The following is a 72089-nucleotide window of genomic DNA, read 5'->3' on the forward strand; positions in this document are numbered from 1 at the left end:
TAAAGTACTCTTCTCCTGCCTAGTATTATTGCAGTTTATATTAAAACTTTACTTGCTTTTGCTAAATTGTTATGTATTTTTACTCAGACTAAAAGTGTCCAAAAAAAAAAAAAAAATATGTCAAATGGTAAAGACTGGCCATGTCATAATATATTTTAAGATTTAAGATTCTTAGACTTTTCTTAAGAAATAATCATTTCTTAAAATTGTGTTTGCATACACACAAAAAGTTAGTGAAAAACATTAATGCATTCACCTAATTGGTCATACTACTTACAGCCACATTCATAACTAGTAGAAAATGACAAAAGATTGGGACGCCTGAGTGGCTCAGTTGGTTAGGTGACTGCCTGGAGTTCCGGAATCAAGTCTAGCATCAGGCTCCCTGGTTGGCAGGGAGTCTGCTTCTCCCTTTGACCCTCCCACCCTCTTGCTCTTGCTCTCTCTCTCTCTGTCTCTCTCGCAAATAAATAAATGAAATCTTAAAAAAAAAAGAAAGAAAGAAAGAAAGAAAATGACAAAAGATTTATTTATTTATTTTTCAGAAAATAGATGCTGTGATTGACCATATTTCCAGCACACAGATCAACAGTCATTTTGGATAAATTTAGATTTTAAGTTGCGTGTATCACTAAAATACACACAATTTATATTGCACTAAAAGTGTGTCTTTCATAGATGTACAAATTGAAATATTTTGATCATAGAACTTTTTAAAACTGCATGCACCATTTCTCATCATAGAAACATACATTAATTTTATTGAAAAACAATTAATTTAAAGTTTTAGTTCTTTTCTCAGTTCATTAATTTTTTATACACCCATCATGGTTCTCAAACTTGTTTATCTAATAAAGGCATAAAGGCATTTAATTTCAGCATCTTTGTAAAAAAAAGTTTTTATATAAACAAATGCAAAATGCTCTTCCCTTCAAAAACTCTATGCTCCTTCCACTTTTTTTCCCTAATTTAAAAAATATCCAGAGAGGGAAATAAACTATGAGAGCTCTTACTGATAGAGAACAAACTGAGGGTTGATAGAGGAAGGTGGGCGGGGGGATGGGCTAGATGGGTGATGGGTATTAAGGAGGGCATTTTTGTGATGAGCACTGGTGTTGTATATATGTAAGTGATATAAATCACTGAATTCTACCCCAGAAGCTAATGTTGCACTGTATGTTAACTAAGCAAAATTTAAATCAAAAAGAAATAAAAATTAAAAAAAAAAATCCTACTGGCCAAATATCATATTTATAGTTTTTATGAAAAAAGGGGAGCCAAGGAGATTTTGTTTTAACTTCACTATAGAAAATAAAATCCAATTGTGATAATAAATACTATTTGTTACTGTGACTTAAATTTAGGAACATGGAAGGATTGGTGCAAATGATGGGAAAATAGGAAGCATGAGCTATGTCCAGGGAACATGACCAGTCATTGCTAGGATTACACCGATTCCTGCCTTCAGTAGGATTCAGACCTACTGTCGCCAGATCTATCACTTTCTTCAAGGACATTATATACTTTTTTTTGGACATTATATATTTTTTTATATGGCATAAACCAGTTTTAATAATTTGATTCTAAAGAATACATAACTCCAAACTACCAGTCAGAGACCTTACATATATGAAACCAAGAATAATCTTACCTCCTTTGGTGTAGCTATTTCTAAACTCCCAATAAGTCAGGTGTGCTAAGAAGAGAAACCTCAAGCACCATTCTGTTTTCAATGGTATTATAACTATTTGATACCACTGAACTTGTAACTGTGGCAAGATACACGTCCACGAAGCAGATTTCATTCTCCTGAGACATTTTCTGGCTAAAAAAGGATTCCTGTATTGAATGCAGTTCCTCTAATATAATTCAGGGACAGCATAAATTAGGCTAGTAAGTAGGTAAGAACTAAGTCTAGGCTGTAACCGAACTCATAAAATACATTTCAATTTACTTAGAGTCAGAAGAAAGAAGTCACACTAGGGGGCCTGTGATTCATTTCTCTCCAGATTATTAAGAGAATATTCCAGTAGAAAATAAACCAGCAAGAGATGTAGTAGATGGGGTCTAATCTCCTTGTACACCTACTGATCATAGAACTTTCTGTAAATAGATTAATGGTATTTGCTAGGAACAGATTACTAACCGTGCATTGCTCTGAGCAAAATGATCCTAGTTTAGTACTGGTTCTAGCACACAAACCTGGAATCTATGGATTTATAAGGCATGGCTCTTTCATCAACCACATGTAAACTACACAGCTCTCTGGGAGATAAAATAAAGACATCTCAAAACTTAAGTGTTCTCTGCAGTGTAAGATTATCCACCTAGCTCCCTTGGAGGTTTCATCTATCCCAAGTCAAAAATCCTTGAAACAGAAGGAGCTGGGTAACTGTCCTGTTTTTGTTGCTGTTTGTTTTGGTTTTGTTGTTTGTACCAAATCTCGTATTGTTTGACTCTGCCCCTTGATTTTCTGCATGCATAAAATTATTAAAAAGGCTAGATTCTAGGATTAAGGTCTCTGATTCATGTGAGTCTTAATTGGACAATTCAATTGTTCATGTTGGCACAGTGACCACTTTCCCAGGTGGCTCAAAATTTATGGATATAAATACATGTTTAAATCATTGAAGTTACATCACCAATGTCTACCAAAAATATATATCTTTTCCCCTGATTTCTTACTTAAATTAATTCCTAATTCGGTGAGACATAATGGCTGTAAGGTCATATAGTGAAACATTAAAAATAAGATTATGTGCCTTAAAAATGAAGAATAATGAAATATCTGACGTAGAGTGGGATTTGAAGTCGGGAAAATAAAAATCCCTGCTCAAAACATACACTATCCCCTTAGAATAACATAAAAACTGATTTTTGAAAGCTCAGGAAAATAAAAGCAATAGATCCTTCGGGTGCCAAGTCGGCTAAGCATCTGCCTTCTGCTCTGGTCGTGGTCCTGGGGTCCTGGGATTGACCTCTGCCCGGGCTCCCTGCTCAGGGGAAGCCTGCTTCTCCTTCTCCCTCTGCACCTCCCATCTGCTCATGCTCTCTCTCCCTCTCTCTCAAATAGATAAATAAAATCTTAAAAAGAAAAATAAATCCTTGCTAGTCAACAGGATAAATTGTTAATTTAAGGGTAGAAATTTTGTTAATAGTAGAGTAAAGGAAAAATTGCATTTTGTCATTTAGAACGTGCTCTAAAGTGAATGTTCCTGTGTGTTGTCTGTGAGTGTGTGTGTGTATTTGTGTGTGGATGAGTGTATGGGCTGAATCACACCCTTAAATCAAATAGGACACTTCAAGCTTGAAGTCGGTAGTGCTTACTAGCTATCGAAATGAGAAGATTGTATTCATCTTTCATTATATTAAAACTATTCATCTGATTAAGTTCTGTGCTAATGAACATGTTTTAGAAAATCTGAAGTAGTAAAAGATCACAGAGTATATGGTCATTATATGATGATTTACATTCCATAAAACTTAGAAAGGAGTTGTCAAAAGTAATCAATAACTTCAGTGAAGGAATCTTTGAAATTATGAGAGTTTAGTTTAATTTTGTTTTAGACAACACATGAATAAAATAAAATAAAACTGAGGAGAAAACTATTCAATCTATCATTCAAGTAACAAAAGTTTTATTTAAAGAAAAATAGAACTTCTAACTTCTAATATGTCAGCAATTACCAATTATGATAGATACATTTATAAGTAAAGTAGTTAAGTTAGCAAACTATACTTCTACTCTTAACTACTTTGAAGTATATCTGAATTTTCTATGAAGTATTTTACAAGGTTATTGTGTGAAAAAAAACAAAAAAGAGCATTGTAAGCAATGTTTAAGGAATATGTATTACTTAATTATTCCAACTGTACATAAATATGAATTACACAGACCTTTTCAATGAACCTAACAAAAGACTTAACAATAAAAATATTTTAAATCTTTCTGCTTCTTATTAACAAACATTAAGTAGCCTGCCATGTAAGGTAACTACACAGATGTTCTGAGGTAATTAAATTTAAGAAGCTATTAACAAATAACGTGCCTATTCATTTTCAAGTAACCATTAACTACTTAGTGGAAGAGTAATAAATTTTAGACATTAAAATAAATCTCTGTAAAATTGAACAATCCATTATAATTACCTTTATATAAGCTTTTTGATATTAAAGAGTAAATTACATTCTTATAAGCTATTTTCAATTTTTCTCCAATTGAAAAATAATTAAAATCAAATTGAAAACAAAATAATAATAAAAGAGATAATAGTAATAATAAAAAATATTTACTGTGTTGTAATATGCCCGGCACTATAAATACTGCTTATGTGTTATCTCTGCAATCATTACTCTCTCTGAAGAACTGTTATCCTAATAACAACAAAGAGCACAAGTACATGTATTATACTATTCAGTCTTCAGAACCTCTACATAATAGGTAGTATTATTTTGCTCATTTTATTCATTATTTTTTGTATATGTAATAACTTATTTTACTAATTTTATTGAAGTATAATAAATACACAGTATTATTTTTGTTTCAGGTATACAATATAATAATTCAATAATTCTATACTTTTCTCAGTGCTCATCACAAAAAATATACTCTTAATCCCCTTGGCCTATTTTGTCCATCCTCCCACCTACCTGCACTCTGGCAACCATTATTTTATTCTATTTAAGATTCTGTTTTTTGGGGGGCACCTGGGTGGCTTAGTCAGTTAAGTGTCTGACTCTTGATCACAATTCAGGTCTTGACCTCAAGGTCGTGAATTCAAGCCCTGAATTGGGCTCTACACCCAATTTAAAAGTTAAAAAAAAAAAAAAAAGTCTGTTTCTCTCTTTTTTTCTTTGCTCCTTTGTTTCTTACATTCCACATATGAATGAAATCATATGGTATTTGTCTTTCTTTGGCTGACTTATTTCACTTGACATTATACTCTCTAGGTCCATCCAAGTCATTGCAAATGGCAAGATATTTTCTTTTAATTGCTCAGTAACAGTGTATTGAATATATTTATCACCTCTGTTTTATCCATCCATCTACTGATGGACAACTGGGTTGCTACCACATCTTGACTATTATAAATAATGCTTCAATAAACATAGTTCCATGTATATCCTTTCAAATCAGTCTTTTCATTTTCTTGGATAAACATCCAGTAGTAGAATTACTAAATCATATTGTAATTCTATCCTCAGGTAAGAAAAGCAAAAGCAAAAACAAATGAATTACTGGGATTACACAAAAATAAAAAGCTTTCACACAGTAAAGGAAACTATTGACAAAACTAAAAGGCAATCCTACTGAATGGGAGAAGATACTTGTACATGGTATATCTGATAAGAGGCTAATTATCCAAGATATATAAAGAACTTATACAACTCAACACCAATTAATTAAATAATTAATTAAAATGGGCAAAAAACCCTGAATCCTTTTTTTTTTTCAAAGAAGACATACAGATGGCCAATAGACACATGAAAAGATCCTCAACATCACTAATCATCAGGGAAATGCAAATCAAAACCACAATGAACTACCACTTCACACCTGTTAGAGAGCTAGAATTAAAAAGACAAGAAACAAGTGTTGGTGAACGTGTGGGAAAAAAGCAACCCTTATATACTGTTGGTGGAAATACATATTTGTGCAGCCACTGTGGAAAAAAGTATGGAGGTTCCTCAAAATATTATTTTGCTCATTTTAGAGATGAGCAAATTTTTCCTATAAGAAGTTAAACAAATTGTCCAAGAACACACAACTTAGCAATGGTAGAGCCTCAGTATTAAGTCACACTGTCTGAAATGAATGTGCTTAATTACACAATTATACAACCTCTAAAGAATGAAACAATACCTATCCAAAACAAACAAAAGCACTAAAGACCTTTTGATAACCAGAAAGCCAAAGATACAAAACTCCATTTTTATTGTGCTTGTTTTTTTTAAATGTTTTTCCAAATATTTGACTTATTTAAAAAAACAAGTTATCATTCACATTATTGGCATAGTTACCAGTCAAGTATAAAGATAAACTGCTGAAATATTTAACTTACATATTCACATGAGAGATGAAAACATGACAGGGCTAGAATTTCCCTTGTTTCATTACTATAATCAATATTAAAAAGGTCGAGAATGGCTGATTTTTATTTAATCCCGTTGTATTAGTTTCTTAGAGCTGATGAAAAACTTACTATAAACTGGATGGCTTAGGAGAGCATAATTTTTTTCTCTCACCAATTGTTCAGTCAAAGACCATAGTCAAGGTCTCATAAGGGTAACATTTCCTCTAAAGTCCCTGGGGGAGAATCAGCTCCTTGACTCTCCGAGTAGCTGGCTTCAGGCGTTCTCATGCTTCTGAGTAATTCGAATCTCTGGTTCCATCTTCCTACAGTCATCTCCTCTCGGTGCCTCATACAAGGATAAGTGTTCCTTGGTTTAGGGCCTAACCTAAACCTAAGATAATGTCATCTTGAGATCTTTAATTTATTTATATCTGTAAAGCTCCTTGTCCAAAAAAAAAAAAAAAAAGCACATTCACAGGTTCTGGGAGTTGGGAGTTGCACATATCTTTCTGTGGAGGACACAATCCAAGCCACTGTGTTTGTTTTCACAAGAAAGACTGCTCTGCTAATGGTTGGTTTACCTTTTATTTACAACCAAATAAAAGATATCCAAATTAAGTTTTCCTCCATTTTCTGAAGATTCCAAGAAACCTGAAGGCTTATTCAGTTCTAAAACAAAGAGTGCTGAATTTTTTTTTCTTTTCCTTTTCTCATGTGCTTAAATCTGAACTCAGACATACGTCTTTTGATACTAGGGAATACCATCACTGCTTACAGAGATTATCGCTTGTGTAGAAAGACTATGCGCTTATTAACTGGGGAGCGGTAATGCATCTGCCTTGAGGGAGGCGTGGAGAGGACTCCTTCAAAACTAGTTCTGCTGAGGTTTTGTAGAATACAAACATCTGGCTAAGGCTAGGGTCCTAATTAGGTTATTATGGCTCAAAACCTTCTCTGTCATTTTCTCACTATTGATGTTGGGTAGCTCAATCAATATATCTAGAAAGGTTTCTTCATCAGGCAGTGCTAGGCCTCTTAATTACAGAAGACCGCAATCACTCAGGACCAGTCTTGCCCTCTCCCCATGGTTTTCATTGGACAGCATTTTGTTTTTGTCCCTCTAGGAAACCTTAACTGGCACCACCTTTAAAGCCAAGAGACAAAGTGACCATAGTTTCCTGCCCATATTCCTCTGAAGCTCCATGTTTCCTCACTATCATCTGGCTCTGTATATGTGAGTATTGAACTGGTGGGTCTCTCCTCTAGCAAACCACAAAAATGGTGTCAGGAGCAAGGAGCTCCTTATCTACTAGCATTTGCATGAGGAAGACGTTATTCAAGATATCATTTGCAGTATAGAAGGAAAATTTGCTTTATTATTATTTTTTTAATCTTATTTATTTATTTATTTGTCAGATTGAGAGAGAGAGTGTACAAGCAGGCAGAGTGGCAGGCAGAGGTGGAGAGAGAAGCATGCTCCCTGCTGAGCAAGGAGCCCGATGATGCAGGACTCAATCCCAGGACCCTGGGATCATGACCTGAGCTGAAGGCAGCAGCTTAACCGACTGAGCCACCTGGGCATCCTGGAAAATTTGCTTTAAAGTAATTTCCCATTTCCAACAATATACTTAAAACTATTAGCACATTTTCAGTGCAGTGTTCTTAAAACTATGGGTAGCTTTCTGTTATACACACATATATATTTGAAAAATGAGAAACAAGATGAGTAATTAAAAGAATTACTTTAAGATCTTACTGCATTTTCATCTTGTTTGCATTTATATTTTAATCTAGAATGAATTACAGATGTTTAAAAATGTGTAATACATGCATATATGTATACTCTAAGGTAAATATGAAAGTTATGAAAGTGAGCAATGAATATTTTATTTAACTATATGAACTTAGTGAAGTAACACTGGAAATCTTTTTTGTTTTCTTCATTTTTCCACTCCAGTTCAGTCACTGACTTGTTATACATTTAAATTTATATTTATATCCCATGCTTAAAGCATTTCAGTGGTTCCAAAAACACTTAAAAACTAACGTTGTCTACATTTTTTAAATTTCAAGAATCTTCTCACTTTGTTTCTTATATAAACAATATTTACAGTATACATATGAAATATTCATTACATATATAACACATTATATACATCAATATTATATTTGTAATGTATAAAATATGTAAATTATAATATTTAAATTCACATTTTATTAACATACTCTTCTTACTCTTAATTCTCCAAACTTTTAACTAATTCCTCTTATATTACCAACATTAATTTATTTTTCAAAATCAGCTCACATCCTAGTTATAATAATATATTGATTATCGCAATCAAAATGGATTATTAACTTATATCTAGATTTTTATAAGGACCATATAAATACTTCAATTTGTTAAAAAAATTCCTTAATTATTTTAGTATGTTTTCTATAGTTGAACTTCCTAAATAAATTGAAAATTTCTTGAGAAAAGCAGTCATATTTTATAACTTTGTTTCTCCTATAATATCTAGAAAATACCATTATAGACTTAAGAGATCATTAAAACAAATTAAACTACTTAGTTAAACTTATTAAACTTGTTACCTCAATTTAATAATATGTAATTAAAATTTCATTAGTACTTTAGAGGGAGGGATATAATATCCTTGAATTAAAGAAATCAGTGTTATAAATTAAAAACATTACTATTTTCATCTAAAGAAATGGATTATTCCTTGGAAAAATGTAACCATCACCATCAAAACCAATGCTACCCATTTGCCTGGGTTCAATTGGTTGGGTTTAAACTTGGCTTTCTTTTGTGAGTTTCCAAAAATAAAAAGTGAAAAATAATAGAATATGGTTGACAGACTTAAAATATGCTATAAACATGTATGCCAACGTTTGTGGGATAAAATAAAGTCCACAGTGCTACATTTTTAATAATAGCCTTTGAGTAGTCAGAAAAACATCTCATGTTAGTCAGGTATAACATATTTCAAAGCCACCATGAAAGCATGAGAGAAAACTGCCCTAAAGTTGTCTGAGGTATACCAGCAAATGGCCATTTATTAACATATGCAGTTCAATAAAAAAAAAAAATTACATTAAAATATACATTATACTTTGATTTGATGGAAGGAAGGAAATACTACTATTTCTAACACTAAATCTGAATTTTCTGCAGGTTCCCTATAAATCACTGGTAAAGACTATAATACCTTGCTCAAGGACCAGCCCATATTTGTGAAACGTTTTGTCAAGTATCTTTGGGAGTCCAATTTAAAATCTACCTAAAATATTTTGATTGGGTTTAGCATCAAGTGCAATTAGGTATGTAAATGAAGATAGTTCTAAGCTTCAGGAACATGCCTAAATTTTATATTGTTATGCCCATTTCTTCTTAGCTTAGAAAACTCATTATGTAATATTTATATTATAATGTTATATAGTTAGATATATTTCATGAAACCCACTTTTACTGTATAAGCTAATTTAATTAATATAGTGACTAATTTCATTATAGCTATATTCTCGAGGTTTCTGTCTTTTCTAAGGATAATAAGCAATTCACATGTGATGTTCTTAGTTAAAAAATTTTTAGAAGCTAAGACGAATTTTTTGTGAAACATGAAATTAATTTTAATCCAGTTCTGTAATTTATTCATTTTTTAAAGATATTGTTTATTTATTTGAGAGAGAGAGTAAGAAAGAGAGCACAAGAGTGGAATGAGGAACAAAGGAAGAAGCAGACTCCCTGCTGAGCAGGGAGCCTGATGTGGGACTTGATCCCAGGACTCTGGGATCTTGACCCGAGCCAAAGGCAGATGCTTAACTGACTGAGCCACCCAGATGTCCCAATTTATTCATTATTAATAGATATTAATATACTGGATAAATATTCTAATTATCAAATCAGTGATTCAAAGTGTTTCTGTAGCATTAGAATGGTCTAGATAAGCTTTGAATCTTATCTCAACGTTCTTGATTTCATGGATGGTTTAAATATGTTTTAAGTTCAAATGTTTAGAAAATCCCTGAGTAATAAATCTACAGATATATTCCCTGTGAAATGCTGCAAACTTTTAATATTTATAAATATATTTAATAGTGAATTTATACTTTTGCATTGATCATTTGTAAGTACATTGAAGAATTAAATACTTAAGATTAAGGTATATTTTGGAAACTGAGATAAGATAAGAAAGAATGAGATAAGAAATAATGTTTAATTGGGAATTTCATTATTTTTTTAAGTTTTTACTTTAATCCCAGTTAACATACAGTGTTGTATTAGTTTTAAGTAAAATATAGAAATTTCATTATTTGTAAATAAGATTTGATGATTATCCTTCCTTCTCCACTAGAATTCATTAATACTTGGATTTTCCCCTTAAATTATTATTTTTTCTTAAACTCCTAGAAAATCTTTTCTTTGGGAAAATGTGGCTGTCAATACTTCAACTTCATGTGATACTATAAATATAATGCAAATTGAGCATCTTTTTAGTTTTTTTTAATATAACTGCAAATCAAAAAAGAAACTTAGAATGTCATCTCAGCAAACCGTGTCCAAAAAATTATGTGTTTGATGGATTATCACAAAATTGTGTCCATATTCAATTAGTAATGTTATCACAAAGTCAATTTATTATGTAAATATAAGGTATGACATACTAATTTTAAGGTTTTTTTTTCTAACCATCTAAGATAAGCTTACTAAGATTAAACAAATAGTCTATGTCAATTATGTGGTTAAGATATCATTCTTAAGTCTTTATTTCTAATTGTTTTCTGGCAAATTAAAGGTACCCACATTTTCGACATTCTTTCCATCAAGAGACTGGGCCTATATCTTACACAAATTCTATTTTCCAATGAAATGAGGTAATGTAATGAAAAATGGCGAATTATTGTCATAGTTTGGGCAATTATAACAAAATACCACAACCTGGGTGGTTTGTTAACAACAGAATTTATTTCCCACAGTTCTGGAAGTCTGAGATCAAGGTGCCAACATGTTTGGGTCCTCAGAAGATCCCTTTTAAGAAGAGGCCAGATCACTATATAACTCTGTTCTACCATGTAAGGACACAACATGTGTCCTTGGTGCAGCTGACTTTTGTTGTGTCCTTACATGGTAGAACAGAGTTATATAGTGATCTGGCCTCTTCTTAAAAGGGCACTAATACATTCATGAGGCTCAAAGGCCACACATTCAAATGCTACCACACTGGGATAAATGTTTCAACATTTGAATTTTGGGAGTACACAAACATCCAGTTCATTGAAATGATACTAAGGATTTTCAAGGATGAGGAACAAGCCGACCAATCATATACTGCTGGTGGAAATGCTCAAACACACACACTCTTTGCCACTCACTACTAAAACATAATACACACTTAATCTGCAATACACAATTCCATGTCTAGCATACACCCAAAAAGTAATGCAAACTATGTTTACAAAAATTATGGGTAAAAGTGTCCATCATATCATTTATAACAGCCAAAAACTAAAAAAAATTCCAGACAACAACAAAAGGGATAAATTACAGTATGATCACACAGTGGAATATTATATAACACTGAAAATGAGTTATCTATCACCACAGACAACAGCATGATCAGATCTCACAAATACAAGACAGCAAAATAAACACTGAGGTATATACATTTATATAAAATTCAAAAGTAAACAAAACAAGTATATGGTTTAAGAAATCAGAATACTTGTTACCCTTATAGGGGTATGGAGACTAAAAAGGAACTCAAGAGATTTCTGGATCCTTGATGTAAACTACTGTTTACATCAGTAGTTTGTGAAAATTCAGCAAGCTGTATACTCATATATGTCTTTTTTTTTATTTTTAAATTTTATTTATTTATTTGACAGAGTGGGAGAGCACAAGCAAGCAAAGCAGCAGGGGGAGAGGGAGAGGGAGGCTCCCCACTGAGCAGGGAGCCCAATGAGGGGCTCGATCCCAGGACCCTCAGATCATGATCTGAGCTGAAAGCAGTCACGTAACCAAGTGAGCCACCCAGGCACCCTTCATATGTGTCTTTTAATATTGACACTCTAAATGTTATGTTTCAATATATATATTTTTAAATTTAGATTATAAGGTCTCCAGGTCCTTTACTTTTCTTGGAATAATTCAGGTATAAGTCATAGGTATTTATTCACCTCACATTTCAGAAGGTGGGGCACCTGGGTGGCTCAGTTGGTTATGCATCCAACCTTTGATTTCTGCTCAGGTCATGATCTCAGGGTCATGAGATCAAGCCATGTGTTGGGCTCTGCACTCAATGCAGAGTCTGCTTGTCCCTTTCCCTCCACCTGCTTGCATGCATGATCTCTCTCGCTCTCTCTCTCTAAAATAAATAAACAAAATCCTTTTAAAAAATTCCAGAAGGCAATATCTGTTCAAATATGACTTATTAACCATCTATTTTATAGCACTTGGCTGTAGGAGAAAAAGAAAAAAAAAAAAAAAAGACCTATGAAAAAGACCAAATCTGTTTCAACAACTATTTTAAAAAAAGATTTCTTGCATTTCTAAAAAAATGAATAGCAATGACAATAATAGAGGAGTAATGGTTAGTATCTATTAAGCTCTAATAGTTGGTGGGTATTATATTATGTTCTTTACATCAGGTAGCTCATTTAATTCTCAAAAGAACACAGAACACCTGACATTAACAATTTTTGATCATAAAAATCACATTTGAGGCAATATGCTACCAAAAACTCTTTTACATTTGTTTTGAATTACCCATTTATATCTTCATTTTTATTATGTTGGTAAGTGGTTCATGGTATAAATTTAAGAAATATTGTAGTTTGGGTCACCTGGGTGGCTCAGTGGGTTAAGCCTCTGCCTTTGGCTCAGGTCATGATCTCAGGGTCCTGGGATCGAGCCCCACATCAGGCTCTCTGCTCAGCGGGGAGCCTGTTTCACCTTTCTCTCTGCCTGCTGCTCTGCCTTCTTGTGATCTCTCTCTATTAGATAAATAAATAAAATCTTTAAAAAAAATTATAAAAAAAAAAAGAAGAAATATTGTAGTTGTTACTTAGTTGTTTTTAGGGACAGCCCCCAGTGTTTCCGAATGCATTAAAGTGATTCGGGATATGTTTCCCCACACATGAAGTAAAAGAAGAGAATTAATTAGATGAAAGGGTTGAAATGATAGGAAGGAAGATGGAAGGCCTTAAATGATATGCATCTTCGAGTACCCTTTCTCTTTTCTTGAGTATGAAGTGAATTTATTAACTTGAACAGAATATGGCAGAAGGGATGGAATTAAACTGTACCTTCCTTTGAGGGCACATAAAACACCCTTGGATGTTTTCTTTCTTGCTCTTTCTTAGCTAGCTTAGCCTAGGGGAAGTCAGACCCCATGTTATGAGGCATCCAAGTTAAGAAGCCCATGTGGCAAGAAAACAAGTCCTGACAAAAACACATGGATAGACATGGACTCAGATCACTGCCCACCTCTGCAACTGAATTTCCAGATAAAACCACAACCCCAGGCAACAACTTGTCAGTAAGGTAAATATATGAAAGCACTACAGCAAAGGCACTTAGATAGCTGTACCTGATTCTTGACCCTATATCACACAAACTGTGAAAAACAAAGATTTTCTGGAAATTTGTTATACAGTAATATGTAACCAATATAGATTTTGGTACCAATAGGTATCAGCAACAAACACCTAAAATATGGAAGTAGATTTGGGATGCAACAATAAACTTTTAGAAAAGAGTTTGCAAAAAAGCAAGATGCCTAGAATACACCATGGATGAAGCAATGAACTTTTAGAAAGGTGTTTGCAAAAAAGTAAAGATGACTAGAAAACGGCATGGAATTTTAGACTTGAAGAAGTTGCTGATGAGTGCTTAAAGGACAGTGACACCTATCCTACCGAAATGGCAGAAGTGAGTATTCTTGTTACGCAGTGGCATAACATTTAAATGGATTACAGCAAATGTGCCTAATGAACTGTATCTATCTAATATTTTAACCACAGCCTTGAAGACGTCACCCGTTTCTTGCTTCATATAGTAAAATGTGAGAGAAGAGATAAATTGAAGAAAAAACTATTAAATAAAATTTCAAGAATTTTGAAAATCTCTGCCCCTTCAAAGGTACTTGATACTAAAATAAAGAAATAACTTCCAACAAATGACTTCCAAGCAAAATTCCCATCCAGGATTCTGCAATAAAAACATGGTCTAAATATGAGGTCAAAGACAAAAACCCTTAGAGATTTTAAATGTAAACATCATAGATCCATTCAATTAAATAGTAGGCCTTCCAAGAAAAATAAGCACATTTTCCCTCAGTAGAAGGTCAAGGTGGAAAGCAGTTTATCTTGAAAAATCTGCAGGTGAGTATTTTGTCTAACTCATAGGCTCCAAGAAGATTCCCAGAAGATCCACACACTTCCTAAATGAGTCCCATATGCAGAAACATCACCAGCATTTACTTAGGGAAGACAGAAACATTATAGAATCAAGAAAGTCCTTTGGATCCTCTTAGTCATACTGGCAGGAAGCAGGCTGAAATTGCTATTTAGCACCACACACAAACAAGAAGCATGGGAAGGGAAGGATAATAATCAGAGGGCAAGAGGCCCCTAGGTGGCTCAGTGGATTAAGGCTCTGCCTTCGGCTCAGGTCTTGGTCTCAGGGTCCTGGGATCCGGCCCTGCGTCTGACTCTCTGCTCAGCCTGGAGCCTGCTTCCCCCTCTCTCTCTGCCTGCTCCTCTGCCTACTTGTGATTTCTCTTTCTTTGTCAAGTAAATAAATAAAATCTTAAAAATAATAATAATAATAATAATAATCAGAGGGCAGAAGATTCCAAAGGGTGACACAAAAGCAATGGAGAATGATTCCAGGAACTTGTAACCTAATCAGGAAACTTCTAAAATTTGCCTAACTATATAGCAAAACCAATTAAGAGGCAGACTCCTTTGTTCTTCCAATTGTTCCCATTTTTTAATAAGAGTGTCTATAGCAGTTATCCTCTATCCCATCATTACTTCTGAGTGTGTATGAGAAGCATTAATTTCATAGGTAGAGATCAAGTAGAACAGTATTTAAAAAGAAGTCCTTAAGGAACCAGGGAGCCCCCTTCATACCTGGACCTAATAGGTTACATAAGACTCCAGACTTTAAGCAGATGCTTTTTGAAAACCTTTGAAAGGTATGAATGTATTTTGCATAAAGGAAGGGTTTCATTCATTGCATGAATCCTGGGTGACAGAGGATAGGCAGTGGTAGCTATTCTCAAAAATAGCCCTCAATTCTCCTACCTCTGATATTTACCGCCTTATGTAATTATACCCCCTTTGTTTTTATTCAGATATTGAACATTAATTAATATGCTGTCATTTTAGTATTAGAGGATACTGGACAATGTTGGAAAGATTTAAGAAGATGGGAAAAAAGAAGGAAAAGAAAGAAAATAAATGAAAAGTTTATCCATAAATTTACCATAGGAAGATGTTTTACACATTGCCTGCCATTCAGTTAGGTGTCATTTTTCTTTCTTTCTTTTTTTTTTTTTTACTTTTTTTAAATCTTTATTTTTATTTATTTGATAGAGAGAAACACAGTGAGAGAGGGAACACAGGCAGGGGGAGTGGGTGAGGGAGAAGCAGGCTTCCCACTGAGCAGGGAGCCCAATGTGGGGCTCGATCCCAGGACTCTGGGATCCTGACCTGATCCAAAGGCAGACACTTAACTACTGAGCCACTCAGGTGCCCCTATCATTTTCTTTTTTTAAAATGGTCATAAAACATTCACAAAATGGTAGTAAACATTTCATATTTCATCAAATTTCAGGCAATTGTGTGTAATTTTAAGTAATTCCATAGATACCATAATAGTGCATAATGATTTACTTTCTACAGTTAAAATTTTATTTATATATAGATATGAGATGTGAACTCAAAACAGCATTATTTGATCTAATGCTGTTAATATATTGACATTTTTATTTGAATAAATCCCTTATCACCAAGTACATAAGAATGTGTGAAATTATTCAATTAGTAAATTATTGTTAGAACATAATTATGAAATGCCATGACTGATATTTTTCAAATATATTGTAAATGCTCTTTCTGAAGTAATTACCTACTAGTCCACACCTTCTATTGATGATCCCGCCACTCTTCACACTCTTTGACACATATTCCTTTTAAATTTGTCTTCAAATTACTTGTTGAAATGCCTTCAATTTTCACATGCTTTCCCAATGAGAAAATAGATTTAATTTCTGGAAATGTGCCTAAAGCATTATGGGAAAAGGCTGACTTATCAAACTAAGTAATATAATTTTATTAATATTATTTGTCTTTAAATACAGATAATTTTAATATGTCTTGAAAACTTCTATGAGCTAAATTCAAAATGAGAAAAAATGAGGTTTCAACAAGAAAAGCTTCATTACAACATGGCTTATTCTTTCAGAGTTAACAGTGGAAAGTTCAATATTCATTTGAGTCTGTAAGCTTGGTATGCTTATAAAAATAATCCGTCACATTATAATCACATCTAATACATTTCACTAATTGTGTCTTTATGGCTTAATAGAGTTATTTTTTTTCCCCCAAAAGCATTCAACTTAGACAACATTAATGAGATCAGACTTAATTTGCAATAGACTCAGTGAAATGAAAAATTAGGTTAGCTTGATTTAACACAATTGGTCAAAAGGCCAAAGTAAATTCTTCTTTTAAAAGATGAATTCAGTGTCTCTGTCCTGTCCTCTTTACACTTGATACACTTGTAGTTTGTTCCAACAATTAAGTATTTAGTGATTACAGCTTTCTATGCATCTCTGATGATGTTAACTAGCTATGACCTTGGGCAAGTTGTCTTACCTCTCTGTGACTTAGTTTCTTATTCTGTGCAATAGAAATAATATTTACTTTGTGTTACTTTTGAAAGGATTACAATAAGTGACTCTATCATAAGGTTTAGTGGAGTGTTTCCCACATAAGCATCTTAATCATATTTAGACATCATCATAACCATTTTTCTAATTAATTATTTTCTTAATTATCCTTCCCCCTCCCAACTTTTCTCTCATCTTCTTAGGCCTAATGTTTTATAATACCATTTGCCAATGTCCATGTCCATTTCCCATTGTTGACCTAGTCTTACTTTAGATATGTTTATGAATTCAATTTATGCACAGTCATATCTCACAGATGAAAACCCAGTTTGTCTTTTTCAGGTTTTTTTTTTTTTAATATCTAAAGCTGATTTATTGACTAAGCTAGAGTAGTAAACTAGCAGAAGTCAACTTTATTTTTTGTTGTTCTCACTCTCAAGTTGTTCTTCAAATCATCTTTCCCTGACTCAAAAGCTCAGGCTTATCTCTTAGTTTTACTACTTACCTTCATTTACTAACAAGCCATATGGTTCTCCAATACTAAAGAGCACCATCAGGTATAATATTAAAGCCTCAATTTTTCTTCAGTTTAAGCTTTTTCTCCACACCAACATAATTTCACCTGAACTTAGTTTTATGCCTGCAGTGAAAACAGGGCGGGGCCTGAAGGGATTATTGTATTTATTGGACTTTCGCTTTTATTCTATCTCATTTAGTTTTAGTCTCTAGATTCTAGAATGGTAACAGGAAGTAGAGGAAAGGAGGGGCGAGGAGGCTGGTTAAAATCTGATCTCTGAGTCTTCTAGGTGTTCTGCTTCATGGGATTGCTCTGTAATTTTTTTTAAAGGCCTTTTTGAGAACCTTCCAGAATTCTGATACAAGTGGTTTGATTTCTTACTGATCACTTTTCCTAAACACTCCCCAATAGTGTTTTGATACAAGGGTGACTCACACTGGCATTGGATTCACTTGGGTTGGAATATTTTCTAGATAAATCAAATTTAGCTACCCTCCATGAGGTCCACACCTGAATCTTGAGAAGACCTGACAAAATCTGGAAGGTCAAGTTGCTCTCTCTGCATTCTGTTATCGTAAGTAAGGACATATTAAGTTCCTTAAGTGCAGAATGATCCAAGAAGGGATCTGGTACTAACTAATTCTGCATACCACAGTCTCTGATTGGTGTAGGTCATGGTTTCCAATGGCTTCTCTTTAAATCACTCCCTTTTTTGGTTGGAGGCAAGGAGGAGGAAAGCATGCATTCACATCCCCACTAAAAAGGAAGGAATAAAAGTACTTAGCATTCAACCAACCTCTGCCAAATAAATGTCCACCATGTAAACTTTTTTGATCAGTATTCTTACTTCCTTTTATATACTCTTAAATTGGATGATAAACTTATGACCATCACTTAACCTTGTAACATTGCTTTTTCTAATCTTAAGGATCTCAACCAAAATTCTGAAACAACAGAAGCATATCACTTAATATCCTGCTACCTCATCATGCCATGCATTATATGTTCAATTCATAATCTCAACCTGAGCACTAATTCTTATTCCCATTATTTCTAAGCACTTAGGAGAGAATATTTTATTATCTACTCCCTAATACTGAGAGTAGTTAACAGTTTTTAGTCACCATTTAGTCACTAAGTAGCTGAATTATCTGAGGCAAGTTAATAAGATGGAGAAGTATTAAAGTTTAAAAATCCAAACCTGGTCAAATTTGTATATGGAGCTGGACTTGGTGAATTTTCATTCTTGTCCTATTTATAAATTCTGTGACTTTAGAGTACTTAATCTCTCTAAACATTAGTTTCATTTTCTGTACATAGATTATATTAAAGCCATACAAATTTTGATAATTATCTCAGAACATACACGTTAATCCTTTAACCCAGTGTGGGCATAATATAAGCACTCAGCATGTCATGAACACTCATATTTTCTCAGAATATCCTCCTTTCTCTACTGTCCCTCATCTCCCTTTTGTGGAATGCCCTACAGGAAGCCAGTCTTTCCAGCTCCCTCTTGGAGCATAGTCACAGAACAGGCATGTATTGTGAACATGGGCAACATATCTCTTCTCTGGAACTTTTGAGGACGGGAGGTGGAAGGGCCAACGGAAAGTCACTGCAGAGACATATGCTGTGTGGGCCACCACACAGGCACTTGTGTTTTGTTCTTGTTGTTGAACATCAGGTAGTTCTTCTGGCACCTGGTCTCCAGCCTCTTGTCCTTCCTCTGAACCTCTGATTGTCTCTGTTTCTTAAAATCATTTTCTGAGGCATGAAATCAAGAGCACTGGTACAGTCAATCATTTTCATTGTTTTTCTTATATCTTTCCTCAAGTTTTTTATGAGAAATAGGAATGAATTAGCAGAGCATTCAAAATATAATACTTTATGCAGAGGAAGTGTCCCTTTAACTGTGGCGTCACAGCTTCTTCCCTGTCTCTTTGCAGCTCCCTTTTCTCTGTTGGTCTTTCTCTTTCTATTATTTATTTATTTATTTATTTATTTATTTATTTATGAAGGGGAGGGGGAAGAAGAGGGGGAGAGGGAGAGAGAGAGAACCTTAAGCATGTTCCACGTTTAAAGCAGGGCTCAAAACCTCATGACTCTGAGATCATGACCTGACCAGAAATCAAGAGTCAGACACTTAAATGACTGAGCCACCCAAGCTCCCTGCCTTTGGTCTTTCCAATGAAGAGTTCCCCGATTTTCAGGTTTTGCTCCTTCTCGTCTCTGCTACATATGATTCTTTGGTACTGACTTCCAACAATTTTCTATTCTTCCAGGATGCTTTTTTAAATATCTGCATTTCTAAACTGAGTTCCATACCTGTATTTATCTGTCCAGTAATTACAGATTACTGGATTAGATTTTAGCGAATTCTTAAAAACAAATATTTCTCAATTTGATTGTACCTCTTTCTTCCACAGATATTTCCTTCCCAATGCATTCTCTATCTTGTCACGCAGCCCTGTGTTCTATCAGGGAGCCACACAGGAAAGCTGACATACATTTTCTTCAAATTTCCACAGCCAATTATTTGTAAATCTTAGTGATACAAATTGACAAGATTTTTTATTTCATCTTTCCCTTTGCAATAATACTCTCGCCTTAATTTGCAGCTCATTATTTTCTTCCTGAGTTGTTGGGTTTGATTCCTTACGAATTTTCATGCCTCCATTGTCTACTTATTCAAAATACATGAATTATACAGTCTGCCATCAGAATAAAGCTTCTAAGCTAAAACTTAAACTTTGCTATTTGTTTTGTTTTGTTTTGTTTTCCTCAAATACCTTCAATGGCTTCAGGCTACATATGTAAGAGCTCACTTATAACAGCCATGTCATAAATGTTTTGAGTAAAATTTGTAACTGGAAGGGTGATTTTTACTGTTATGTAATCACAAGTACACATAGAATTCCTTTCTACCATCACAGTTTGAAAGTCTTATCTTTCTTTTGGGTTGTTTCTCCTTCCTTCTTCTTACTATTTCACAATTTCTATAGTAAATTCCACATTTTGTTTATTTATTTATTTATTTAGGTTTTTTAGGAGAGAGACGGAAAGGTAGAGGAGAAGGAAAGAGAGAAAGAGAATCCTAAGCAGGCTCCATGCCCAGTGCAGAGCCTGACACCTGGCTTGATCTCACAACCTTAAGATAAATGACTTGAGCCTAAAATCAAGAGTCCACCACCTAACCAACTGAGCCACCCAGGGCACCCCGATACGTTCTACTTTGAAATGATACTTCCATCTCCCAAGTTCCATCCTAAGTTAGTAGAGTATCTTAGACATCATTTCTGAGTTCATTTTGGTGGGGCAAAAGCAAAATGTAATTGTATATTGAGAGAGCTGACATTAGGCTTGTCACAGTCTTCAGAAATGCAACCACATTATTTCCTTGCTAATGTCATCCTAGAAGACATGCAATATTTCAGATAACAAAGTTTCTGTATCTCTAATCAAATATTCTTTCCACCAGAGGTAAGCAGTACCCTAAAAAGGAATGAAGGTAAAAATCCCATTGTTACAGATATAGAATAATATTACTTCTCCTGTCTTGATGTTTAATTCTGACCCTGACATGTTTTCTAATTTGTTTTTCTACCATAATATCTTCTGGCAGAGACTGCAAATTGCCTGACTGTATCCCCTTTATTTAGAGGTCTTCTTTAGAGATTTTTATTTAAGGCTACAATTTTCCAGTCTATGAGATTCACGCGAGTCTCTCTTACATTTCTTACATTTACATATTCAGTGTGACTAAGATTTGGACTATGAGATGGAAATAGAGGTGTGGATAGGACTTCAGAAAATTATAAGAAGTGCCACATGTGTCCTTTTTCCTTTAAAACAAGAAACTTTCCTAATTTTCCTAGCCTGCAAAGAAGTCGTGATGATAAAGCTCAAGTAACTTCCTTGGACTAAGAGATAATGTTTATATTTTAAAGCTAATTTATAAAAACAACAGAGCATAGAGATAAGCCCTGAGTCCTTGTAGAAACCACTATATTAGCCTATGACTGTTATCTTCAGAATCTTTTTTATGTGACAGAGAAATAGATTTGAATTTTTTACACCAACAGTGTTCTATGCACTTGATCCCAGTCCTCAATATTATGTCTTCTCATTTCTCCATTTACTTTCTAACCCTCTTACATATGCCCACAGGCACACACATACCTGAAAACATCCAATAACCTGAAACTAGTTCATATATAAAGCCAGCTGGGTGCATCTCATTCCGCCTCTGTATTTAGTGACATCACATCGGTAGCCTGAAATCAGCCATGGTGGGCATTTATACCAGAGAACTTAACAAACATGATACATCAGGTCTTTCATTCATATTTTTAAAAATCCTAGACCACAATTTTTAAACCCAGCAAATTGCTTTACTGCACACTACACATCCACACACACACACACACCAGGCCTAAGCTACAGTAGACAGTCTATCATTCTGGACATGGAGACTATACCTGCCCTGTTCTTTATCCTCATTCTATTCATCTACCCTCAGAAGACTGTATATCTGTCATCTGTCCACGTCACCAGGTCAATCTCTGCCTAGTATATATCAATATATTTTTCAAGACCATGTACCAGAATAGTCACTTTATGAGCTGTTTCCACACTTAATCATTTATCTCAGCATTAAATTCACCTTCCTTAAATTCACCTTCCTTGTTCCCCTATTGAAATTTCTTTGTACCACTACATTACTCATTAGAGTTTTCTTTTCACTATATCCTCCTGCCCCCCACCCCCCGCCAGTAAGTTGAGATCTCCTGGAGGGGAGAGAAAGTATATCATTGCTTTTTACTCAGAGTGCCTAGCAAAATTTATTGCACTCAGTTAAAACTGAACAAAAGATTGTTGAGCTTAATTGGCTTTATTACTAGTTTTGAAGCATGTGTGGATGAAGGATATTTTATTTTTCTTACCACTTTCTAATATAGTGCTTGGTTTATAGGAAAGAAAGCGCATGTTTCTTTTGTTATCATTATTTCATTATTATGTTATTTAAATGCTTCAAATGAGTCAATATTATATAGCATAAATTCCTAATAAAAAACCACAGTGATCTCTGAAATAAGTTTCTCTAACTTGTGAAGTCATCACTTTCCTCATGCTCTGGTTCATTTTTATTCCATTTCAGACCCATCACTTAAGTTTACACGTGCACTGGGTAATGATAAAATATAAAGTGATGCTGTTCTGAAAATTATTCTTTATAGTATTTGGTTGCAAAGTGTATTTACTAATCAATCCTTTAAAATGTAAAAATAAGTTTAGTAAATATTGAATAACTTTGTACATTTCATATTAATTTTGCATTATATTTTGAGTAAATTGTTTTTGTTTCCTTTTTTTTTTCTCCTTCAAGCCTTTGTTTCCAGGTAGAAAATATCTAATCTAGTAAGTAAGGCAAAGTAATATGGTATTTATGTAGCTAAATGACAGGTAATATAATTTGAATATATATAATATGCAATATTTGTATTTATTTATATAATACATATATAAATAAAACCAAAGGACTAAGAATATTGAAATTAGATAGTATATCATTTGCATCATTGTCTTACTATACTTGAAATTTTCCGACAGTTATCATGCATAGCTTTTATGAATACAGGCTTTGTTTTAAGATTTCATTTATTTATTTATTTATTCACTCATTTATTTAGAGAAAGCATGCGCATAAATTCGGGGAGGGGCCGAGGGAGAGAAAAACTCTCAAGCAGACTCCACACTGAGCACTGAGCCCAACTTAGGACTCAATCTTATGACTCTGAGATCATGACCTGAGCAAAGAGTCAGAAGCTTAACCAACTGAGCCACCCAGGTGCCCTTGAATAGAGACCTTTCAATATATGCCACTCAAAAATGTTTGTTTGCATGTGAAAACGTTTTAATAAGTAGATAAAAAGAAAATATGAGATCAATCCACAAACTACAATTAACTAGTTTCGTGAGTAAAGTTGCCTGAGATTCACTTTCCTTTTATGAATCATAGTAAGATTGTTTGACATGGTCATTGAGGAGCAAATGAGACAGTACATAGCCAATGGCTGGGAAATGAAACAGTGTTAAAAAATATATTTTTAAATATGTGTTACATTTTTCCTGGGTGCTAAGAATAAAGTGATGAATAAAAAAGACAATGGTTGGAGATTATCTTCTGTGATGGTTGTGCAGTCTAGTAAAGGAAGACAAGCCAAATTTGTAAGTAGAATTATCTACATTATTTTCACCCTTTCACTTTCTTTTCTCTCACTGGCCTCATGAGAACCCCATCATTCTGCTCTAATCACCTTTACCATTTTTCTTTTGTAACCAAAATTGATGTAACATTTAACATTATCGACTATTTCTCACTTTAAATATTCTCTTTCCATCCTTTCTATCTATATTAGGATTAAAAAGAAAAGCAAAATCAATATGTTATGTATAATGAAAGAGATGTTAAATAAAACCCCAGAAATAATTTCTGTAAATATTAGGTAACATTATATATTTAAGTTACTTTTTCAATGCATTTCTGAGTAAATTGTTTTTCTTGTTTTGTTTTTGTTTTGGTTTTTTTTCCTACTCCAAGTCATTTGCTTCCAGGTAGAGAGAGGAAGAGAGATTTATAAGGATATTCTGGGTACCCAGAATAATGTTTAACCAGATGTCTAGGTACTCTGTGGCCCAGTCAAGTTGACCATAAAAGTTAAACAGACTATCATTTAATATTCTCTATATCTGGCCAATTCTTAATAGATTCTTCTTTCTACAACTGTTCTATAAGAATTTTTTTTCCCCCAGGGTTTTTTTTTTTTTGTTTTTTTTTTTGTTTGTTTGTTTGTTTGTTTGTTATTTATTTGACAGACAGAGAACACAGGTAGGCAGAGAGACAGGCAGGAGGAACCAGGCTCCCCGCAGAGCAGAGAGCCTGATCTGGGGCTGGATCCCAGGACCCTGGGATCATGACCTGAGCCAAAGGCAGAGGCTTAACCCACTGAACCACCCAGGTGCCCCGCTTCCCCAGGGTTTTATACTGATCCTTTTCTGGGTGAACTCATACACACACAAAACAAAAATGATTTGATCAGTTATGTCAGAATATAATGAATGCTGCTCACTCAGCATCAATTTTTGTAAATTTCTGAATGAATGATGAACCATCATTCATCAGATGAACCATCGTGTAATCGAAGAAATCTGATAACACAGATACAGCTTCCCAAATTGCCTTTTTCTCCCATATAGGAACATGCTTAGTTTCAGATTTAAAAGATAAGTTACTTTCTAAGAAGATATGAAAAAAGGATGATTATGCAAAGGAGCCATTTCAGGAACCATATTTCCATAAATCTACAAATTCCACTTTATTTTTTTTTTTACAACAAGCTCCCTACAGAAGGAATATGCTGCAAAAATATTTTATAAGTAGAATTCTTCATTGTCTTTCTGATGGTAAATAAGATTAATATCTTTTCTAGAAAGGCTGATCTGTAGCACGCTCACAAGGAGATTATACTGAGGTCATTTCTCTTTCCAGAGGGCCCAGATAGATAAGAAATAAGTTAAAAGCCTGCACCTGACCTTAAAATAGGAGGATTATCCTAGATTAGCTGGGCAAATCCAAGGTAATTGCATGAGTCCTTAAAAGCAGAGAATCAGTGAGAGAACCATGGCAGGAGGGTTGTTGTTGTCCAAGGGTGGGAGAGATTCTGCTCATCATTGCTGGAGAGGCTGCCATAAGGAAAGCATGAGAAGGAATGCAGACGCCTCCAGGAGCAAAGACTGACCTCTGGCTGACAGGAACTGAGGAAATGGGGACATCATTCACACAGCTACAAGGTCCAGAATTGGGCCACAACCTGAATGAATCTGAATGCTGAGTCTTTTCAACACCTTACGATAAGCGCCTGGCTGACACCCTGATTGTGGCCTTGTGAAATGTTGATCAGACAAACTGTGGAGCCAACCAAGCCTTCTAACCTACAGAACTGTGAGATAATACATACCTGTTATTTTAAGTCACTAAATTCATGGTAATTTACCATGACAGAAATAAAAAAATGAATGCAATGTTTAAAATTAAACTTCTTTTCTTACTGCTCCTTTTACCCATTTTTCAACTCCTTTCTACTTTTCCAATCTCAGATGGAAAAAAAAAAATGCTCATTTTAATTTGGTTCATTAGGCTTTTTAATCAGCTCTGAAATCCCACCAGCAACAAACCTGAAACTTTTTTTTTTTTTTTTTTTTTTTCCCATTGTAGTGGGGGAATCTCTTGCTTTATTTTTTGGCCTCTCCCTTTTTACTTTGAGATAAACCATCTCTCCAACCCTCCCTCTTTTAATCACTGCCACAGAAGGAATCCCTGTTCCTTACATGCAAATTGTCCTGCCAACCGGGAATTTCCTCTTCAGGGCCAAGAGAAGTAGGAGTGCCCAGCGGACTACTACTGCAAGGGCAGTTTTGAACCCCAAACGCGGTGGCGGAGAGGTGGCGCTGATAGTGGCTTTACCTTTCCTGCTTCTTTTCCGCTCTGCCAGTCGCTTGCACTTCCGTGGGTGGGGAGGAGCCAGCTCTGCTTTCATCTGGTGCCCTGAGTCTGCTCGCTGGGGCCTCCTCAGTCCCTCCCCTGGAGACCAGACAGGGGACATGAGGGCAGGGTGGATAAGGGGGCCTCGGGACTGAGGTGGTTTTGAAAGAGGGAGACAATACAGCACCTCAGCTAGTAATGGGAGGGTTTCGTTCCCAGGGCCGACTTCCATCATCCTCCTACCCAACGGTGGCGCGCCCAAGCTCACCAACGTGCAGAGTTGAGGGCTGCTCGGGGAAAAGGGCTAAAGAACACATTTCACCAAATACAGAAACATCCCCAAACCTGCGAATTGTTGAATGCATCTGTTATGAAAAATACAGAGCTCCTCTCAATCTCACCACCTGCGTGAGTTATCTTCCAGCCCCTGTGGAAAGGCAATGGCTGGTGGCAGCCCACAAGCAAATTGCCCACAGCCAGTAGACAGCTTGGTCTTCCCCTCCCCAGCCCCTGCAGAGCATCTGGACCCACCTCCGCTGCCTTCCCTGCCTTTTTTCCAGCTGAAACATTTCTTAAATTCATCCACTTACCTCCTTTCTTTCATCCACTATGTCTGTCTATTCACCATCTTCCCTCTTCTTAATATTAAAACAGATTCTATCTTTATTCACTACTTGCTATCTGACAAGTTATTCTCTGCTTTGCAGAATAGAAATTGTAAAATACAATCATACATATACATATAGAACCCTCTGATACTCTCCTTTGGACTGAAGGATAAAAATCACTTTTTAGCATAGCTTATAAGGTCCTTCATTAACATTTTGTAAAAAGTATCACCAGAAACCCATGAAAATTACCTCACTCCCACATTCCAAAGAGAAAATCAGAATCAAAACCACATCCAAAGGGTGAAGAGAGGAGTAAGAGTTTAGAATCACCAGCGAAGATTTAAAGAATGTATTCAATTCTTGTATTTCCCCCCACCAAAACAAGAAAAAACAAAAGCAAACAAACAAAAACAGTTAATATATTTCTGGAAAACTACCAAGTGACTGAAGCTTTCGCTCTTGAAACTCATCCAACTCGGAAAGGAATCACACCAACGAACATGTGTCTAATGTCAACCAATTTACCAATTCATGGGAGTAATCACACCTCCACAATTAATATCAATGTGCTTTTACCTCTGAAAAACTACTAATCCTTCAAGTTATATCTTCCAAACCTACATAAGACACATTTGCTCGGCTCAGAAAGCTCATGCCTTTAAAGTCTAGCTCTCTAAAAACCCCAGTAAGAAATGATTTGTGTGTGTATGTCTATGTTTAGTTTTAGATATGAACTGGTATTCTCTTCTTTTGACAGAATACAATGATCTGGGCATCTGTCAATGACTTGGCTGTTAGTAGCAAGGTTAAAAGATCAAGGACAACAATTTGGGAGTGATATGAATGGATATAGGAGAGAACATAAGATGCAACAATGTGTCTTACGTTAATGCTTGTCAGAAGCTATCCACCCTTAAAGAGGCTTCAACAATCAAAAAGACAAATATAGAATCCTTTAAACATAAACATTTGGTTCTCATGACAGACATAAAGGATGTGCATGTACCTACCAATATGAATTCTCTCTCATAAAGACTAATTCAGCTATTGCCACTGGGGGTAGTCCAACCCTGCATGAATAGAAACCAACACAGTTCCTTTAATACAGTATAATTCCAGAGAGTGAAAGATAGATGTCATCAGACCTCTTCCCTTGTGAAAGGGACAGCAACTTGACAGCAAGTTTTAAAATGAGTCTGTTTTCACTGACTGTACTGCCTCTCAAAACATTAACAATCTGAACTTAAAAGATGTTGTCTCTATTTCTGTGATATTTTACCTAATTTTGCCTCTAAATAATTAAGTATTGTAATGTCAAAGGAAGTGTTATAATGGGAACATCAGCTCAGAATGCACTTGTATTACTACACATGATATCCTCAGAAACTTCCATTCTAATAGTATGCTTAAATGGCATTCAAACAGCTTAGCTAAGGCTATAACTTACAGAAAAATCTCTGCAGGGGTCCTGTCTCTCCTCCAGGATGCTAAACCAACAGGCAATATACAGTGCAGTCACTCTAGTATCTATTAAAAACTGTTTCAAGAGCCAAAAAATGCTAACACTCCTAACGATGAAATTGAAAAAAAAATTGTGCTTATTATCACAGCAACTTTAGAGTCTACAAGATTTGATCTTGTCTTCTGCGAAGAACACTATTCGGTGTTTGATGAACTTGTGTCTGTGACTAACACCTGATCACTTCGTGTTCCTTAGGCAAATGAACAGCCAGAAGGGGGAGAAAAAATAGGGCGCGAGGGATACTTTACTGATTTTACTCCAGATACCATAATAATCTAGAATTCCTTTTACAGAGTAGGGGCAGTCTGAAACCGATGGAATTAATTGTGGCTTTTTTTTAATGCTTCTATGCTCATAAGTAACATATAATGTGAAATTACAGCAACTTCATTCTCAAAAAGCAACCATGTCCTTAGAACTCTCAGAGATTAGGCTTTCGGTTATACCAAAAGGGAGCAATCCAGCCAAGTTGTGCTGCCTAAATGTGAGGAAAATATGTAACAAATGTCAAAGGAGGGAGGTGAATGTAATTTATATTCTCTGCATAAGCTCTAGCAACAAAACAATGACTTGTTTCAGGAATCTTCTTGCATTAAGTCTTTGAAGATTTGGGAGCTACCATTTTTAATGTTACTCGGTTGTAGTTTAAATTTAAAGAAAGGACAGAATATATCTGAGTAGTGCAAGCATGAGTCATATCCAGTCCAACCTGATTCTCTCAGTTTTACCTGTTTTTGTCTTTGTTTTTGTTTTTTGTTTTCCATCCGTCTGCAACATCAAATTTTGCAGGGATCGCAATCAGCTTCATGTTGGTACAATATCACAGTATCCTTTCACAGGACCATGAAATCTAGAAATGCAAGGTAGTTAATTATTCACGGAGAGAATTTTTGACCAACTGGAAAAAAAATGATTAAGTGCTTCCATTTTTGTTCCCAAGATGATGGTCTTCGGAAATATTTACTATATCTTCTCAAATAGTATTTTGAGATAAGAGAGGCAACTACTCGGTACTGCATTTTTGCACTGTTTCCCACTCTTTCCTTGATAGGTTCTTCTGAATTCCTATTAATTTTGAATTATATTCCCAATAGAGTTGTTTAGAAGCCAGGACGTTGTTTTGTTTTGTTTTTTGTTTTTTTAGGAAGTTTGTTTTGTTTTGTTTTTTGTCTTGTTGGTTTTTTTTGTTTGTTTTTTTTAAAGATTTTATTTATTTATTTGGCAGAGAGAGATCACAAGTAGGCAGAGAGGCAGGCAGAGAGAGAGGAGGAATCAGGCTCCCTGCCAAGCAGAGAGCCCGATGCGGGACTCGATCCCAGGACCCTGAGATCATGACCTGAGCCAAAGGCAGAGGCTTAACCCACTGAGCCACCCAGGTGCCCCTGTTTTTAAGTTTTGGATTCTTTCTTCTTTGTCAATGTAATTCTAGACCCTTATGATAATTGGAGTCTGCCCGTAAAATGTCTCCTTTTAGTTTTGCCTTGGTCATTTGGAATTCAAAAACACAAAATAAAAATAAAAACTAATTAGTTAAAATAAAATATAACAAAATAAAATTCCTATAGTCACTCAGAATGTAAGGTATGGAATGAGTCAAGGGTAAGAGATAAATATAAGTAGAAATAGATTCTACTTAGTGTTTTGAAAGTTAAACTGAAAGTATTATCTCATAAGTGGGTAGAAACTCATTGATAATTTTTAAGTTTGGAAGTCACATTTGGAAAGCTGTTATTACAGAAATTAAACACTCATTTAGGAAGGAATGATGCAGAAAAGATTTGTGTACGGCTGCCAGAGTGAGGCTATTTCAGTAATACAGGTGTGAGTTGATGAGTTCCAGAACTAAGGAGGTGGGAGTTAGCAACTAAATAAAATAACACATTTAAAGACATTTAGAGGAAGGGATTGACAAGATTGATTGCCTATTAGGAATAAGTGGTGAAAGAAGGAAATATATTAAAAATAACTCAGTATCAAACTGTACACACATATTTGTTTTCTGAAAAGAATCCTTTTCTATGTCATATAGCAAATGACCAGATAGAAGTGACTATAATGTGATAAACAAAATGGAGATTTGGGAGTTAATAAAATTATTCAAGAAAAAATAGTAATTGAGAATGTATTTTAAGACAGGCATTAAATATTAGGTGAGGCCTACAGTGAATAATGAATAACAGTGAATAAAACAGACAAAAAAAAATACTTGCTTTAATGAACATTTATTTTAGTGTGTGGGGGGAGTTTGAGTGGGGAGAGGTGGACAAATCAGGTTAACTAATTCATTTTCATAGCATTTTAGAAGATTATAAGTGCAGTGGAAAAAAACAGATCCTGCTGAAAAGGATCATAAGAATTAGAATGTGTAAACTTGTGAGTAGGGGATTAAAGTAAGTCTAAACTGATAAAGGACATTGGAGCCAAGCCTAGAAGTGAGCAAGGGGGATGTAGGTTAACAAGGACTCCAAGTAGATTGAACAGCTAATGGGAAGACCCTGTCACAGTAGTTTCTAAAAGGATACTGAAGCCCATGGCAGACCAAAGAAAATACCAGGGGCAATATTTAAATAACTTGAGCATCTACTTGGATTTTTTTGATATGTGTCTATTAGTTTTTGAAAACATTCTTGATTTCTGACACACAAAATTATTGGAGGCTTAGTATATATATATATATATATATATATATATATATATATATATATAAATAATTCTCCAGACCCAAATCAGTTTTTTATTAAAGAAGCTTGCAGACAGTTTGTGAAAAATTGACTGGGGTCTAGACCTGCTCACTATTAGAGTGGTATCATTGTTTCTAGGCCTTGTTGGTGGCCTGTGTTTTCTACTCATTTGTCTTTTTATCTGTGAATTTAAAATGACTACTTTTAATTCTAACTCTTCCACCATCAAAACTGAGTCTTCTTCTCTATTTTGATGGGTGTCTATAGCTCTTTTTCCCCATATAGTATCTGAGCTCCCACCTAGATCTAGGTATTTTATTTCCTTTTGCAATGTATACAAAATAGAATTAGAATTGCTACACCAATATCACCACTAATAGCATACCTTCCAAGTTGAAGATTCCTTTTATTGTCTTTCAAACTATATCCCATAGAGGAAATACATTCAAAGTATGGTATTCAAAGTTACTTGAAATAATTAATTCTTGGTGTGTACATAGATGTATATATTCTCTGCATATTATTAATTTGATATTATATTTTTCTGCTTGTATTTAATTTTAGTTTTCCCTCTTGTTTGATATAATTTAGATTTAATTGCATTGTTTAACTTTGGGAATAATTAACAGATTCAAATATCAAAGTCTCATTCCGTTCTCAATCCCTACTATCCCATTACTGTTCTTATGGATAAGTGATTTAATTTAATTAGCTTTGTGTTTATGATGTGCATTTCTTTTCTTTTTTCAAAAATGAGGTCACAAATACATATTCATGTCTTATTTTTTATTTCCTTAAAACAAATAATTGGATTTTATGTACATAAAAATATAATATATATAGTATATTTGTATTGTGTTATAATATATTATATATTCTGTTATTATATATTTTATAATATAGTATATATATTACATAGTATATAGATAACTATATAATTACATAGTACATATATATTATCTATGTAATTGCACATTGCTTTTTAAAAAAAAATTTTTTTTAAGATTTTATTTATTTGACAGACATAAATCACAAGTAGGCAGAGAGGCAGGCAGAGAGAAAGGGAGGGAAGCAGGCTCCCTGCTGAGCAGAGAACCCAATTGGGGCTCAGTCCCAGGACCCCAGGATCATGACCTAAGCCAAAGGCAGAGGCTTTAACCCACTGAGCCACCCAGGCACCCCTGCACATTGGTTTTTTGATATAAAGGTAACAATTTGTCCTAAAAATATAAATAGCTTTTCATATATTAATCATACATCATACATCAACAAAGTGATTTAAATTGTATTTACATATTTGTGAGTTTGTGTCTTTTTCTATTATATTCTTTGCAAATATACGTTCCACTTTGCATTTATTTTTTCATAAGTAATATTTTACTTATTTTTTTCCATACAATTGTTTTATGTAACTCAGTGTATTGATCCTTTTATTGTATGTTTATTTACTTTTGTATTTATCATTAAAATGTTTTCTCTCCCATCCAGATTCAAAGGAAATTTACACAGTATTTCTTCTATTGCTTGTATAATTTCATTTTTTTAACACTTAGGTAGCATTCATTTGATGTTTATTCTAGAATAATATATTTTATGTAGTCGATTCCATCAATCTTTCTTTTTCAAAATGAGGATCCAAATTTGCCAATACTGTTTCATAAAAAGTTCACCTTTTCTGCGACTAGCTGAGATGCCACCTTAATTACATACAAAAAATTTCCCCTGTTTACTTGGGAGTATATATGGGCTGTCTACTGTTTCTCAGGTTTGCAGTCATTAGAATTGTTTATGATATGTTTTCTAATCTGAAAAATCTAAGATAATTTTATTTATTCTGGTTTCAGATTTTTCTATTATTTCATATTAATCTTTTCATGTGAGCTTTATAATCAACTGGCATATATATACCAGTTGATTATATATGGGGAAGTATGCTCTATTTATTATAATTCCAAGGAGCTGACTTGCATTTAATGACTATTACTCTGACTACTACTCTGTTTTTAGGTAGATTGATGGTGAAGATGGGGAGAAATGATGGAAACAGAATAATCAGTTGATATAGAAATAATCTTGGTGAAAGATGACTAAGACTTGGACCAGTTTAGTAACACAGGAAACAAATTATCACTCTAATTTTTAACATATTTTACAAGCCATAGTAGTGGGACTTCCTGAAGAATTGCATGTGAGTCATTAAAACCAATTATATTTCCAAGTATTTATGTTTATGTTTATATTTATATTTCCAAGTAATTATATTTCCAAGTATTCTGTCCTGAGCAATTAGATTAGTGAAGTTGTTCTCTACTAAGAAATGGAAAGCTGTAGAGGAAAAAGATTTGGTGAAATTTTTGAGTTGAAGTTCAATCTAGATTTTTTTATTTTTAGTGTGTTAATTTTGATTGAGTTGTCTCCTAGTCATGGCACATTTTATTTCTAAATTGTTATGTAATTGTTTATAATGTGTACTTTTTTTAATATTCCACTCTTTCTGGTTTTGCCCTATTTTTCTGTGTTAGCTTTAATATATGACTCCTTTCTTTCTTTTTTTCCTCCTCATCTTCTGAAAGTCTTTCTTCTGAGTCATTTTATTATTTTTAATTTTCATATATTTAAGAGGGAGAGTGAGTGAGAGAGAGAGAGAACACAAGTGGTGGCAGGAGCAGAGAGAAGAGAGAAGCAGACTTTCCTGCTGAGCAGGGAGTCCAAAACGGGGCTTGATCCAGGACCCTGGGATCATGACCTGAGCCAAAGACAGACACTTAATGCACTGAGCCACCCGGGTGCCCCTTTCTGAGTCATTTTAGAAAGCCAAATTTCATTCTGTTACTTATTTCTAATAACATTTGTTCATTTTAATTCATTTATTGTATTTTTCTTTGCGTTTACATTTTATTTTTTAAGTTACTGATTTGACAACTTAGCTAAATTTCTTCTACTCCAGATACTTTTTCTAACATACTCCATTAACATTATAAATTTTCCTCCAGTAAAATTTTTGGTTGCATTCAGTAAGTTTTGAAGGAAGATTTTTATGTTTTTAAAAATTTTATGTATTGGGGCACCGGGGTGACTCAGTCATTTAAGCCTCCGCCTTCAGCTCAGGTCTTGAGTCAAGGTCCTAGGATCAAGCCCCAAGATAAGCTGCCTGCTCAGCGAGGAGCCTGCTTCTCTCTGTCTTTCTGCTGTTCCCTCTGCTTGTGCTCTCTGTCCCTCTCTCTGTCAAATAAATAAATAAAACCTTTAAAAAATAAATAAAATAAAAATTTTATGTATTTTTTCATTTCAATTGTTACTTGTTTATGAGACAATAACATATCTCTCTCAAATTATTGTTTATTTTAACAGAATATTGGACAATGGCCTTGAGCAGAAATAAAGATCTGACCTGTCTTCTGAAAAATAGGTTTGTAATTTTTTTTTTACTATGTAACTGTAAGTACACTTTAAACAAATCAAGCATTTTGTATGCAATCAATCCCCTAGATTGTAGAGACTTGTTATTTGATAACTGAAATATTTATGCCTTAATGAAATATCTGGACAGAGCCAAAAGTGTGTGGGCTGCTGCTTTGTTTCAGAAATGGTTTTAAAATGCTTTTAAAGTAAATCCCTTGCGACTGAAAAAGTAAAAGTTCAAAATAATTAGAAGCCATTTCATTTTAGAGTAACTTGTCAAAGAACCATGAGTTAAAATTAATCCCTAGATGCTCTAAAGTCTCTCATTAGTTGAACTGTTCATAATTAATAATTAACGTATAATTCCAAAATGCTTACATTTTGGGAAAGAAGAAATATATACATGTTTACATATAAATGTCATTTGACAAAAAATTTTATGAAAATAACTGACATTTTCATTAAGGAGACTAAAATATAGGGAGCACAGGGATTGCAAAGGAGGCAATGTCCATGGGGGTCTGGAGGCTTTGGTGCTGGTAGGCAGCCCCTGGTGGTAGGTATCTTGGGATGGCTGGCTAGAGATTTATAGCAACGTGGCCAACTTCTCAGCTGATAGAAATGCAGAATGATCTCCTTAGTAAAGAGAAAAACAGGCAGTTATCATTAATTCCACCAACTGAGAAGATTGAAGTTCAACCCTGAGAAATCACGCTGGCACTGTCTTTGTGATAAACAGAAACATTTCAACTCTTGACACTTTGTCATGCATTTAAGTGGGTGGGATTGCAGAAACTCCATCCCGCTCTTGTGGACAGACGCCTTTGGGACCTGTACAACCCTTTGACCAAGGCCTCTAAAGTTAAATTTCTTACCTTTTTTTTAAAGATTTTATTTATTTCTTAGAGAGAGAGAGAGCACAAGCAGGCAGAGTGGCAGGCAGATGGAGAAGGAGAGGCAGGCTCCCCAGTGAGCGGAGAGTCCAAAGCAGCACTCGATCCCAGGACCCAAGGACCACGACCTGAGCTGAAGGCAGATGCTTAACTGACCGAGCTGCACAAGTGCCCCCCAATATTTTTACATTCAAAGATCATGATCCAGGGGTGCCTGGGTGGCTCAGTGGGTTAAGCCGCTGCCTTCGGCTCAGGTCATAATCTCAGGGTCCTGGGATCGAGCCCCGCCTCGGCTCTCTGCTCAGCGGGGAGCCTGCTTCCCTCTCTCCCTCTCTCTGCCTGCCTCTCCGTCTACTTCTGATCTCTCTCTGTCAAAATTAAAAACAAAACAAAACAAAAAAGATCATGATCCAATGGAAATGAGTAAGGTTTATGAACATTTTTATGCCATGATGACGGGTTACGTGACAAAGACGGCATTTAAAGGAGAAGAAGTGCTCAATTTGTTCAGAGCTCCAGAAGTTCCTGGAGACTTCTGCTATGATGTAGTTTTATTTTACTTTTAAGATTTTATTTATTTACTTGACATTGAGAGAGAAAGAGCACCAGCAGGCAGAGCAGCAGGCAGAGGGAGAGGGAGAAGCAGACTGCCTACTGAGCAGAGAGCCCGATGCGGAACTCGATCCCAGGACCTGGGATCATGACCTAAGCCAAAGCCAGTTGCTTGACCAACTGAGCCACCCAGGTGCCCCTATGACCTAGTTCTTGAGAAGGAACTTGATGAGCAGATGCTAACAAAAGAGAACCTACATCCCTTCACAAAAAATACTTGTGCTTTCATTTATAAAAATCTTCGATCTGAAACTCTGGAAGTTGAAGCCAAAGAGGCATTAGCTATCTATCAACACAGGGGTGCTTGGGTGGCTCATTTGGTTAAGTATCCCACTCTTGGTTTCAGCTCAAGTCATAATCTTAGGTTCCTGAGAATAAGCACTGCATCAGGCTCTGTGCTCAGCAGGGAGTCTGCTTGAGATTCTCTCTCTCCCTCTGCCCCTCCCCCCACTCTTTCTCTCTAAAATAAATAAAATCTTTAAAAAGAAAAAAAGATATGGGGCACCTGGGTGGCTCAGGGGCTTAAAACCTCTGCCTTCGGCTCAGGTCATCATCCCAGGGTCCTGGGATCAAGCCCCCATCAGGCTCTCTGCTCAGCGGGAAGCCTGCTTCCCTCTCTTTCTCTGCCTTCCTCTCTACCTACTTGTGATCTCTGTCTATCAGATATAAATAAAATCTTTTAAAAAAAAAGATATATTTCCAAACAGCAAGTACAAAATAGATTTCATAGAGGAGGTTATCTCCAACCCCTGAGAGAACAGTCCAACTACACAGATTTGATGACTTAATTGATGTGAGTAAGGGTCTTATTATTCCAAGAACAAATGTTTGTTTCTAGTTTGAAGAGTCAGCAGGTCACAATCTCCAGTCCAGTCTTGTAGGAAGATTCCAGGGGCTCTCTTTACCTGTACACATCAGGGCATATTTTAAGATACAGGATAAGCTATTGAAAAGATCTCGGAAAATGGTAACTAAAGATTAAATTAAACCTTAGAGGGAAGTGCATCTATCTAGTAGTTTTCTAAAATTAAATATGAATAGTAGATTAAAATAAAGTTTTCTATTACACAAAACAAAACAAACATGGGAGCACAGCCTTCTTGGCAGGCCAGGAATTACAGTGGTTCTGCACAAATGGCCTTGTTAGCTCTGATGCCTCCCTCAGTTTTTTGTTTTCCTCGTGCTCTCATCTGGAGCTCCCTTTCATCACCTCTCCATTTCTGTCTTCTCACTTTTCTAGAGAAACATTCCTGTAGTTTATGTCTTTGTAGATATGTTCTCTGGTTTCATTTAGAAACAGTGTTACAGTGTTTGCCAGTTAATTTACATTATTTATGTAGTTCATTTAAGCATAAATAAATCTAAATTGTCTCCCCAAAGAAACTAAAAAATATATACATCATGAATTCCATGACTGACTGTGGTATTTTTTGTCTTTGTTTCCATACAAAATTAATTCAGAGGGAAATGAAAGGTGTAGAGCAGTAGCTTGACTACTGGATGATAACATTTCAGTGACCCACTCGAAATTGAGCCCAACTGCAGACATTTAAGTAATAAAGCTCAAGAGATCCAAATTAATTTTAATCTATGTGATTTGTGTTTAACTGGGTGAGTAGATAATTTCTTTGCACATTCTCAGAAATGAGATATTTAAAGAATGAATGACAATAATTTTAGGAAGTTTATTAATCATGTGAAAAATTAACTCATCGACTTATCTACCACTGGTATTTATGACTTTTTTCTTGTTTATTTGATTAGACATTTAATTCAAGTCATATCTGTCAGAAAAAAATCATGTATAACAATATTTATTTTATTATGTATAATATTTCTACATTTCTTTTGTCTAATAAAGACAACTTTCAAGAACTAACAGCTGAAAAGACACTTGAAGTAAATAGTAAGCCTTACTTTCTGAGCAATGTAATAGATATGATTTTTGCATAAATATCCAGTAGACATGAAGATATTATCCCATAAAGATGTGTTGATATCATCCTGGAAAGTGGTCAAGTATTCTAGATTCAGAAAGCCTTAGAATAATCTGGCCATGATTGATTCTATCAAAGACCAAAAAATGCAAAACAAAACATATTTCAGTTGGATCATATAATACATTCTATTGTTCTAGCTATTACTGCCAAGTTAGTCTTGGTTTAATTAGACTGGTTCTAAAATTTGAAACAAATAAACGTTAATAATAGAGTTGGAGTCACACTTCTTAAGAACAATGCTTTTGGCCTAGAAGTTTCACTTCTTATCCATCATTATCATCCATCTTCGTCCTAAAGCTTAATTACACACACACACACACACACACACACACACACATTTGCATACTCTGATATTGTACAGAAATATACAGATAGGGGAAAATTTTCTTAGGTTTATCACAATAACCATTTCTTATATTTGCATTTTATTTTGTAACAGTATCTGAAACCCAAAAAGAGTAAGTTGTTCTCTGCTTTATTAAAAACATTACATTATAAAGTTTGGTTTGTTTGTTAAAAATAAATGTAAAACACAATGATTTGGGATACTCTTTTCATAAACATTTCCATTCATTCCTTTTATTAGAAGCCACACATGAAGTTTTTAGTGTTAAAAATTCTTCCAAGGATAATATCAAAAGCCAATTTAGGCAGTTTTATTTCCTTTATCCTCCTATTTGAGGTTTAGAGACTCTTTTGAACCCTAGATCATTTTCTTCACAAACACACCTATAAGATCCTTATAATTACTCCATAGAGACAATTCAAAAAGATCATTTGATTGGATATGAAATAACAATAATTCTAAATATTTTAACGTTAGCTCTTTTAAGGCAGCCCCTACATAGAAACAATTTATATTTTAAATCACCTTTCTGTATAGTTAATTGTTATTTTATACTTTTGACTTTATCATGGATTTTTTTATGTAACTATCCATTTTTCATATCATACTTTTGTTTTCTTATTCATAGGGTAATAGGCCTGCTCTGAACAGTCATGGGACCTGGGTCAAGAAAACAAATGCAGGTTTATTTTAAAATAGAAGTCAAGAGGGGCCCCAGGGTGGCTCAGTTGCTAAGCATCTGCCTTCAGCTCAGGTCATGGTCCCAAGGTCAAGGATCAAGCCCAGCTGGGACTCCCTGATCAGCGGGAAGCCTACTTCTCCCTCTTGCATTCTCTCTGCTTGTGTTTCCTCTCTTGCTGTGTCTCTCTGTGTGAAATAAATAAATGAAATCTTTAAAAATAAAAAAATAATAAAATATAAGTCAAAATAACAAACTTAAGTAAAACATGTTCTATATCCTAAACTTGATGATAAACCTGCCTAAACACAGGACTGAAAAATTGGGTATAAAACTATATTTTACATTCTGATTCATGTCCATGCCTTAAACATAGAACTCTAGTTAAGGGCTTCCATTCACTGAGGCCAAAGGCAGTCCTCAAGATTGGGGTTGGTACTTGATTTTTAATTTTGTATTACATTCATTAGCATTTTCTGCATTAGTTGACTCCAGCAAAATAAAAATGACCCCAAAATATACCTTGTGTGTATGTCAAGTGGAACATGAAAAATAAATACTTTATGTTTAAGAAAGAATTATAGCAGAATATCTATGACACAAAGTTGCAAAGGACTCCTTAAGAAAAAACAATAAAACACAACTGTAGAGGATAGATTATAGTACCAATAAACATCAAAGGATTTAAAGGATATCTTTTCATAAAAAGACACCAAAAACAAAGGTTAAAAAAAAAGTATACAAAGAAAATATAACCAGTGCATATATGTGATTTACAGGGTGATATTTATTCTCTATTTCTTGTATCTGTATAGGGTTAAGGAAATTTCCAACATTCTTCCCAGGAGCAGAGTATCTATTGGGGGCGTTGAGCTAAACTCCATACACAGTAAGGAAAAATTGGCATTTAAAGTCAAGAATCTGGGTGGAAATTTACTAAAAGGAAACGTCCAAGGAAGGGGAAGATTCTGGCTAAACTCACTGAGTGGGCTTCTTGCTGAAGGCAGGCCAGAGTAAAGACATCCCCTGGGGAATGGTAGAGATTGAGGAACTGCATTAGATATCAAGGATTCTGGCTAAACAGATGTAGGAGGTCTTGATAAAACTGGGTAATGCAGTGATGACCATGGAAGTCCAAAAATCAGGGCCTAGCTAAGAAGAGTTGAGGGAGGCTGAGGAGAGTTTAGTTAGGGAGGGAATCTTTTTTTTTTTTTAATTTTATTTATTTATTTGATAGACAGAGATCACAAGCAGGCAGAGAGGCAGACAGAGAGAGAGGAAGGGAAGCAGGCTCCCTGCTGAGCAGAGAGCCCCATGCGGAGCTGGATCCCAGGACCCTGAGATCATGACCTGAGCCTAAGGCAGAGGCTTTAACCCACTGAGCCACCCAGGCACCCCCAGGAAGGGAATCCCATCCCAAAACCCTTTGCCAGGTTTACCTTTCTCAATACCCCTTATCATCTTCACAGCATGCAATTGATTTATTCTTTTGTTACATTTCCCTTGTTAAAATGTAAACTCCAGGAGAGCATGGATTTTTGTATCTAATTTATTCTTTGCAGTTGACCCACCAACTAGAACCCGGACTGTGCTGAGTAGAGACTAAGCACACAATTGTTGATTTATTATCTATTGCATAATTCTGTTGGGCATTTGAAATAAAATAACTCATGAAAATTATTTCTAATGATACCTAGAATAAAACCTTTAGTAAATAAAACTGGTGATCATTTTGGCTGTTGGATTTTAAGATGTTAGATCTAGAATGGGTTAGTATAATGCTGTAGAAAGTGAAAATGACCATTTAGCTGACAATGCTGAATAAAAGGATGTAATTAGCATACTGTTTTGCCTCTTAGATACAATTGATTTTACTGCTGGTAGAAATAGCAAATGGAAGAATTCACCGATTTTATTCTTGTGGATGTTTCTCCTCTCTTCCACCTGAAGCAGCTGACATGCTGCTGATAAGGAGGCATGAAATTTGACAAATATTCTCTAATTTATTTCTGGTTTTCAAGTGTGCAAAACACAGGAAAAAAAATCAGAAAGCCAGAAAACTTGCCATGATGTCAAAATAAGAAAAGAAGGTCTAACTTCAAAAAGAATATTTTTAGTTGAAATATACATTTGTATGTGAACATTATGAGCATTATTCTTCTGAGTAACAAATCCCATGGATTTCAGGTACTCTGGGAAGAACAACTATAATGCATTTGTCAATGATTTGCCTAAATTTGACTTACAGAGTTCTAAGTGCTTAGGGGATTTTAGTGAACAAGAGAACAAGACAAGTTCCTTCTATGCCCTCACTGAAGTTACTGTGTAGGAAGACATGAATTCAGTAATTCATTTATATGAATTTTGAAATAATGTATATTATACAGGGCATGTTAGAAATAGATTGTCCAATTTTAAAAAGTCTTGAGGTCTATGAAGGGACCCTGGAAAATATAATGGTTAAGTTAAGATTGCAGAAAGAAGTAAGTAGATATTATGGGGCGCCTGGGTGGCTCAGTGGGTTAAAGCCTCTGCCTTCAGCTCAGGTCATGATCCTAGGGTCCTGGGATCGAGCCCCACATCGGGATCTCTGCTCAGCAGGGAGCCTGCTTCCTCCTCTTTCTCTCTGCCTGCCTCTCTGCCTACTTGTGATCTGTCTGTCAAATAAATAAATAAAATCTTAAAAAAAAAAAGAAGTAAGTAGATATTAGCTTAGGGAGAGAGGAAATATAGGAGGAGGGAATTGTACTCTGAGAGGCTGTGAGGTGAAATGTTATCTGAGCATTACAGGAAACTGAAGAACAATCTGACTAAAACATAGAACTTCAAGCAGAGAGAGGTGGGTGAAGGCTCAGAAAATCAATGGCCTGATAATGTATATTAAAAAATTAAAGTTTATCTTAAAGACAAATGAAGCCATTTGAAGATACAGATGGCATCCCTAGAGAGGACAAAAACCATGAGACAAAACTTGAAGACTACTGGGGCCATCCAGATCATGGTGACCTGGACTAGACTTGTGGCAGCGAAGATGTGGAGAGGTTGATAGATGGCAGAGATATGAGGTGTGAATGACTGGGTGTGTGAGATGTATAGGGAGGAGTGGTCAAGGCTCTGTTCACCATTTCTGGCTTGAAAAGCTAGGTAATATGGTTTGCTAATTGCACGTGTGTTTACTAATATAGAAACAAAAGAGGAAGAGTAAGTGTGGAAGGAAAATCAATGATGGGCTCAGTTTTAGGGAGAAATACAAAATACAGTGCAGGCAGAATGCAGATGAAAAGTCTGCACTAAAGAATGATATTTGTCGGGGCGCCTGGGTGGCTCAGAGGGTTAAGCCTCTGCCTTCAGCTCGGGTCATGATCTTGGGTTTCTGGGATGGAGCCCCGCATCGGGCTCTCTGCTCAGCAGGGAGCCTGCTTCCCCTTCTCTGTCTCTGCCTGCCTCTCTGCCTACTTGTGATCTCTCTCTCTGTCAAATAAATAAATAAAATCTTTAAAAAAAAAAAAAGATATTTGTCACCAGCAGCATATACATGGCATTCTGTTTCAACCCTTACTAGTAGTATGCAGTGTAGTTCTGACATGAACATCCTGAGTTAGCCTCACACTCCACAGGTCTATAACATTTTTTTTTTCCAGAAAGAATTAACTTAAATAACATTTATTAAGAGTCAGAAAAGCAAAAATCAAAATAGCAATTATACCCTCAGATGAGAATGTAGCAATCCCATTCCAGGCCTTAAATTAAGTAAATACAGTTTTATTTTTCAGTTGAACTCAACAGTATGTGTATTAATATAATTCATTGTCTCCAATAATCCATATTTTGCTCCTTTCAATACAAGACTCTTGTTTCCTTTGTTTCTGTTCCCCTTGTATTTTTCCCTACAAAGTACAATTTTCACTTGTATAAGCAGCTCAATCATCTGCCCTTGAAAACGTATTCCCAAACCTGCAATTCCACAGGGCTCTTTCATTTTGGCATTTCTTGTGAACCAAGACAATAACAGCTTCATTTTTAAAGAAGCCTGAATCGGGCTTCACAGCCTCTGCACTCCTGTAACAAAATCTACTCAATGTGTTCATGTCATCTGTCACCAGTCTCTCTTCACATATTTCTCTGGGGGGTGGGGCTGGGAGCCTGCATGAGAATATACTGGTACTGTTACTACTGCTATTGCCATAAATAAGAAAGTCTTTTGTCTCTGACCCGGGAGTATCATGACTTCTGCTAATATCCATGAATGAGGTTAATGAGACAGGTTAATGAGCTAGCTTCCAAGTAAAGTAACACCAGATCCTTCACAGTTCTCTGTTAATATGAAAAACAAAAACAAAAATCAACTATTATTTATATGAGCTAAGACAGACTAATAGAATTTCCTAGTGTGCATTAGACAAAATGGGAGGTAAATTTATCGTGACCATGCAATGATATAAGGGTTAGTCAACCTGGTTTAGGTTATAAAAATGAGGTCTCAGGAGGTAATCTTGACAGGAAAAAGTCATACCAGATACACTTTTATCTAAGGAGAAAATTCTGTCAATTCAGGGAATCAAAAAATTACAGGTGCAATTTTATTGGTTAAGACATAGGCTATTAATTAGGAATGAAATTCTGATATCATCTATCCTAAAAGTTAGGTCTATGTTGCAGCAGAAAATATAATTAAATGGGGTGAGGCATTGTCTCCTTTCTCATTCCTTAATACATGTAAGCGCTCTAATATACTTGACTGATGATAGCATGTATAGCACAGGTACACATCTATACTCCTAAGATTCAGTGTTTGTATAACGGTATGATCTTCGAATTCAGAAGAAGGGGTACACTGGGAGGAATTCTCCTTTTGGAAATTGTTGGGGGAAATAACTACAACAATATTCACCACGTGGCCCCCAGGAGCTCTTTGAGCAGCACTTCACAACAAGAACTACTGAAACTGCGGACTTTTCAGGGAAGACAAGGGCTGATTTATCAAGAGCATGACAGGCCACTGAATTATGAAAGGGTCAGGTGCATTCTGCTCCAAATCTTTCATCTTTCTAAAGGTGATCTCTCACCTACACTTCAGGCGAGTTCCTCAACTACACAGTACCTGGATTTATGACTCACAGGCACTAGGCACGGTGGCGGGCTCAGTTTTTAGTGCGCTACGTGTATTCAGAAGGGGGGTAACCTCCACCTTCACCTAAATTGCCATTTCCAATGGCCTGAGCTTGACTATCAGGCGGTATGTCTCAGGGAGGCAGAGCCTCCATATGGTAAGGATTGCGTGGTGTGTGAACACGTTGGCAGGTGTCTGTGTGTACACATCCGTGCACACATGAGGCCTTACACAAGAAGCACTCATTATCGCTCACAAGGCTATGGGTAAGTTGGGCCTGACTCCTGTTCCGGACTGGGCACATTCACGTTTCCAGTCAACCTCAAGTCAGATGGGTGGTTCTACTGACATAGACTGGTCTTTCTCATTTCTCTGTAAGGTCAGCTGACTGTCAGTTAATCTAGGATGACCTTGTCTGGGTCCATGAGCACTACTTACCTCCGGCCATGTGATCTCTTATCTTCTACCATGCTGAACTAAACTTCTCATTTATGTCTCACAGGCAGAATTCCAAAAAGGAGTGGAAGGAATACACGGGGTCTTAATCACAGGCCCAGAACTAGATAACTATTAGTTCCAGTACTTTCTATTGGTCAAAACAAGTCACAGTCCAGCTCATATTTAAGAATCTCCAGCTCTAAATAGCATTTCCTCAGAGAGGACTACTCCAAATTTATTATCCTATCATTTTGTTTAATTCTCTGATCAACACATGGAACTGTCAGAGCTTGAGGAATTATTTACATTTCTATTTTATTTGTCCTTAACTATCTCCACAGATGAGAATGTAAACTCAGAGTCTTGTCCATTGCTAAAACCTCAACCAATGGGGTGCCTGTGTGGCTCAGTGGGTTAAAGCCTCTGCCTTCAGCTCAGGTCATGATCACAAGGTCCTGGGATCAAGCCCTGCATGGGGCTCTCTGCTCAGCTGGGAGCCTGCTTCCTTCTCTCTCTCTGCCTGCCTCTCTGCCTACTTTTGATCTCTGTCTGTCAAATAAATAAATAAAATCTTAAAAAAAAAATAAAACCTCAACCGATAAACTCAGTAAAATAGTTCATGGCACATAGTAGGTACTCGATTCACATTTTCTGATGGCTCTGTGAAAATTCACTAAATGCACAGGAGTCCTCTTTTTTTTTTTTAAGGACAATGAAAATTCTTATCCTTATACTCTAGTAAGTGAAATATTGCAAATATAAGAATGAAAAAGGAGCAGGGAAGTAAATTTAAAAAGCTGATTTTATCATATTTTAAACATATATGAAAAAATCCAAAATGCTTCTGAATATACTATTTGTTCTCTGGTTTATTCATTATTAACAAAAAATTTGTAAAAAAAAAAAGTATTAAATCTTAAATATTTTTTCAATTAGCAAATTATTCATTATAATATATATCATCAAATTTTCTATTTTTAAACATTTAGGAAATAAAGCTAGATTTGTTAACTTTATTTTATTTGAATGCTGTGCTTTATCCAGAAAGGATGAAATAAATTATTCACTTTAAATGGAGAAATATATTAATAAATTCTGATCACTTCTATTCTGTGAATCATCTCTTTTGCATTGCAAAAAAATTAATGTCTCTCCCTAGCCTGAATAATTTATGTACTCTCCTCAGTCTTAGCAGCAATGTAATAAATGTACTGAATTCCTGGCAAGTTGAAGGTTCTGTTCACAAAGTGTGGTAGATTTTTTAACACAGTTGCCATGTGCTTCTAAGTCATCTGCCTACTAATTATAAACAAGGCTGTCATTCGAGCAATATAATCTAAACCTTTCTCAGATTTCTGCCCAAACTACGTGTGCCACATTCTCCGTCAGAGTTAGCCAGGCAAATATAATGTTGTTGTTTTTTTTTCCTTTTTATTTCTCTAAGCAAGATAATTTCTGTTCAATACGGACTTAAAACTGAGTGTCCTGGAGGTAGGCTCTCGTAGTTCTCATCTTTTCTCTATGTTTAATAATGTTAAACTTGGGCAAGTTGTTTTATTTTTTTCTCCCACAAAGGCAGATTTTTTATATTTTTAATCTGTATGGTAGTGATAATTAAGACTTTTAAAAAAAAATATTGGGGCACCTGGGTGGCTCAGTGGTTTAAGCCTCTGCCTTCGGCTCAGGTCATGATCCCGGGTTCCTGGGATCGAGCCCCACATGGGGCTCTCTGCTCAGCAGGGAGCCTGTTTCCCTTCCTCTCTCTCTGCCTGCCTCTCTGCCTGCTTGTGATCTCTCTCTGTCAAATAAATAAATAAAAATCTTTAAAAAATAAATAAATAAAAATAAAATATTATAGGTAAAATACCAGAATTAAATGATGCAAAAATCATAAATTGATTAGGATAGTGTCTAGAACATAGAAATTCCTCTATAAGTTTAGTTATTATTAACAAAAGGAATTTATACTTTCATTAATTCAAAGTTAAATATTATTATTTTATGAATGTCAAACACATTAATTAAATTATTATCTCATGGGATTGATAGTTTTTAAGGATAGGAATATCATTATTTTATCTGATTATAATAGAAAAATGAAGCAAAGAAAAAATCATAATATGGTACGTGTTACTCCTACTTAGTGCAGATAAAATTGAGTCATGCATGTATTTTTATTTCATTTCTTAAAGAACTCAACCTGAAAAAACAAACTCATATTCAAAGTAGCTAAATTTTAATTTAATGTTAATGATGAGAGCAGCTCATACAGGTATACCCACAGGAATCCTGGATTACTTCCACTAGATGAAAATGTTTAGTTTAAAATGGCTGAGATGTCAAGAATTTGCTTTGATGGCACCATTAAAGTAAACAAAAGGAGAAAACCAAAGAGAAGTGCCTCTTGGTTATGTTGAGTAGATGTCTTCCCTGGAAAATAACTAATTTCCCATCTAAATCCCAAGTTTCTTTAGTTCAACTATTTTAAATGTACCCAAAACTTCAGACATAAAGTACCCATAGCAAAAAGCGTGGAAAACAAATAGCTTTTTTTAGACCAACAACTTTGGGGAAAGATTGAAGCAACAGAGCAGAAGAAAGAGAAGCACTAAACTAAAAACTGCAGCCAGTTTTAGCAAGCTTCAGGGGATGTTCAGAGAACAGGAAAAAGAAAGAGTGATGGAAAGAACCACTAACATGAGACTTTGACAGCAATACCATAGAAAGAGAAATTCATGAGAAAGAAAAGGAAAAATATGAATATTTACACTATGATGGGGGAGAATTAAAAACCCTAGTAATATCACTGGTGATGTGGGCATTTATGTACTAACATGTACAGTTGGTAGCAACATTGCAATGACATGAATGGAGCTAGAGAGCATTAAGTTAAGCAAAATTGGTCAAAGAAAGAAAAATACCATATGATTCCTTTGTATGTGGAATTTAAGATACAAAACAAAGGAGCAAAGGGCAGGGGAGAAAGGTAAACCAAGGAAGAGACTCACATATAGAGAACCAATGATGTTTACCAGAGGGGAGGGGGGTGGGAGGAAGGTGATATAGGCAATGGGGATGAAGGGATGCACTGGGTGTTGTATGGAAGCACTGAATTACTATATTGTGCACCTGAAACTAATATTGCACAGTATAGCAACTAGCTGGAGTTTAAATAAAAATTAAAAAAAAAAAGAAAAAAATGGCAGGTGTTAATTCAGCTTTGGGTTATGAATTAACACTACTTAATAAAGTGGGATTGATACACCGGACAATCCCATCATCCATCCATCCATCCATCCATCCACGCATCAATCTACCCTTCTATCTCTCCATTGTCAATTAGGTATCAGTCAGTCTAACAACCACTCAATAACTACCTATATTGTACTAAATATTCAGGGTATGCCAGTGACAAGCCTTTCATTTCTTTTAATATATAATAATACATATTTATTTAAAATATGTGTTTGTATGTTAAAAATCTGGTTGTATAAATTTATTCATAATATTGAAATCTGACTTTTCATCAATCATCTATCATTTGAAGGTCAATTATGAAGCTGCTCTCAGCAAAAATACTTCACACGTGTAGATCCACTCATGCAGAGGTCAACATATGGGTGCCTATCTAGTATTATACTAAAATCTCATTATTTAGCATAATGTTGTGAAGAGGCTGGTTTGAATAGAGACATTCTACTGAGAATGCTTGTTTACAAAACCCAACGTTTCAGCCTGATGTGCTTGCATTTATCCTACTGTTACCTAACTACTTCTTCACTGTTGTTAGAGTATAGTTAATACTTCATTGCTTTGAGTATTGACATGGAAAATTTCTGGGGTCAAATACATATCCAGATAATCATTCTACTAAAATTTTAGTTGATAATTCATTACTAAAATTCTTCCCCCTTAGTTATAAAGGGACACTTTTTAATATTTCTTTCTGTAAAATTACTTGTAAAACTATTTTTCTTTGCTTTCTAGGCCATTATTATCTTTTTCCATATATATGTTAAATATATGTATGTCTTATATATATCACTATATATATACACATTTTAGATACATATATATATATTACAGGAATAAAGATAGATAGATAGATAGATTGATGATCAATCTCCTAATTTTCACCGCAACCAAGTTTTCTTTTTAGTTCAAGAAATCCAACATATTTTAATAATTGTTCTGAGTCAAGTAATTACAAAGGAGTCAAGATCAGAAATAATTTTATAGTAGTTTATGGTAACCTCTCAGATCTTCTGTAAGTTTCCTAAATATTTTACTTCACATCATGTATTTGTCATAGAAAAAACAATGGTGTATCCTGAATAACTTTCAGTTGGTGTTGATGAAGACATATGTGATACTGTCCCTCCAAATTGAATCTACAAATATTATTATTGCTTGTTTTCATTGTCTAGATGGGTCTTTCTCTTTTCTTCTCTAAGATGAATTTGTTGATGTTTGCTCAAAAACTCATCCCTTTCAATATCCTTTGGAAACTCGATCTCTCTATTATCCTGTGTTTCATGTGTCTTCATTTGTCTCATTTCTGCTGGGTACCTCATAATAGAACATAAGCACCAAATTTTTGCCATTTTAAAGTTAAGAAAAATAAATAAGTAAACAAACAATAGCATTCATTTGGGCCTTGTTCCTCTCTAGATCTTATGGTACAGGTCTCTTTGTAGCCATAGAAAATTTTCTAGAAAGAGTATCCTGCACTTGCTACTTCTGCCTCTTAACCTTTTGAATATTTTCCAAAATTGTATTCTGGCTTCTACCTTTTTCATGCTAATGAAGTGCTTTTCTTCAGTTACTAATGACCTCCTCATTTCTAAATAAAACAGGGCTTCTTTTTTAGTCTTCATCCTCTTGGCTCATTAATATGTATGTTAGTCTCATATTAGTTTACCTCCCTAGAATATATATCCCAGCAATGTTGATACCAACTCGTGGCACTGTGGCTGAATTCTGGACAAGAAAACATAGGGACATATGATGTGTGTCACTTTCGGGATTGCCTTATGAAACTTCTTTCCACTCCTGTAAGCTGTCTGTATTTTTTCATCTGTGGATCAACCATGGAGCTTCCATAAGACTCACCAATAGTAAAAAAAAATAGTGGAACTGAAGAAAGAACCCCTGGTTTCAGAATAGTCAGGTAGAATGAGGGTGACCACCAGTTATCCAAATTTGTCTGAGACCTGCCCAGTTTTAGAATAGAAACTCGGGAATTCTGGGAATCCTTTCAGTTCTGCACAGATCAGGAAGGTTGATTATCTTTCAACATGGGTAGCGTTGAACACTATGATACCCATTGAACACTAGATATGTAGTGAACGACCAATAAACATTCCACTCTATTAAGATACAAAGATCTGAAATTTTTTTTGTTATCACAACCATCCTGAATAAATATCTAACTTAAATAAGAGAAACCAATTATCTTCCTTCATATTGCTTCAACTTCCTCTTTTATTTATTACATTTCCAATTACTATTATCAATTCTCTACTTAGTCCAGACCTGATGATTATTTGATGCTCAATTCTTTTTAGTCATTCATAGAGCCAAGCAAACCCTGAATTGAATGGCCTAACTCCCTACAATCTCTAAATGTTTCCCTTCTCTCTATTTTCCTTCCCAGACATGAGTTTGTGTTCTCCTATTTCTTCACTTAGAACACTGATAATCATATTTGCTGACATAATATAATTATTCAGTGATTTGTTAAAGATGTCCTGAATACACCTAAAATATTTTGATCATAGGTCTGGGATGGGAGGGACCTGTTATTTAAATCAGCCCTATGACACTGATAATAAGTGTGACAGTTTAGAAACATTGGCATCGACTGTTGCTAAAGCCTTATTATGGATGGTACATTAATAAAAGTCCCCTTCATATTAGGAGTTTGGTAATAATAATTTTCTAAAGGAAGAAATAAGCTCATATGTCTGTGGCAAAGTAAATAGTTTTTCTAAAATAATCCCTCCCCAACTCCATGGAAAAAAATATATGCCCTTGCCCTTTGATTAGGGCTTGATTTTAAGTGTGTATGATTTATATGGGTTATATTTAAACTTTAATTCTAAACAGAAATGACCCAAAAAGCAATACAACAGTAACAGGTAACTAAGTTGAACCTCTTCAGGAAATTATCAAATTTTGTTGATGAGCTTAAATTCCCCAAAACATGACAACATTCACATAAGAAATTAATCTGGTTTGACTCATCTGAATCTTTTTTTTTGAAAGTTTCATTTGAGAGAAGGGGTGGGGAAGGACAGAAGGAGAGGGAGACAAGCAGACTCTCCCCTGAGCAGGGAGCATGACTCAATGCCAGGACTCTATCCCAGGACTCTGAGGTCATGACCTGAGCCAGGAACCAGCTACTTAACTGACTGAGCCACCAAGATTCCTCTCATCTGAACCTTTTTGAATATTATGTCTTGAGGATTTTTAGGGAGATCCCAAGGTGTCACTTGAAATGATAGAAGGCAGACAAAAGATGTGCCATTTTTGGAAGCTGTTCAAGTTGCTCTTTGATTTCCTTTTCAAAACACTGAGTATATTTGTTTCACTCATTGTAAAATCCAATACCCTTTCAATCATGGGAAGAGCCAGACATGGCCCTGTGTTACCTCACTTAGCTTATCCTCTAATCTCCTTCCTTCTCTCTCCCCCGTAGATATCCTCTTCTCCTTGTTGTTTCCTTGTCAGTGCAGTCTTAAGCGGTGTGATCATGTTCCTGAGGAGGCATAAATGGGTTCTTGATGTGGAGGTGTGGTGACAAAAACAATACTTTAAAAAATGTGTTATGTCACTGATATACATATGGTCCATTAACAGATTTATAGTGAGTATGCTGCATGAAAATTTCCTCGCAGGGGTTATTAGAGGAAAAATTTTCTAAAAGGGCCCCTTAGCAGGGTACTAATGAAAAAAAAAAAAAAAAAGGCTAAGAAACACTGTTAGCTCATCAGGAAATCAGGAAATACCATACATAGCACCATGTGACTGGTTGTGTCCACTGCCTGAAAAATTCTCTCCCTGGAAACTGCACAACTTGATCTGTCCAAAGTGTTTAAAATTTTTTCGCACTCTGATATGTTCCTTTCCTGCATTTTATTTTTCTCCTTACCCCTTAACACTAACAATTGTATTGCAAACTTCTTTCTCATTCACTAAAATAAAATTTCCAATAGCTGGGATTTTTCCTTTTCCAGTTTATTCTCCAGAACCTAGAAAATTGTACGCCCTGAAAATAGAATAGTGTGGATAGGGAAGGAAGGTAAGCCAAGCCTTTAGCTTTATATATCCAAAACATTATAGTTGCTAGCCAAACGTAGCATCGCTATGTTCATCTCTAGATCCATTATCCTGGAGTTTCTGGGATAGCGTACAGATCTGAGGAAAGGCCAAATGAATCGATTCAAATTGGAGCTTGGAAAAGTGGTGTGACTAGACATAGATGTGAATGCACACATTCTGGGGAGCCCTCTCACCCATGAGTGTATAAATCGGATATTTTCATGAGCATCTGATACTCTGTATCACAAATTATATAGGTCCTAGGACTTTTAAGAGCACCTAGGCAACAGACCACAGGCACTGCTTGCTTTATAAAAACATTCTATCCAAACATGCACAAAAATGAAAAATATCTCTTCCCCCTTTCTGATGTTTCATTGTTAGCACAGGGAATTCCAACAGTGTAATACTTCTGCCTTTTTTTTTTTTTTTCCTTTATTCACTCACATTCCTTGCTCATTCAGATCTTGGATAGATGGAATGATTTATTTGCATCATAAATTTGGCAAACATTACTGTGCTTACCCAGTAACAGGGAGCTGGTTGTAAGGTAAGGTAAGTGTCATAAACATGACACTTTGGCATGAACATAGCTTTGTTTTTCTTCTGAATTTATTTAGAAAATGGACATAGAAAATTTATATTAGTAGCTCTCTTAGATACCCCAAACCGTATGTCCCATAATTTCTTCTTTTATTTACTCATTTATTCCATTACTCATTTAAACAATATTTATTAAGACTACTACTTTTTATGGACTGCTCTGGTACTGAGAGAACTTGTAATTTAGTCTCTAAAGTACAGGGAAGTCTTTTGGTTGAGAAAACAAAACCAAAAAAAAAGTTGTTTCTACATTAATATTCCCACTGTACAAAAGACTTTACAGAGAAAACATTAAGTTTCCAAATGAGTGTTCTGCCTGATAAGCCAAATGTTAAGCCTTCTGTGAATATATAGATACTACCTTGTGGCAAGGATTCATTAGACTCCTCAAGTCATTTACTAAATTGTCAATATTCATAATTAGAAAGAAGAAAGGTTGTTGGCCTGGCCATGATTGCAACTCATAAATTATAAGGAACAGAAACTAACTCAAGGTAAGGAATTTATTTTGCTCAATTCCAAGATTGGGGATGATATTCTTCTTTAAGTACAGACCCTGCATAAGGATTTAAAATGTTGTCAGAAATTCTCCTACCTTTGATAGAAGAGGATCAGCCTGTACGACCATAGTTTCAGTCATATGTAGATACTCCTTCTGCATCCTATTTCTAAATTTCAGAGAAAGAGAGAGAGATCATCTGATAAGTCCAATCTGGAGCAATCATCTTTCTTTTTTAATGAGTTATAGCCGGGAGGTTGGATAACATAGTGGAAACATAGAATAGTCCCATGTGTAAGATTACCATTTCTCTCTTTTTTATTTAATATTGTATTTATTTATTTTGAGAGAGAGTGCACGCATGAGGGCAGAGAGAGGGGTAGAGGGAGAGAAAGAGAGACTTTCTGAAGCAGACTGTACACTGAGCGCAGAGCCTGACATGGCACTCAATCTCAGGACCGATCTCTTGACCGTGAGATCTTGACCTGAGCTGAAATCAAAAGTCAGACGCTTAACCAAATGAGCCACCCAGGAGCTCCAAGATCAACATTTCTAAGAGAGCTATTGCTAATCAGACCTACGAAGAGTGTCATCTATGCAGAGAATAAAATAGACTTCAGTAATCCTTAATGTGAATGTTTATTCATGATCTTTATAGGTATTTCGATCTTCATAAAATTTGAAAGTTGTGTCATGCATATTAATATATCTTTAAGAATAAGAGGAAATCAGCCTTCTAGGAATACTTGGGGGCAATCTGGCTATTCTTATTACCTTCAGTACGTGTGTCTATTTATTAGTTTCAACTATCATATGGTGCTTTTATCTGTAATATAACACTGATAACTTTCCAATGCAGTTAGACCAGAATTAATGTTTTTGAGCAAAATGTTATTGAGCATAACTTATTTAACAATAAACTAAAATGTGACAAATTTACAACGTAAAAGTAGAGAACATTCATGTCACTGTCACTTTCTTCCTTTCTTTATGGGATCTTAAAGAAGAAGACGAAGGGATAGGGTATTTTCAGCTGACAGTTACATATATGAGAGCAATTATATGATATAAACCAATGCATTAGCAATCCAAATATTTTCCGCAATGTTTCATTTGTTGAAAATGATTTTGTCTGCCCCCTGTCCCAGTGCATTGCTGGGCTGAATTATAGAGATGCACTGGAAGATTGTAAGAATATGAGCTAAACTAAATCAATTACTATACAAGTGGTGGAGCATTATCACAGAATAAAAAGCAACAATGCTTCTAGAAGTCTGGAGGAAGTCAGGCTAGATATAAGCAAGAGGATAGGGTAACAGGAAGCCAGGCTAGGAAATTTTTCAGGAGAAGAGGAAGAAGAAGGCCAATTGATCAGTGAACAGCTGCTCGAAAGATGAGGTGGGTGAGCATTTACCAAAGAGTGTGCAGAAATTTTCCCATGTGTTATTTTGAGGCTTTTGATCTCTATGATAGCTGAGGCATAACATACTAACACTGTTCTCAAAACAGTTTATTTTTATTCAGTTTTAACACACATCTTAATAATTCTATGTGAATGCCATTCATAATGCTGCTGTACTCCACAGACCAACATACATAATTGTTCTGAATCTAAGCATTCCAGGAAATTATCAATTACATATAATAACTCAAATGGGTCAGTATCAGATATTTTATTTTTGAGGACCACATAGTATAGATTCTGGGCCAAGTTAGATATAATAAAATGTAAAATCCATTGCTTTCTTGAAGCAGAAAACCATCACATGTTATCAAAGATAATGACATATTCCTAAATTTGCCAATATCAAATATGGGTACTATCCCAATTTTCTAATTTCTCCATTTCTATAAGTTGTATGGATTTCTCTGCAACAGGCATTGTTTCACCCGGACTGGTAGTCCAAAAAATTAATAAGAAATAGCATCCTTATCTATTTTCAAGCAATTCTCTCTAAAACCCAAGAGGTTATTGTATACATCAAAGAGGATTGATAGGTAAGCAACTTCAGTACTGTACATATTTCCCTCCCCCAAAAAATTACCACTAAGGGTAATATATACAGTCTTAGAAAACTGCCTTTAATAAATACAGAATTTTAAAAAAGATTTTATTTATTTATTTGAGAGAAAGAGAGAGCACAAGAGCCAGGGAGAAAGGGCAGAGGGAGGAGCAGGCTCCCCACTGAGCAGGGAGTCCAAAGACACCAGGCTTGATCCCAGGACCCTGAATTCAGGACCTGAGCTGAAAGCATATGTTTATCCTACTGATCCACACAGGTGCCCCAGTACAGGAGGTTTTGAAGAAGGCTGATGGGCAATAATTCAAACTAAAACCTAAACTTCATCCTGATGAAGTTAGAGCTCAGGTGGCTGCAATTAACATACACTATAATCACTATAGTTTATCTTCAGTCCTCAGAAGCTGAAGCATAAGGTGCTGGATAGAGCCCATAATGTGGCAGACTGGCTCTTCCTAAAATACCTAGTAATGACCAAAAACTCGCAATCAAAGGCAACAATAACAGCAAACAAATAGTGGAGATTAGTTTTTCAATCTAAGAAATCTAGAGCCACTTATCATATAGTACACGTGAAGAAGCTCCAGCTTGCCCTATTAAAGCCCCCTTGGTAAGCAGTCACAGTCCCCAAAAATGTCCACACCCTAATCCACAAGACCTGCTAACATATCTTCTTACATAAAAGGGTACATTGCAGATGTGATTATGGCTGGAGGTTTCAAGATGTAGAGATTACCCTAGATTATCCCGGTGGGTCCAATCTAATTACATGAATCTTAACAATCAGACATCCTGTGCCCACTGCAGTGAATGAGATAAGTGACAAGGGAAGGATCAACACAACCCAACGTTGCTGGCTTTGAGAATGGAAGAACAGGCCATGAGTCCAGGTGTGTGGGTGATCTCTAGATGCTATCAGTGCCAAGAAACTCATTTCCTCCTAGAGACATCAGAAAGGGACCTTGTCCTGATGATACCTTGATTTTAGCCTTGTGAAACCCATGTCTGATTTCTAACCCACAAAAGTGTAAGATAAGAAATTTGTGTTGTTTGTAAGTCATGAAGTTTGTAGTAATATTTTATGGCTGTAATAGGAAATTAATCTATCACCTAAAGTGTTGTTTGTTAAACTTAATAGGAATATGAATTGACTGAAGGTCTTGAAAAATGCAGCTGTTGACCTGGTAGAGCTCAGTTTTTTCCAGGATTCTGCATTCCTAATTAGAACCCAGGTTATGCCAGTACTGCTGGTCCCTGGATCATATGTTCATGAGCAAGGGTTCAAAATGTGCTCAGCTCTCTGGTCTTAGGTCAGACTGACCCATCTATGAAACCTATGACAAAAAAAAAAAAAAAAAAAAAAAAAAAGAAGGCTGCAAGCATTCTAATTTTACTTAAGAAAGTTATCTTGTACTATTTATTGTTGCTTTCTTTCTATTTCTATTTTGATTCACCCTATGTTAAGTCTCTGACCCTACATCCTCTTTACTGATAGTATAAGCAATGCTGATTATAAAATGATTTTTCTATTTCAGCCCCAGGACTTGACACAGAATTCTTTCTCTCATAAAGCTTTTTTCCTCTCATAATTCAACTGTTTTGCATTTTAACACTGTCATGATTGGTCCCAGCATGCTTGACTCAACAACAATCACCTTTATGACCAACTTTTTAATAGAATACTTGCCACCCCTTCAATGTTTAAGGGATATAAAAGCTATTTTATTATGTAGGAGAAAAAACATGTTATTTCCAAGTCTCTATAATGCTCTATTTCAAACATGCCCTATTTGAGCAGAGACATGTCACATAAACAAATCTAGGCAAATGAAAATTACAAACAGAGTTTCAGAATATCAGGATCATTAAAGATGTTATTTTAATTAGTGTAGCCTTTTTTGTGTGTGTGCTGTTCTATTGCTTCTGGTTATGTATACTCCATCGTAACAACGTTCTATTTTTGGATACATTAGAATTTAAATATATTCTTCCTGTTAATCATCTATATCTCAATGTTTGATTTTACATTAGAATTGCCTTAGAAGTTCAATATAGATTGATAGATAAACTAGCCCCTTCTCCACACTCCAGACATAAATCAGAATCTCTAGAGAAGGTAAGAGATGTTAATAACTTTAAAATTTCCCTAGATGGTTCAAATCAGTGGCCAAGTTTGAATACTACTAAGAAAAGATAATTCTGACAATCTTACATTTTTCTTAAAGCACTTAAAATTTATTTTCTAAGATAATTGGAATTAACTATTATTCTGAAAGTCAATTTTGTACTCCAAGGATAATAAAATATTGAAAACTATTTGCATAGTGAATCAGTTATTTATTGCTACATAAACAACCTTCCTAAAACTTAGTGAATTAAAACATCAATTTATTTTTTTCATAGCCCTACTGTTTAGGCTGAGTTCAATTAATGGTTCTGCCAGGCTTACCTGGGAGCATTCATGCGGGCTATAGTCTTCTGGCTCATTAAGTGGGGCTGAATGGGCCAAGAAGACTCAGCAGTGAGTGGGGCTGTTGGCTGGGGTAGCTTGGTTCCCATCTCTGGTGCCTCACCAGCTCATCAGTCTAGATATCTTGTATTGTAGTGACAGTATTTGAGGAAGCCAAAATCCAATGTACAAGTGTTTATCAAGCCTTTTTTCTGTAACATTTATTGATATACCATTTGTCAAAACACGTAACATGGCCAGGACCAACGTCAATATAGGAAGTGAGTAAACAAAAGCAAGAATACTAAAAGTGTGAGTAATGGGAAATCATGAATGTATATCACAATCAATATAAAGTGTTTGCACCAATAAAATGTGGACAGGGCTAATTATGAAATACATACTCTTGACTTCAGCTTCTGCAAAATTGTTTTTCCTCTGAAATATAGCTTATTTACCAACATAAATAAAACATAATTGTCAAGCTTAGTAAGAGAAATGACTGCCAATAAACACTAAGGTGACCAAAATTCTGCATGAGAAGTAGAATTTTTCAACACCCCTTGGAAACCTTTTTTTGAAACACAAATTTTTATTTATCGCAAGTATCTGCTTCCCTGACACTGTGGGAATTGCTTGCTTGCTTTTCTTGAGAACCACTTTCAACAATTTTTATCCTGTTTTTTTAACTTTTAAGAATATAATATAATGCATATTATCTTCTGAGAACAGCATATATTCCAGTCATACAGGGTATTGGATAGAACTACACAACATTGATTTAATGGCTATATTGTATTTAATTTTATAAATACCCCATATTTTCTTTGTTCGTTCTACTGCGGCTGGGCATTTCAGCTTCTAGCTTACATTTATTATATTTATTATGAATAATATTGCTATAAACTTTGCACTAAACATAAATATTCATTAAAATTATGTATGTTTTTTAGGTTCTAGTGCACATAAACATATATATATGCATTCTCAAAATGTATATATAATCTCAGAATAGAACTGTTTCTGGATCATAGGACACATGCTCAAACTTAATGATAATAAAATATAAGAAACACTTCAGCAGTATGTGGCTAATTTTAGTGAGTGTTTCATAGTCACTTGGTGAAAATATGGACTTTAGCATTATATAAATTTCTGTATCTGTCATTTAACAATTCAGCTCATCTATAGATTTGTTTAAATTGTCTATATTCAAATTTAATTAACTATGAATAATGAAAACTTTCTTTTTCTTAATGTTATTTATTTTTCTTCTTAAATAAACAGATATTTCAGCTCAATTATGATGAGAAATGTTGAAAGCAAGTGAACATTTTTACATGAAATAATACATGTGCAACTCAAGCACCGGAAAGAATGTATTTTTGCTTTCTTGACACCAAATCCCCATCTCAGTTCTATCTGCAGACATTATGCATTTTCTTTATGCTGATTAACTTTAATTACTCCATTTTCTTTTTTTTTTAAGATTTTTATTTATTTATTTGACAGATAGAGATCACAGGTAGGCAGCGAGACAGGCAGAGAGAGAGAGGAGGAAGCAGGCTCCCTGCCGAGCAGAGAGCCCGATGTGGGGCTCGATCCCGGGACCCTGGGATCATGACCTGAGCTGAAGGCAGGGGCTTTAACCCCCTGAGCCACCCAGGCGCCCCTAATTACTCCATTTTCATTGAAATTCATTATTATTTTTCTATATTAAGCACTTTAAAATGAGTTTTGGAGGGATGCTTTGAGGGCTATTTTTATTGCATGTTAATATTATGTTCATTATTTAAGAAATAAAATGAAAAAAAAAGTCCTTTTTCAAATCGTGTCTCAACATTCAATTCATATTTTAGATCCTTAAACCACTGTGTAAGAAGTCATAGTCAGCTTGGACTGCCAAAATAAAATATGACAGACTGGGTGTACAAATGACAGGAATTTATTTTCTCAGTTCGGTCAGGTTCTGGTGAGATATCTCTTTCTGGCTTGCAGAAGACTGCTTTTCTGGCGATGCCCTCATGTGACAGAGAAAGAAACTCTTTGGTGTCTCATTTTACAAGGGTACTAATCCCTTCAAGAGGGAGCCATAATTATGACCTCATGTAAATCTCATTATCTTCCAAAGTCTATGCCTCCAAATCCTATCACATTGGGACTGGAGCTTCAATATATACATCTGAGAAACACACGATTCAGCCCACAGCAAGAAGTACACCCCCCTTTATTCTTTTTTCCTTTCTTCCTTTTATTTCCCTTTTCTTCCCTACCCTCCCTCCGGTTTCTCTCTCTTTTTCCTCTTCTTTCCTTCCTTATCTTTTTATGTTGAAAATTCTTTAAATAATAATCATAGCATAGTACTTTAATTTTATGTTAGTAGCCATTTCATGATAATCCTTGAATGATTTATTATCTCTTTGGACCTTTCAAATGTCAGAACTTTTCTCTAAATCACAGGGGATTATCTCTTTCCATGAGGATAAAATAAGAAATATATATGACCCAGTTGGTCTACACACTTCATAGCAATAAGATATTCCTTATGCAGTAAGATTGTCTTTAAAACCCAGTATTTACATATAAATAAATGATCTAATCCCCTTTTCATAGAATATCCACATATCTATGTTTCTTTAGTTAAACTGACCTGTGATTATGCATTTAATTCAATACTTATTTTCATTTTAAATAAAAGAAGAACACTTGTGAGGTATTGAAGTATGAGTTATCCCTTTTAACTTTACCACATAGTAATTTACTGTGGTCCTTTGTATCTTGGTATATATACTTCTTGTTATATAGTTTTATTTCTGAATACATTGGAGAATGCTAGTAAAGCATTCTTGTCACTCCACCTTTAACATGGTGGGTTTGGATCTAAGATATATTTGCTCTGTACTTTTACTGAAATATTTACCCTGGCAAATTATAAATAAAGATAATTTAAACCCTGGTTGTTTATGTTTCTTATCAAAATGAATTAATTCCATTGGAAATTATTTATTCTAAGACAATTTATTAACCTTTTCTTTACTCCTCTTTCTGTAAAATTATTTTTAACATATAAAGGTGCACCTTTCCTCATTTTTTATATTGTTCTCTAGATTATTTTCAACTGAAGTTCAAATAGCTTCAGTGCATTCAATTTCTGCCTTATTTAAAAAAAAGTCATTTTAAAAATAAAACTGTTTCATCACAATTTTAAATGTATGCCATGGAATAGAGTTAAAGTTGCATCCATATGTTATTTTTAAGTCAGAATATTTGCACACCTTTTTCTCATTTGATTTGCATTTGCATTCTCTTTTCTGCAATATTTAACCCAATGCAATGTATTTTTTTAAGAAGTGTATTTCAGATCACCTTATAATATTATTCTAAAAAAAAGAGAATACAAATTTAATTTGTTATTTACAAACAATTTATTTTAACTCAATTAGGAAATTTTTTTCTGGAATGAATGATATTTACAATTATTATTAATAAAGAATAATCATGACTCTTCTCAATTTTGAAAAAAGTTAAATTAACTAAATAAGGAGGCCTGTAGGTGATCTAATGCTGTGGTGGCCTATACAAGCAATCCAACATCTAAGAACAAAATGCCCCAAGGTTACCAAATCAAATCCTAAGGACAACCAATAACAAAGAGCCAACTAGGCTTTAAGCTATAGCTGATCAGTAATTTCCTTACTTTGTTTCCCATTTTTTTCTCCTTAAATCTCTCCCAGAGCACCTCAGAGGCACAATGCCCTAACCACTTTTGATTTTGTACTTCCTGATCGGAACTGATTTTTGCTCAAATAAACTTTTTAAAAATGTTACTATGTCTCAATTTGTCTTCTACTAGAAATAAGGAGTGAAATCCCTATGTGAAAAAGCAAATATTAGCAAATATTTTTGAAGCAAACTTATTAGTAGCAAATATAATTAAGAAAAGAGTTTATTTTCCAAACAGTTCACACAAGTGAGGGCAGAGGGGACGGGAGTCATGGAGTTCAAACTGTTGAACCGAACAAAAGCTGAGATGCTAATTTACTAAATGCAAATGATGATAGCATAAGAAAAAGTGACGCATATTTACTAGGAACCTTTAAAACGCATATAGAAATAATAATAAATCATAAGTTATGATTAAAATACATTGAAAATATATACAATTAGGTGGTTGAACTGAATGTATTATTATTTTGCTAAAAAAATCTTAAACCAGTTGGGTAAAGAGATCTTTACTTCAGATTTGTCATTAAAGACAAAATCCTAGTTTGTTTTGTGAGATTAAGAGTCACTTATGGTTTGTCTCCCTCCCAATCCCATCTTGTTTCATTTACTCTTCTCTTACCCCCTTAACCCCCCATGTTGCATCTCCTCTCCCTCATATCAGGGAGATCATATGATAGTTGTCTTTCTCCGATTGAATTATTTCGCTAAGCATGATACCCTCTAGTTCCATCCACGTCGTCGCAAATGGCAAGATTTCATTTCTTTTGATGGCTGCATAGTATTCCATTGTGTATATATACCACATCTTCTTTATCCATTCGTCTGTTGATGGACATCTAGGTTCTTTCCATAGTTTGGCTATTGTAGACATTGCTGCTATAAACATTCGGGTGCACGTGCCCCTGCGGATCACTAAGTTTGTATCTTTAGGGTAAATACCTGAGGGTTGATGGGGGGAGGGGGGATGGGAAAGGGGGGGTGGGGTTATGGACATTGGGGAAGGTATGTGCTGTGGTGAGTGCTGTGAAGTGTGTAAACCTGGCGATTCACAGACCTGTACCCCTGGGGATAAAAATATATGTTTATAAAAAATAAAATTAAAAAAAAAAGAAAGAAAAAAGACAAAAGCCTAAGGAGATGTTCCAGCCCTTCTCTCAGACACATCACTTGCTTATCAAGTAAGGGCATCATTTTGGCCATTCTGAGTGGACAACACTTAAGAAGTTTCATTACATTATATTTCACTAGTGAATAAGTTTTTTTGTAACTTAAAGTCACAATCCTATGTGTATCATCATTGTTTTCCTTCTTATTTCCACATGTGGAACGAATCTGTTTAGGATCTGTGTCTTTGGGTAAGGCTAAAGCAAAAACTCCTCCTCTTTTTTCCCTTTCTTCCCTTTTGACTAGGGGAATAAATCGAGATTTGAAGGAAGCTGCCCTTAACATCTCCAGACTTAAAATCAATTCTCCAAACCACCTTTTCCCAGGCAGTACAGTCTTAACTGTCCCTACCATTTTCTTTTGTTTGTTTTGTTTTTAGTTCAGATGGAAATTAATTATTTTTTGTGTGCTTTCATTTTTGACCAGAAGAGCTATACACTTCATTATAGTAATCCTGAATCCTCTTAAGATATCCAAAAAGACAAATGCATGAATTGTAATAAAAATAAAATGTTCATCAGGGACACCTGGGTGGCTCAGTGGGTTAAAGCCTCTGCCTTCAGCTCAGGTCATGATCCCAAGGTCCTGGGATTGAGCCTCACATTGGGCTCTCTGCTCAGCGGGGATCCTGCTTCCCTTTCCCTCTGTCTCTGCCTGCCTCTCTGCCTGCTTATGACCTCTGTCTGTCAAATAAATAAATAAATCTTTAAAAAAAATGTTCATCATACTATTACATATATTCACATAAGTATTAAATGGTTTTTAAGACTATACAAAAAAAATCATAGGCACAGACAGAGCTACATGAAAAATTACTTAGCGATATGCTTATGGCTTATAAAATTATAACATGACAAGGCTGACAACAAATGTTACATGTAATTTAAAATTCTGTGCTTTAAATCTGTTTAAAAAAAGAGAGAGAGAAACAATAGGCTGCAAATTAAGTCTTTTGTGCTAAGCCAAACCAAGACTTAATACCTAACCTAATAGAATTTTCATCCTCTCCCAGAGTTGTCTTATTGGCACTAGTGAAATAATACACCTGGCAGAGAGCCCTGTTGTCCCCAGAAGGAAGATGACCTTGCCTGAAACAATCCACTCTTTGCTAGTAGCTTCCTTGTCCTGCCCTCTTTCTGCCTATAAAAATCTTATATTTTGTACAGCGTTGCAGAGCTTTCTGTTTGTTTGATGGGATATTGCTTCATTCATGAATCATTAAACAAAGCCAACAAGACCTTTAAAATGTATTCAGTTGAAATTTGTTAATAAATCCAATTAAAATATGGAAAACATTACCCATACTATTAGGCACAAAATCCAGATAAAGTGTTATTTTTGAATACCATAGATGGAAAAAACTCACATTCACAAAAAGAACAGAATTAAAAAACAAAATACCCTACTATTACTTATTTTTCTAGTTAATCATAATAAAAAATTATTTTCCAAGTGTATTAATAAGACTAAATTACTATTTTTACTCAGCTGTACAATGTCAATATAAAGAAAAGGGAATCATGAAGATAATTTTGTGCAACTCAGTATACCTTACGTTTCTCATTTTCACTGTCATCTTTCATGCTCATCTTTATTTCTTTTTTTTTTTAAAGATTTTTTTTAAGTTTGACAGACAGATCACAAGTAGGCAGAGAGGCAGGCAGAGAGAGATAGGAGGAGGAGACAGGCACCCTGCTGAGCAGAGAGCCCCATGCGGGACTCTATCCCAGGTCCCTGAGATCATGACCTGAGCCGAAGGCAGAGGCTTTAACCACTGAGCCACCCAGGCGTCCCTCATCTTTATTTCTAACCCTTTTGAGATGGGTACACCTCCTCATAAACATATTTTCTTTTGTATGTATGCTTCATAGGAATACGGATAAAGGCATTTAAATATGTGTGAATGTATTGATAGTTTGCTATCAGGTCCTTTCATTTTAGATTTATTCTGAATGAATTTTTCAGTGGTATCCTTTTTGTAGTGACTTTCCAAGAATGTTACTTGTTAAAGCCACAATAAGGTTAACTTCACTTTGAAGGCATCTCATCATTTTGGAGGCATTTCATTCTATTCTTTGTCGACACTGCAATTATCATTTGCATTAAGTGACATTTTAAAACAAGATACAAATGTTTGTGCTCTTAAAGTTTCACCATGCTTTTGGCATGTTCAAGTTGTATTTTTTCAATTTTATATTTATTCTATTTACTCAATTTTGGACTTCCATGAGACAAGTCATGAGAAATTGACCAATATTCATAGATTAGTGTTCATTTTATTCTGTTGAGCTTTATTGGGTGTGGTTTGAAGAAATTGTAATTGACTGTGAGCAATTTCTGTGCCAAAGTTAGAAGCAAAACATCGTGTTATTACTAAGAATATGAATATACCCAGTCGTGTATGCATAATTTGTACAGTAGTGTTGTCTAAAATGATGCTAATAATAATAATAATGCATTTTATTTTATATCTTTGAATGCCGTTTTGTTACTAATTATTTTTTGTTAGTTTTTCTTTAAGTATGTATACAGCAAAGAATGTTGCACATTCTCTGACCTCTGTTTGCCATTAGATTTAAGTAAAATAATCATGACACACTAGTGTAAACAGTGTAAGATTTCATGTACTTCCACTCCAGAAGCAGAAAATATTTTTCTTTTTCTCATCGCCTTACAAAGCCTCAACTGAACTGAAGAAATAGTGCTCTGATCCAGGGACCAAATCAAAGCAGCAGTGCCCATGCCCTGCAGAGGCGGGCTTTCCCTGCCCCAGGATTGACAGTTCCCCATCTTTCCCTTCCCTGGGCTGCCTTTTTTTCTCCAACACCTGACCCGAAATTTCATACTTTTCCTTGCAGTAGGTTCCTCCTTCCCAGAATCACCTGGTCTCAAGCTATTCAACTAGTTAATCAGGAAGGAATTTTTGTCTGAAATAGAAGATTTCAGAAATCAGATCATGAGAATGTGACCTTTCACAAGATCTCCACTCGCCTATTCCACAGAGCGAGATTCCAGGGACAGTAGGGAGACATGTGGTAGGCAGGGATCAGAGTCTGTGGTCCTCAGCGTACTATGCATGGTTCCTGAATACTGTGAATGTTCAGAATTGTGCTTATCACCTATTATGCACATTGCCTCTTGACTTTGACCAAGGAGCTGGGGACAGAAGTGAAAAAGCAGTGTACATCTCTCTCTCTCTCTCTCCCTCTCAAGACTGGCGGCAATAATCAATACACAGACCGCAGGACAAGCTGTCAGTATCCAGTCCTTTGTGGCAGCAATGGCATTTCCTAGCGAGACCACTTCTGCTAGGAAGGTCTGTGGTTGTCCCTGGAATCTTTTTACTGAATTAGGTCTTCCAGCTCTCCTAAAGGTTTTGTAAGCTTCCTGAAATCCTTAACAAATTTATTAAATTGCTTAATCATCTGAATTACAGGCAGAGTTGCATGGATTGCTTTCAGCCAGGAAAATTAACTAAATTTGACTCATAATTTTCAAGGCAACTACCTCCAAATGAAGTACGAACGTTCCATGTGGGGGAGGTAGGCGCTTTCCTACAATTCTTTCTTTCAGATTTTGACTCTTAGCAGTGATGTGAACTTGGTCACGGCATGTCATTTATATTCAACGTCTTATTGTCAAGAGCTGAACTGTCACTGTTGGAAGAGTCGATTAAAACGACAAGCCAAAATTAAAGTAACAGTCAAGCCTTTAATTGCTTATTGCAATGGTATAAGCAAGAGGCTAAAGAGCAAAAGATGTTCACAGCTGTTATGTTCGATTTTTCAGCACACTGCTGCACCAGATGCATCAGTGCAGACAGGGGTGTTGTCTCACTGCCATAGGATCTCTGAACAAAGAACGGCTGCCATTTTATTGACCGCAGGAGCCGGGAGAAGGGAGAGGGAAAAGGACTGGGAGTCAAAAGGGCCTGAGACAGAGTGAAGTGCCTTTAAGTTTTCCCCCTCCTCCTCTGTAAGGAGGTCTGGGCAGACATGCCAGTGGGAAGACCTCCGAATGGCAGTGTGTGGGCCTGGAATGCAGATGTGCTTGGAAGCTCAGCTGGCCACGGTGGGGCCTGACACTTGAACGGCCACTACCTCCAGAGACCACAGTGGCTGAGGACCATATAGGGTTTGGGGGGCTTTCTCCCATGAGATTCCACACAGAAAGCCTTGTAATTGCCTGTGGTTGGGCCTAAAGGACCTATATTGTGTTTTGTTCAGAAACTGGACTCCTCACTTTTTTTTTTAAAGATTTTATTTATTTATTTGACAGACAGAGATCACAAGTAGGCAGAGAGGCAGGCAGAGAGAGAGGAGGAAGCAGGCTTCCTACTGAGCAGGGAGCCAGACTTGGGTTGGGGGCGGGGGGCACTCGATCCGAGGACCCTGGGATCAAGGCCTGAGTCAAAGGCAGAGGCTTTAACCCACTGAGCCACCTAGGTACTCATGTACCCGAACTCCTCACTTATTAACTGGACTTGTTTGCTGGGGCTGCTATCACACGGTACGCAGATCAAGGGGCTGACACAATAGAATTTTCATTTCTTACAATTCTAGAGGCCAGAAGTCTGAGAGGCGTGAGGACGGTCGGTTTCTTCCAAGTTCTTTCTCCTAGGCTTGTGGTTGTTGCTGAGAAGCTCAGGACATGCCAGCCCCAAATATGACGGTTTGGCATATAGAGTATTTTAAACTGAAGGAGACCGAGAAAATCACAGAAGCAGCAAAGACCCTTGCCCTCCTGCCCTCATAAAATCCTTGAAGAATCTGAACAAACCAACCTGACTAAATTTCCCCAGGGCATCACGCTTACCTCCTTCTTTTTAACCTGTCATATTCCTCCTAGACTGTCCACTTGTCAACAGACCTAGCATAAAAATACTCAGCTCTGTTTCTTTAGGTTTTTCATTTTGAAGGGAGGGAAAAAAATCTTCTCTACCCTCAAGATCTTCCAGCTAAACTGAGGATTAAATTTAAATGAGACAGATTAATAGGAGGAACAAACCAAAGTTTTATTAGATGCACATGGAGGCCCAATAATAAAACTGAAACCCAAAGAAATGACCAAGGCTGGCATTTTCTATAATTTTTAGAAAAAGAGACAGTGAATTTGTGAGGGATTGACAGGACAAAGAAAGCTTAAACTTTGAGATCTTCAGTTAGTATGGAATTCTGAACAGATTTTGGGCTGTGGTGGTAAATCAGTAAAAACTAACAAGGGTTATTTATACAGCTTTCTCAGCTCTAAATTCCCTATCTTTGGTGACAAGAATGTCCCTTCACCTCTGGGTACAGGGAGGGTAACTTTCAAATGAAAGATTTATTTCCTGCTTTAAGGGAGACAGAGGAGGGTCTGAGGGTCCTTCTTGCACAGGCTGGCTCTTACTAATTTTTATTTTAAATATTCGGTATGCCAAAGTGGCACATTTGGGGGCAGCTTGCCCTTGGAACCTAGTTTCCTTATGAAGGCTCCCGTGTCAGGTAAAATTTACATTAAATAAGTTTGGATGCTTTTCTGCTATTAAGGTATTTGACAGTTTTATTTTCATACCCAGCCAGGGACTCTACAAAAATTGAGGAAAACTTTTCTCCTCTCATATAGAGTCTTGGTCTGTTTGGGTTGCTACAGGGGAACATCCCAGAGTGAGTAGTGTATAAACAACAGAAACTTATTGCTCACAGTTGTGGGAGCCGGAAGTCTGAGATCAGGGTGTCAGTATGGTGAGGACTCTCTTCTAGGCTGCAGACTTCTCCGTGAATCCTCACATGGCAGAAGGGACTACGGGAGCTCTCTGGGGTCTCATTTATGGAACACGAATCCTGTTTATGAGAGCTCTCCTCTCATGACCCAGTCACCTCCCAAAGGCCCCACTAACACCATAACATGGGACATTAGAATTCAAAAATATGAATTTGAGGGCACGCAAACATTCGGATAATATCAGTTGGCCATCTTCTCCTTATATCTTCACATGATCTCTCTGTGGGTACCTGTGACCTAATTTCCTTTTATAAAAGCACCAGTTGGGGGACACCTGGGTGGCTCAGTGGGTTAAAGCCTCTGCCTTCGGCTCAGGTCATGGTCCCAGGGTCCTGGGATGGAACCCCACATCAGGCTCTCTGCTCAGCAGGGAGCCTGCTTCCCCCTCTCTCTGCCTGCCTCTGCCTACTTGTGATCTCTGTCTGACAAATAAATAAATAAATAAATAAAAGCACCAGTTGTATTGGATTAGGACCCATCTTAATAATCTCATTATAAACTTAGTTACTTCTTTAAAGAACATATGTCCAAATACAGTCACATGCTTAGTTACTGAGAGTTAGGATATTGACATATGAATTTAGAAGTGGGAACACAATTCAGTTCATAACATTAACCAAAGATAAAGTTGAAGATTTGAGATTTAAGTGCTCTCAGACTCCATTCCCACTCTCTCTCTATGGGAAATGACATCTTATTCCCATAGTTGTAATCTATTTTTCCAGTTTCAAACAATTTTCTATAATTTCCAAGATTAATATTTTTTAGTGTTTACATATTTTATGAGCAACTTGATATATGTGGCAGAGTGAATATGGCAAACAGATAAAAGAGCTTAGACAATTAACAAGAGCACCATATCACTTACAGTTCATAAAACCTCATCTTGTTAGTGTCAGTGTAACTAGACAGAAGCTAATAAGCACCAAAGGTTCCAGTTTTTAGAATTTATGAAAGGACGGAAGGAAGCAAAAGGAAGCAGGAAAAGTAGAGTCAGGAAGGTTTAAAAAAAATCAGAATTTTGAGATGTTGAATGTGGAACAACATTGTAAAGAAGAATATGGTGTGAAACAACTGGAAAAGAGTGGGCAAACATGAGAAAGAACCCAGACTATGTTACCTGCTTCATGTTATTAGGAGTAAAGAAGAATTGGTAGACGTATGCAGCAGGACAAGCACCTTCAAGTTCTTCATGATGTAACATCATCTTCTTTAAGGTCTAATAAGAACTAGTATACCAGAGTCAAAGTTAAATGACCAACTTTCTTAGAAGAGCCCTCCTTGCATGGCTGGTGGATTCCACTTGTATGTTATTCCCAGGGTGACGGTTGTCAAAATATTTTAAAGTGATAGGTAATGTGAATTCACATAAATTTAAATTTTGATTTGTATTTAAAATTTCTCTTGCTCTCTTGCTCTCTGTGCACACACACTCATAAACACAAATAATGCTGCTTATTAAATAATATAAGCTTAGTCAAAACTATTAATCAAGTCACTTAAAAACACTCATTTTTAAAACATTTTTGTAAATGTTTGCTAAGTTGTTTTTTATGCATATGTCTCTCTCAAAAACAAAGCATCTCTCTTGAACACAATATTTCTTAAGGATTAGCATAAACTCTTCCAATGACATAGGTGTTCTTTAGTTTCAATATGTAGAGGACTACTTTCAATGTTAATAATTTTGTTCATTACGCTAAAGCTTCCCCTACTACCGCTGAGCCAAAAGCAATTGCATAAATATATTATAATACTTAAAAGAGCATCTAAATTTTTATATGTATCCTATCTTTATTGTGAATTAAAAGTCACAAAATTGTGAATAAGAATGTCGTATTTAATTGAGCAAATTTCGTCCTTTAGGCTAGAAAAGAAATGCTGTAGGATGAGGATAAGGAGTGTGGTATTGACAAGATTTGAATGAAAGCTCTACAACTTACATAACCTCTCTCCATCTCATTTTCCTCCTCAATCTAAAGTAAAAATGATACAACTTAAAGCAAATGAAATGAACAATCACAGATACTAGACATTGCACTGGCATATAACTCTGGAGAGCCTCCATGGTGCCAAATATTAATCATTTAGTTTCAGGATCATGGGACTCTTGAGGGGTTTCCTGGTGAAATTCCACATTAGCAGGAAAAACAAAACAAAACAAAACAAAACAAAAAACAGGTAATGTTTTGGAAGTAGTGTTTACATATCAAGTATGGAAGTATTTGATATCTTAACATCCACTAACATCAGTATTTTAATGTTTAGTAATGCCAACACTAGATATTCTAATTTTGAATCCCATCAGCATGCTGCCTGCTTATTAACTGTGATCACACTAACGTTAATGTGTTAAATTCTTCCTGGATTTATGAAACAGAGGAGAAAAGGGAGATGGCAGTTGGATTTTGATGGAGAAGAGTGAATGGACTGTAGTTTATAAGCTAAACATTTCCAGGAAAGAAGGGAAAAAATCTTTGAGCCAGCAGAGGAGCTCAAAAAAGAGGTGCTGGACAGAAGTTTCCAGTGAATCAAGATGGTGGCATTTTTCAAGTGTTTAGAAGCTGTGTTAGCTAAATAAAAGGTATCACCAGTTGATAATCCAGTCTGCACTTTATAAGTAACATCATGTATCATTTATGCCCGGAGACCTTGAAACACAAACATTCAGAGGAACATTTGCATAAAAAATTTCCATTGGTATAATTAAGCCCTCTCCTTGTCGTATTTGCAGAAGTGATATATTTCTGCATCTAGACTTCTCATCAAAGAGTAGAGCTTCACCTCTGTTTTTGATCTTCCTGAAAGATTTACCGTCATGGTAATGAAATAAAAGAAAAACCCTATGAGGTAACCATAGATGTATAAATGCATGGAATTGAGCAAATGTAGATGAAAAAACTGAGCTAACAAGTAGCAAAACTGGAATTTAGATACATGCCTGATACAAACATTCATTCTTTTAACCACTCTTCTAGAATAACTTTTAAGAATCAATGTACCAGGATATAAATTTATGGATGAAGATTATCTGAATATTTCAAAGACTTTGTATAATGCTTACAAATATATAACAATAATAATAATGGTAGTAAAAATATATTAATTTAATAGCAAAATTAATAACAATGGCAACCACTAGCATTTATAGAATGTCCATAAAATAAACATCTTATTATTAGTTTTACATTCATTATCTTTTTTGCATTATATTTTTTTAATTGTAAGAAATACCCAGTATGTAATCTCGTGTCCCATTTCACCGATGGGTTAAATGGGAATCAAAGACAAAAACCAAGTTGTCTAAGGGTAAGTGGGCAATGTCAAGATTTGAATATGTCTTGCTCTAATGGTATATTTCAATGATTTCAATGTATGAATTTATATTAAAAATAATTGAAAAAATACATGAAACAATATTAGAAACTGAGATCCCATTCAAATATTCAGCCCTGCTGTTTAGTGAGAAGCAATTCAATGATTTTTTTTATAGCAAACATTTACCATATAATATTTGCTTTGAAAAGGCATATTTTATTCTTACCAAGAAAGGAATTTTGAGTCATTGTGTAGATTTTTGTGTCATTTACTCCATAAGAATACAGTTAAGAGTTTATAGTTAAATCAATGTTTTTCATAACTGTATGTTTTAGTATTGTTAATAGCAAAGAAGTTTGAAAGAACAATAAATCGACATCAAGTCAAGGAGTCTAAACACCAGGTGCTTAGTGGTATCCATTTCAAAAGTCTAAATCTACTTCTTTGCCGGTTAATAGCTTCCCTTGAGCAGACATGAGAAACAAAGTCTATTGGATGTTTGCATGCATTTAAGAATTGTTTCATTCATTATTCTCTGCAGGTACTTTCTCTCAGGATATTTTCTTGTTAACAGAAAACAGGGCTTGACAAGGTGTTTTAAACATGAGAGCAAGGGGATATTATTCCTGGAAGGAACAGGGTAAGTTAAGTATAATGTGCTCAACTTTGTAGTTAACCTGATTTTCAAAATGTCAATTTTAACGATATGACCCCAGCCTACAGTAGATTTGGGGAAAGACAGAGTAGTTTTCCAGTTGCAAAATAGACTGAAATTATAAGATTTAGATGCATAGGTGGTAACTATGGGATTTAGTGTGGCACTGGCAGATGAGGCATTTGGTTTGTTTTTAATTAATTAATTAGTTCATTAATTTTATTAACATATAATATA

At 35.4% G+C, this 72089-nt stretch overlaps 1 pseudogene; it reads left to right on the plus strand.

Moving 5' to 3' along the window:
* The first annotated feature begins 34874 nt into the window (after nucleotides 1-34874).
* On the plus strand, nucleotides 34875-36740 carry LOC125101117 (39S ribosomal protein L39, mitochondrial-like; annotated as a pseudogene).
* The last annotated feature ends 35349 nt before the right edge of the window (nucleotides 36741-72089 follow it).

This window comes from Lutra lutra, chromosome 5 (assembly GCF_902655055.1).
Source record: "Lutra lutra chromosome 5, mLutLut1.2, whole genome shotgun sequence".
Taxonomy (NCBI): Eukaryota; Metazoa; Chordata; class Mammalia; order Carnivora; family Mustelidae; genus Lutra; species Lutra lutra.